Here is a 72,089-nt window from a genome sequence, read left to right on the forward strand (position 1 = left end):
ATCAAACTTGGATGGTGTTTTTTGAACGATTTTGAAACATAGTTACCTCTTTGAGTCATTTTCCTATTGTTTTTTTTCCTTTACTTATTTTTTACTGGTAATTGCCGGTTACCAGAGGTCAAATTTGAACAAAGAATGTACTTCGTTGGTGTTTTTTGTACAAATGCTTTACTTGGATGATGCTTTTTGAACACATCAAACTTGAATGATATGTTTTGAACGATTTTGAAACATAGTTACCCATATAAGTCATTTTCCCTAAAAGACAAATAGAATGACACTTATTAACTTTAAGCTGGCGACGTCACAATAGAAGACCATATTAGAATCACAAATTTTTAAGCGTACGTACATAAAACTTTATCTGGGCTGCGTCAATGGAAGATCCAAGACCTAATTAGAATCACAAATTTTTAAGTATATACAAGATCAACATACCCCACCTCTAGGTTTACAAACAATAATAAATAAATAAAAAATAACATAAGAGAAAATTACTATAAATAGAGATGACAACTATGAACCCCGTACAGACATCTCAAGATTTGAAACGTACTTGTTGTAATGGAGTCTAAACTCTTTCTTCCCTTTTCATGTATCCTCTTTCTTGCTTCATTTATGCTACCAGCTCTTTCGCATGTTCAGGACCCTCATTTACGCCCAAACGGGTTATCGGGTAATAACACGAAACCGTCACCTTTTGGGTTTCTTAAAGCCATGCAAGGGTGTCGTAAGGGCGACAAAGTGAAGGGCATTCGTGACCTTAAACTGTATCTTGCTCGCTTTGGATACCTAAACTACCAGAAAAATCCTAATGTCACAGATCTTGAAGAAGATCATTTTGACGAGGAGCTTGAGGTAGCCATCAAGTCGTACCAGGTCTTCTACCATCTGAATTCCACGGGGACGCTTGATGGGCCAACGGTGTCCCAGATGGTGATGCCTCGTTGCGGGTGCCCCGATAAAGTAACTCACAAGCACACCGATCATAACTCTTTACACACAGTCTCTCATTTCCAATTCTTTCCTGGGGCACCAAAATGGACCCGTGGTCAGCTAACTTATGGTTTTGGAGCAAGTTTCCCAACCCAATTCATGCCTGCTGTTGATCGAGCTTTTGGAAAATGGGCTACTGCTTCTTCTGGATACTTCACGTTTTCAAGAGCAGCAAGTTATCAAGGTGCTGACCTAAAGATTAGTTTTGAACGTGGAGACCATGGTGATGGGATTCCCTTTGACGGATCTGGTGAAGTGTTGGCCCATGCTTTTGCACCTCCGGATGGAAGATTCCATTTTGATGCGGATGAAAATTTTGTGATTGGAGCAGTGCAAAATGCTTTCGATGTGGAGACTTTGGCTTTACACGAAATAGGGCACCTTCTTGGGCTTCGTCATAGCCAGTTTCAAGACGCAATAATGTGGAGTACTCTCAAATCAGGGGTCACGAAAGGTTTGTCCCCGGACGACATTCAAGGGCTCCGTACTCTATATGGTATTTAGATCGAAGAACAAAAGGATGCATAATTATTGTGTTTATGTGTGTTTTATGATTACAAATATCTCATGGGTAGGCAATAAGGCAATAAGCCAAAGGTTTTTAGTTGATTTGGTGTGAAGATTGAGTCATGTGTAAACCAGTTCAACCGGCTCAATCCCATTTTCAAAATTTTAATGCATTTTATATATACCAGTATTCATATATGTATATAAAATCTGAAAATTGATATCCAGAGGTTCGAACATAAAAAAAAAATAACCACACGTTTCAGATCTAATGCTGTCGCCGTTGATAGTGGTTGTGGCCGCTAATGACGTTGCCGGTAATAATCTTAATTTTTGTAGTGACTTGGTATACAAAATTCACTATTATATACATATTCATCAACAACAACAGGATCATTTTCATTTTCTACAATATCAAATAATTTTTTTTTAATATCATATAATAGATCTAGTAATACTTTTAAACTAAAAGAACAACGCTAAATTAATATAAATTAATATATGTAGAAAAAATGTCACCTTCTGTTTGAGAAATCGGTGCGTGCTCTTGCTCGTTAACCATATTTTCTAAATTCTTGTAATCAACTTCTTGGTCTGTCTTTATGGTATACCCGGGCGGGTCAATCCGAATCATGCATAAATAAGCAAAAACATGTTCACTCAATTCTACAGAGTGACACAGTTTGACTTTAAATCATGGAACAAGTAACTTTTCACAATGAAAAGAAAGATAAAACCATCAATAATGATAATGATAATGCTAATGTTAATGTTTATGCCATCGAAAAAATTGCAAATATCTTATCAGCATATGTAATATATTAAAGTTAATAATTGTCCTAAATAGTAAATATTGACCCATTTAGTACATGTCCTAATTATTTTTATGAAGTATGAAGGAATACAAACAAAGCCTTCTGGTCACTACATTACTTATGTGCTTTTACTAAAATAAAACAACCAATACAATAAAAATGATAGCTTTAATTTTAACTTTCAAATTCAAGATGATTTTTTTTTCTTTGAAATGGCAAGAATAAACCTCATACATGTTATAAAAAAATAAATAAAATATAACATCAGAGGGTAAGAACTTAAATCATTTTCTTTCAAAGAACTTGTGAAGCATTTAACAAAAGTATCATGCATTTGATAGAACGGCTTAAAGTTTACAGACATGGCCATATGGCATTAAATTTTGTCAAAATAAAGGTATAGATGGAAAAATCATAAAAATTTAGGCAGACCTCAATTCATCTAACACAAAAGATTTTTACATGAAACAAAGTCGAAATCTGCATTATATGTAAGTTTACATTCACTAGCATAATCTCCCATGAACCAAGACCCATGAGATTGTTTAAACCAGTTGAGTTCTTGAAGGCCTCCATTGATAATCAGGTAGTTGGTAGTCTCTCCTGTCAGAATAGCAAACACTTTTGTTAGTTAGTAACCACAAAAGGCAGCATACACTTGTTTATTATTCATATGCAAAATTGAAGCTGTAAATGAGAGGTTGATTTTTGAAGATTCAGAATACATAATGATACATAGACCATTAAAAATATACCATTAGTTGCGTTCTTTCACAAATAAAGATGATCAATGTAGCAAGTAAATCCGACAAACGAAGGATTTGTAATAAATCATATAAAGTAAAACACTAAAACTGTTACTTCGTCACTCAAAGTTGGGTCAGAGAGAAACCCTACTTCGTCACTCAAAGTAGGAATGAGTAATTGTTCCAAGTTATTATACGCCAAAAGTTAAACCACACCCTTTCGTATCCCCAATGGAAGCATGTAGACCCGACAAACGTGTTGTGTCGTGTCGGGCTCGTGTCGTGTCAAAACAGTAAACGGGTTGAGAGAGCTTGACCCTAACCTGACCCGTTTAATTAACATGTGGTGTCGTGTCAACGCATTTATTTTTGTGTCAAGTTCATGTCGGGTTTCGAGTTAGGGGTATACCTTAAAATGTGATGTGACATATGAGGTTGAAACATTAAACATGTTGAAATAGTATAATTTGGATAAGTGGAAAGGAAATGTAATATTTGGGAGACAAAACGACTAAATTTATAGTAAGTTTAGAGAGCAAAATGGGATGAATATGAGCTCGAAGGAGAAGGGATAGATCATGAGGATGAGAGAATGGTTGAGGGGACTCTGTAATTTGGACGATAACAAGAAAACTAAAAATGAAAGTCTTGACTAAGATAACTAAGTGTATTCCACGTTACAAAACGAGTCAACCCAAATGTTTTCTTTTACGTATATTTTTTGGTTTTTGGTCTTTTTAGTTTATTTAAAATACGCATAAAACTTACATATAAACGAGTCATTTTCGAGTTATATTCGAGTAGAAATTCTCAACCCTAATCTTACCCGTTTATTTTTCGTGTGTGTTGTGTCAACCTGTTTAATTAAACTGGTTGAAATATATTACCCAAACCCGTTTATTTCGTGTCGATTTCATGTCGGTTTTCATGTCATGTCAGTTTTTGTCACATCTAGTTGCATGCCCCGCTTCCACCCCCGAAGTTTCTCTATTCGCTCGTTCCTCCGCCCACTCCCTTGCCCTGCCCTTGAAGTTTTTATGAATTGAATTTTTCAGAATACACATGAAAGTAAATTTTTATCTCCTTAGGTAAATTAATCAGACTTAAAGGTAGTACCGAGTAGTACTTATAACTGTAAGGCAATTAATAAAAACCATTCAAATTTTAACATAAAAAAACCCAGGAAGTCAAATTACCTTATTCTTGTAGATTATAATCATTAGAGATTGAGGTCATTATGGAGAAGCTTCAAAAAAGAATCTCAAAATTTAGTATAAAAAAACAACAAATTAATAGAAAAAAAGCAAAACATAACAATTATAAAATATAATTTACCATTTACCCAACAGATCAAAAACGGGAAGACATCAAGAACCCAATATTCGAACTCCAAGTCTCCAGGCAGACAAACCGCGAAAAATCAATTTAGGCTATTAGGAAAAGATGTATGAAGAAGAAGTAGTCTTTCAGGTTTCAAGATTAATTTTTGAACTTCCTAACTAATGAAATTGGGCAAAAAAAAAAGTACTGAAAGTTGTAACGTCACAAAAATACCAATAACAACTTTTATTTTTAAACCACCAAATCCATACAAACATTTGTTCCAAAACCATTCATAGTAAAATGTATCTTTCAAACATCAGAGTAAAACAATCATAATTGGTGCGGAAAAAGCCATCAGGGGATGTTGTGTAGTCAAGCCGGGCTATTCTCTTTAGAACAAAACTTGGCAAGTTCCTCAAAATACCACATACCATACATAAGATAGTGAATTTATGCCGAATCATATTCTTACGATCACTTCCTGCTATGGGCCAGATCATGGTCTTTCCTTGCAATGCTGATGGCCAAAACTCGGTCTTACAAACAAGTGTCAAGGGCCACATCATGGTCTTCCATGCAAGTGTCACGAAGACAACTAGAATCCTACATACAAATTCCAGTGCCAGATCCTGGTCGTACATACAGTTGCCAGGGACCAGCTCCTGGTCTTTCATAAAATATTTTGGAGCTAAATCCTGGTCTTTCATACATATACTAAGGGCCACACCCTAGTCCTCCATACAAGTATCACAAAGACAACTAGCATCCTATATAGTATAGTGAGAAGACTCACCTCGAATATGTAGTCAACAACTAACAAATCTCAACCAATGAACGGGTGCTATAGACCTCCTAATAAACCACATAAGGTCAACTCTTAGTTTACCTTCTAAAACTAGCCAATTGACCAAAAGTCAACCAAGTTAAACGTCGATGATCAAAATCATTATCAGGCGACTTCCACGCTGGGTCAGTCCATGGCCATACCGTGGCCACCGAAATCAGTCGCGTACAATTCCATTGCGACGTCGTGGCACACATGCCACCACGTCGTGGCTCACTCCAGATAAAACACACACAGATCCTTAATCCACCTGTAACGTCCCAAAATTTAAGACCAAAAATTTCATTTTTATAATAATAAAAACATCATCCAAATTGTTTCATAAAAACCATAATGAAATCAGAGTATATTAATAATCATCCAGTTACAACGGAGTCAAATAAAAAGCAGAACAAAGTAGTGTGTGCAATGCGATCATCCCGAGCTATTCCCCTTTGACCCGGAAGTACTTGAAACATAAAATGAAAACCGTAAGCACAAAGCTTAGTGAGTTCCCCAAAATACCTCATACCATACATATCAAACATACAATGGGTCAGCCCAACAACCATCGGGACCCGCCCGACATCGATCCCCGCTCAGAACAGATCTGTCAATAATATGAGATGGGCCCCGCCTCATCACATTCATCAGGCCCCGCCCGGTATATATATAGATGATGAGTTTTACATTCACTAATGTAGATAAATCCTTAACTCTTAAGGGTACATGCAACCTAAGGATCTATGTCATAACACTATTGAAGTAATATTCTATTGGACAAAAAAAAACTATAAATCCTAGGGAATTTCGAATATAACAAAACAAAAGTAGGGTTTACATACCTTTTAGTTATTGTAGTAAATAAATAATAAAAAACCTTCAAGTTCACCCTATACCATGCCTCTTATATTAGCCTACACCACATGATACTATCTATATGGCTTCTTTATAGATCCTTACTCCTAATCCCTTGTATCGTCACCTGCTTCATCAAGGATCATCTGGAATGCTCTTGCCTTTGGCTTTGGCGCATTCAGCCTTGCTGCTTCATTTTTCCTCGGGTAATCTTTTGACATATGCCTCTTGTCTCCGCATCCGCAACATTCCTTATCATTAAGCGTACAATCCCTAGAATAGTGACCGATCCTCCCACACGTATAACTAGTCACTTTTCCGTCGCATCTCCCATAATGCTTCTTCTTGCGCTTTTCACACCACTTGGCTCTATACTTTTGGTCATCTAGGTTAGACTTCAAGAATCTTCCTTTCTTATCGGATCTTGAGGATCCCTAAAGCTTCCTCTTTTCTCCTGCCTTATATTTTTCTAGGCCCTTTTCTCTTAATTGGGTCTCTATATTCTTAGCTGCCCAGATGGCGGCTTTCAAGGTGGTTGCTTGTTTGACCATTGGACCAAAGTCTGCTGGTAATCCATTGGCAAACTTTTTGACCTTGGAGAGTTCAGTTGGAACTAAATAGAGAACAATCTTTATTTTCTTCGTAAAGCTTGCAGCATACTCGCTGACGGTCATTCTTCCCTTCTTTAGATTCTGAACCTCGTTGTTGATCTCCTTATCTCCTTCTCTCCTTATCTCCTTATCTCCAGTAGATCCTGCTCAGAGCAGTATTGCATTTTCAATTGCACCAAAAATTCTTCCCAAGACATCTTGCTAGCTTCTCCCTTGTGCATGGTATCAGCTAGTAGCTTCCACCAGCTTAATACCCCAGTCTTCAACAGTGTAACTGCGAGAGCGGTCTTGTGTTTGTTGCTGAAGTCGCAACTTTCAAACATCATCTCCATATCGGAGATCCAATCCATGACTTCCACTGGCGTTGGGTTTCCAGAAAGACTTGGTGGTTTGGATGCCATGAAATCCTTGAACTTACATCCACGTCCATCATTTCCTCCATTGGGTTGGTTTCATCTAACCACCCGTGGCTCAGCATGACTGACATTCCGACTATAGTTTCCTTTCTTCTAACTGTTCAATGTTCAGTTCAGGCTGCAAAACAGGCACAGTAGGTTCATCCCTATTATTAAGCAGCATTTTTCTCATCTCCTCCCTTTGTTCGACAATCATAACCCGAATCATTGCTTGGACTCCTGCCATCGTGATTGGCTCGGGTGCAGCTGCTATCTCTGGTGCACGCTCAATCACTCGTGGTTCAGGATGTTGATTACCGTTTTCAAATCCACTTCGAGTTCTTACCATGTCGATCTATACACCAAATCCGACGTTCGGTGTACAGTCACAAGAATTAAAATATGGAAATCTTTATTTACGACAGACGTATAAATCTCCTTATCACTCCGAAAAGTTACATGCCAGTTCTAATACCGTAATTAAACATTTAGAAATCTGAACACATAAAATTTCCAGATCCGGTCGGCAATAGACCATAGATCCCATCAAATAATGGCATCATAAAGCATCACAAATCATTTACACATAAAAGCAATTTATGCATCTTCCCTAAATAAACTAGTGTCTGTGTCTATTCAGGTGTACTGCCTTAAATATATTAGACACACTTCTCACGATCATCGCTTAGCATTCTAAATTTAAGTCTAGAACTAAATCCTTACTCCTAGATCGCTTAAACTAATGCTCTGATACTAACTGTGACATCCCCAAATTCACGGTCATTTTAAAAATTTTATGTATGCTAATTTAAAAATCAGAGTATCCATTTTAAAGAATAATATTGCGGAATTTGTATCCAGAAAACATGATAAAGATATTATCAAAGCATTTTCGAAGAAATGTATTTTGTTTATATTAAAACATTGGGATGTCATCGTCAATATAGAAACATAAGCATAAACAGACCTTACATTCATTTACATTAATGATTTACATCTCCATTAATCTCTCAGTGTAATGTAGCTTCGTATCGACACCTGTGATAGAAATAAACTGAGTGGGTCAGGTTGGGAAACCTGCTGAGTACATAGGTTTTCAACCCACAATAATATAATTATTTTGTTTAATCATCAAACAACTAACCCAACTTCCCATCCCCATTATCTTCTTTATTCTTAAGGATCTACAGTAAGAATAATATATTCTTCATTCAATCATTCCTAAGGAATGTTCTAAGAAATAGGCACGAAGTCCATCGCTGTTAGGGTTTATCCAACAGACACTAAGTCCATAGCTGCCGATGTTATCTGTTAGGCACTAAGTCCATAGCTGCCAATATCCATCTATAGGGCACTAAATCCATAGCTGCTAACGTTCATTTGTAGGGCACTAAGTCCATAGCTGCCAGGGTTTTTAGAGTACATCTGGTGAACACATCGTTCACAACACCTACAGGTTGTAAGCCTGTTAGCGTTCCACTCGACTGCGTAGAATAGTCCGTGGTCATCATCTATACTTTGCTACATAGCTGGATCATCGTTAAGGTCAAGGCTTCTCATCATATTTCACCTCTCATCATCCATATCATCTTTCATCTCTCATCATTCATCTCATCTTTCATCTACCCATCTTTACCCAATATATTTATACGTATAAAAATACATATATACAGTTTAAATCAAGTAAAACGTGTAGAAATCGTTCATCCAACAAGGATATCAAGAATATAGATAATTGGCACATATATAACATAATTTATATTAAATACTTGATATCTATGTGTAAGATGAAAGTAACTATGCACTCGCTTGTTAAAGTGATGACTCGAAATTCGGGCAGCGCTTCGCTTCTAACAATTTTCTTTTCCTTCGACAAAACTTAGCATAATTATTACTAGATTTTAGTCTAATATTTATTGCGACTAATTATTAGTCTAGATTCATCCATAACTCAAAATCTACTTTCATGATCTATCAAGTAAGGAAAAACCAGGTAGGATCATATCGGAGGTAGGGTCTGTTTGGTATACGATGTATGCTATTTGGAAATACCACTTTAAACACCTCACTAAATCACAACCTAGACATCATCCCCGTAAGTAGATCAATCAGTATAATGACTTGGAATCACTGATAAATCTTGTTTATAGGTTCATAATAACGATAATGAACTTAAACATAAGTTATACTTAAATTAGGGTAAGCACAACTCACTTACAAGGGAGTTTAGCGAGGAACCGGGATCTGCACGGGCAGAACTTCAGAGCCGAAATCTCTTCTTCTAGGAGCCTTCTGGTGCTTCGGGACTCACAACTAACACCTAGGAAGTGCTAGGGAAAAGCCTTGACGGTTTGGGGGTGTTTGGGAGAGAGTTGGAGTGAATTGGTGTGGAGAAATGAGGAGAAACGCCACCTATTTATAGGCTGCCAGCTCTTGCGTGCGCTGGGTGTAGGCAAGGGTACGCTGGGCCTACATAGAGCTACGCGGGGCATACTCAAGCTGTAACATCCCAAATTTCAGAAGTATGATTTAAGGGTTTAGAGTGTAATTTTGAAGAAGGGACTCGACAAGTTGGTACGCTTACTCGCCGAGTCGGAGCGGTTCTTGGGTCGCGAATTAAGTGACCAACTCGCCGAGTCGGAAGCTGGACTCGACGAGTTGGTGCTGGAATGAGAAAACCCTAATCTCGGGGGTTACACCCTATTTAAAGGACTTTATGTCCTTCTCTCAGCCTCCTTATTTCCCTTGAGAACCAGAAAACCCTAAGCTCATGTGTGTGAGGCCTTTGGAGGGAGATTGAAGCTTTGGAAGTTGTTTCTAGTGGAAGAAACTTGAAGATCAAAAGGGCTGGCATCAAGAGAGTGGTGTAGATCCAGAATCTACTGTAGTTTGGGCACATTTTGGAGGTAACAAGCTGTTACCTTGACTCTATTGCATTTATATCTATTCAAGAATGAGATTTGGGGCCCTTTTTGCATGTTTAGGATCTATTTTGGGTTAGGGGTCTAGATCTGAGGTTGCTACTTCAGATCTAGACTTGTCTTGGTCCAGAAACTCACAAAGTATCAGCCTTTGGCTTGTTGGTGAAGCATCCTTGTCTTAAACCTTAGCCCTAGAGTGATTTGGGCTTATAGCTCCTTGGTTTCACGTAAAGTTTGCAACTTTACGTGGGAGTTATGCCCTAGAAGAGTGGATCTACAGTTTGGAGCCCCTGCATGACTCGAAAAGCCCATGTATGAATAAAGGAATGAAGAGACTCGACGAGTCTGTTCTTGGACTCGGCGAGTCTGTTGAAGATAGGCATGAACTCGACGAGTTGGAGGAACAAATCGGCGAGTCTGTTGAAGATTGTCGTGGACTCGACGAGTCTGTTCTTGGACTCGGGGAGTCAGAACGCAAAACCCCAACCTCTTCTGGTTAAGACTCAGATCAGTGAGTTGAGTGGTGAGTCAGTGAGTTGGACATGATAGGACTCATATATTGTTGAACTCGACGAGTCATGGGGTGACTCGGCGAGTCGAGTCGTGATATGAGAGTTTTCTGAGTTTAGGAACTCGGCGAGTAGGGTCAATCAGGAAGGTTGACTTTGGCCAGGACTTTGACTTTGACCAGTTTGACCTTCAAGGGTATTATGGTAATTTGGTATTTATGTCAATAGATCATTGATGGCATCAGGTGTTGGAGTTTGGAGCAGTGCTTCGGGTTAGTGTTTTCCTGTTTCGGTTCGGCAGTTGCAAGGTGAGTTATCCTCACTATACCCAAGGGTCTAAGGCACCAAGGCCGGCCCTTTGATTTGTTATTTGAGTTAGTTACTGCTGTGATATGTTAGTTGGCATCCTGGTAGATAGGATGGCTATATGATGGTATGCTCTGTTAGATCGGTATTCTGGTAGATTGGATGTGGCTATGCTTAGTGACCTGTAGTTGGTCTGACTGTCTGTATGCTGGTAGGAGATCATCTGATATATGTGTACGCGTTGAGCAGTAGTAGAGGGTATTCCATCCCGGTAGGATGATAGGGCCCTAGTATGTTGTCTTGTAGACTGTTATATGGTTATTTGATAAGTGTACATGTTTGTTAGTATGTGGGCATTCCAACCCGATGGTTGAGGGCCAGGAGTATTCCATCCCGGTAGGATGATTGGACTCATAGTAGGCGGGCATTCCAACCTGATGGTTGAGGGCCTGGGGTATTCCATCCCGAGGGATGATTGGACCCGTAGTAGTTATTATATGTATAGTAGGTGGGCATTCCAACCCGATGGTTGAGGGCCAGGAGTATTCCATCCCGGTAGGATGATTGGACTCATAGTAGGTGGGCATTCCAACCTGATGGTTGAGGGTCTGGGGTATTCCATCCCAAGGGATGATTGGACCCATAGTAGTTATTGTATGTATAGGTGTGTGGGCATTCCAAACCGATGGCTGTGGGCCGAGAGTATACCATCCCGAGGATGATTGGACTCGTAGTATATTGGCATTCCAACCCGCCGGTTGAGGGCCTGGGGTATTCCAACCTGATGGTTGATTGGACCCATAGTATGTTGTTCATTTCTGTATGTGTATGGTTATGTGTGTTCGGGTATTTCGGGGGAACTCACTAAGCTTTCGAGCTTACGGTTTCAGTTTATTGTTTCAGGTACATCAGGTGATCGTGGCAAGGCAAAGGCGTGATCGTACCGCTCCTCATATTTCATGATTTTGTGATTTGGTTCTGGGGATACTCTGATGTTTAAACTATTTTGAAAACAAGCTGTAATAACTTAATGGTTTTTGAATGGGTTAAAATGTTTTAAATTAGCTTGAATTTTATGGGTGTTAAACAAGCCACTTGTCAGCATCGCCTGCGAAGCTGTGGGGAAGAAGGCGGGGCTGAGATCTCGCCACGTGTCGCTTCCTGGTTAATCCTAAACATTAGTTATCTTCTGAATTCCGTAACTTTCGCATACCAACTCCGTTTTTGACGTTCTTTATATCCACGTGTAGGTAGCGACAGGATCTACAATTTTCGTTTAGTCTCTGTCGGCTAATTTTGACTTTATTTTTAAAGTTATATTTTAACAAGCTTAGACAGTTAAAGTCCGTTAAAAATTCGTAACTTTGTCATCCGACTTCCGTTTTCGACTGTCTTTATATCGTTGAGCTCTTATTAACGAGATCTTCAATTCTCTTTCAGGTTGTGTAGGCTAAAATCGATCGATCTAAGATTCAATTTCCGGGCTGTGTACTATTATGCAAAATCTTAGAAAAATCATAACTTCCTCATACGAAGTTAGATTTGGACGTTCTCTATATGCACGATGTCGGTTTAACATCTACTACGACTTTCGTTTAGATCAATAAGGGTAAAAAGTATTTTATTGCAAACTCACGTTTTACGATACACAACGTCGTGCCAGTTTTCTCGTAAAACTTTGACGGGTCATAACTTCTTCGTTATAAGTCGGATTTTAGCATTCTTTATATGTACATAATCCTTGTGACATATACTATAACTTGGTTAAGATTATTTTTTTTTCTAAATAATCTTTTATCAAAATTTCATTTTTAATGCTTATTGTCTCTAAATTGACTAGACCGAATCTGCGGGCGTTACAATATTAGTGTCGTGTAAATATACGTAAGTGACTATAAAGTGTTGTTATGCATATTTTTAACACTCATAAAATATGGTCCCAAAAATTTCATTTTTAATTATTATATAAAACCATAGTTATCAAAACATTCCATCAAAACACGAGTCAAAGTATTTCAAAACATTATTATCAGAGTTTCCAAATTCAAAAACATCAGAGTAAACATCCCAGGCTAAACATCATGGTGTGTGCAATGCAGTCATCCCGAGCTCTTCTCTTTGCAATTGGAAGTACCTAAAACCAAAACTGAAAACCGTAATCACGAAGCTTAGCGAGTTCCCCATACTACCACATACCATACACATAATCACATATCCTGGGCTCCCGCCCGACCTTCCTCAGGCCCCGCCCGGCATCAGGCTCTGCCTGACATCAGGCCCCGCCTGGCATCGAGCCCCGATTGGTATACCTATATGTTTCTCCCAGGCCCCGCCTGTCACTGGGCCTCACCCGCTATACACATACAAACAATATCACATAATTATGCTAGCACATAAAGAAAACACACACAGTACCAGGTGTTCCTTTCCTAAGGCCTCGCCTATCATGGGCCCCGCCCCAACTCGACTAATGATGAGATATGGAAGCCCGTCCACACTCCGCTAGTGGTGAGATACGAGCCCCCTCCCACACTCACTTCCTTCCTATCATGGGCCCCACCCCTACTCTACACATAGACTAATCACATAACATAAGCATATAAACATTCCTCGGGCCCCGCCTGACATCGGACAGTAATCCGGAAAGCATACAAACATTCCTCGGGCATCGCCCAACATCGGACCGTAATTCGGAAACATACAAATACAGAGAATCACGAAGACATCAAGCATACAAACATTCCTCGGGTACCACCTGGCATCAGACCGTAGTCCGGAAACATATATATAAGCATTCCTCGGGTACCGCCCGACATCGAACCGTAGTCCGTCATACATACAGTCATAAATAATGCCAAGGGCTAACCCCCGGGTCTTCCTACTATACATAAAAAAATGGGCCGGCATTGGTGCCTTCGACATGCAAACAGTGAAGAGACTCATGTCAATTGCTGAAGCTCACTGCAAGAAATCCTAGCTGTAGCCCTGCCGAATCCTCGAACTAACAATGTCAAAATATCGCCCAATTAGCAATTGGTTTCAAACCATAATCCATATTCCTTACTTGGGGTGAAATGACCGTTTCACCCTTGGCCCAACAAGAATCACAATCAAGGTCCAAACTCAAAACCAACAAGGCCCAAACTATAAAGTCTAGGAAAGCCCATCAATGGCCCAATTTTCCAAATTGAGCCCAACCTCATATGGGCCTTACCATAAAGCCCAACAATTCCTAGTCCAATGATTTTCCGATGGCCCAAAGGTCCAAGCCCATTGGGCTCAATCAAGGCCTAACTACATTGGGCCCACTAAGGCCCAATTCACCATCCAAGGCCCATTAGGGAAAGCCCAGCAAGGCGAGACCAACCAGAAGTCCATTAATCTAAAATATTTAGTCCATTATAAGCCCAAACCAAAGGATAAGTCGAAGACCAAGCTAGCCAACCATCAAAGAGTCCAAAACATGCACAGGAGATGCTCACGTCGTGAGCACCTTATGCTCACGTCGTGAGTCGTGATTTCTGCCCAGAAACCTCCTTAAACATGCTCTCACGTCGTGAGGTCTTATTCCTCACATCGTGAGTTCAGATCTGACCAAAAATGAGCATTAAGCTCCTAATCCATTAAGCCTTAACATGGGACAGTCTTAAGGGTCTTCCTTGACCCCAAGGGCTGTAACACCGTAAATTTTCAAACAAATTTTTCATTTTTAAAATCATATAATCCTCACATAAACATAATTCACAAAATCTCAAAGTGTCAAATTCTCAAAACACAATCCCTAATTATTTGAATAAACATCCAGGATCCTCAAAAACATAAAACCATCCCGTGTGTACAATCAAGTCGGCGCCCTCCCGCGATCCTGAGAAGTACCTGAAACACATATCACATAACACGGTAAGAACGAAGCTTAGTGAGTTCCCCAAAATACCGCACACATCTTAAATAAGACCCTTCGGTCAATGTGTCTCAGTGGAGACCCTCCGGTCCCACAACTCGGGTGGACCCTCTGGTCTTAACTCGAAAAAACTCATAATAATAATACACAACATAAATCGCAAAGACATAAAGCAGGATATCACAATGTTCAAAGTAAGCATACAAGACCCTCCGGTCACACAAAGACACCACTCATGGTAAGTATAGCGAGAAGACTCACCTCGTAAGTAAACAAGTAAGTAGCTCGAACACCACACGAACGGTCTAGATGCCGCCTACATAATATAATTATCTCTAATAAGCAATTTGGTAACAACTAACCCAATATATTTAAGCTAATCTCTCCACTAGTTCTTAAAAGGGTGAAAAGACCATTTTACCCCTCCATGGTCCCCAATACTCATGTTTGACCAAACCCTAAAGTCAACAGAAGTCAACACTCGAGTCAATAGTCCATGTTGACCCAACTCGTCGAGTGCGTCTATGCAACTCGTCGAGTCCCTTCGTTTCCTCAGAATCCTTATGAAAGTCCAAATCAACTCGTCGAGTTGAACCGTCAACTCGCCGAGTTACAGCGTGTTCAGACTCATCGAGACAAACCCTAACCGACTCGTTGAGTCAGCTCATCGACTCGTCGTGTCCTTTCAGACTCTTATCACATTCAGTCGTTTTAAGGCAGATCTACAACCCCAAACTCTAGATCTAACCTCCCAAGGCTCGAATATCACTTAAAGCTACAAGCTTTACGTCCATGCATGGCACTTAGGGCTTGAAATGCCAAAACATGATCCATTTAGAGTTTTACATACAAAAGCTCTTCTAAAGCTGGATAAAGTTGGGACCTTTGGACTCTAGGGACCTCACAAGGTCCAGATCTGAAGTCTAAATCCGTTGATAAGCTCAACACCCTCATAGTCCCAATAAAAGATGGAAAAAGCCCTAAAACTCCATAAGGATGAGATCTAACCAACATAATGAGAAAGGAGTAGACTTTTTACCTTCAACAGACGCTTTAGATGAAATAGCACCAGATCCAACAGTCCCTTCTCGTTCTTTGCTTTAATACTCTTCTCTTCTCTTCAAATGATGCACTAAAATGCCCAAGGGTTAGCTCTATCTCTCTCTTAGCTCACTATAAACGATTAGTGTCTCACACAGGAGATTAAGGTGGCTGGTGAGGCAGAAATGAGGGCTTAAGGTCCTTTAAATAGGACCCAACCCCGAAGATTTAGGGTTTCCTCACACAGACCCTACTCGTCGAGTCGGCGTCCAAATATTCTCTACTTGGCGAGTTGGTGCTCCCCAACTCGTCGACTTGCCCCGTTCTCATGAATAAAATACATTAAATAAAATACTTGGGAGTCGGGATGTTACAAGTCTCCCCCATTAGAATCAGATTTCGCCCTCGAAGTCAACCTCCGGAAACAATTCGGGGTATTTCTCTTGCATCTCGGACTCCGGCTCCCAAGTCCACTCGGATCCCTTCCGATGTTGCCACTGCACCTGAACCAAGGGCACCACTTTATTCCTCAGGACCCTCATCTTCTGATCCAAAATCGCTATCGGCCTCTCAATGTAATTTAGGCTCGCATCCACCTGAATGTCCTCTAAAGGAACCACTGCCGTCTCATCGGCTACACACTTCCTCAATTGGGACACGTGGAAGGTGCTATGAATCTGACTCAACTCTGCAGGTAGCTCCAACCGATATGCCACCTTCCCCACTCGAGCGGTCACCCTGAAAGGACCGATATATCTAGGACCCAACTTCCCCTGCTTCTTGAATCGGATCACCCCTTTCCACGGGGAAACCTTCAGGAGGACATAATCTCCGACCTGGAACTCTAGCTCAGATCGTCTCCGATCCGCATAACTCTTCTGACGACTCTGGGCCGTCAGTAACCTCTGTTTGACCTGCTGAATCTGCTCAGTCATCTTGAGCACTATCTCAGTGCTCCCCATCACTCTCTGCCCCACCTGTCCAAAACAGATGGGAGTCCGACCCCTCCTCCCGTATAAAAGCTCGAAGGGAGGCATGCCGATACTGGAATGATGGTTGTTGTTGTATGAAAACTCATCCAAGGGAAAATAAGTGTCCCAACTCCCACCGAAGTCCATAACACATGCACATAGCATATCCTCGAGTGTCTGAATTGTCCGTTCACTCTGCCCGTCTGTCTGTGAGTGGTAGGCTGTACTGAAATGCAGCTGGGTACCTAACTCCTCATGAAATTTCTTCCAGAACCTAGAAGTAAACAACACATCCCGATCTAACACTATCGATGTCAGCACTCCATGCCGAGACACCACCTCTCGAATGTAGATCTCGACCAATTTCTCAGCAGAAGAGCTCTCGCTTATAGCTAGGAAGTGAGCACTCTTCATCAGCCGGTCTACAATTACCTATATCGCGTCAACCCCATGCGCAATCCTCGGTAACTTGGTGATAAAATCCATGGTGATCTGTTCCCACTTCCATTGGGGAACCTCTAAAGGCTGTAACTAACCATGGGGACGTTGGTGCTCTGCCTTGACCCGACGACATGTAAAGCATCTGTCGACTACCCATGCCATATCTCTCTTCATACAGGTCCACCAATAATCCCTCTTTAGATCCAAATACATTTTAGTGTCCTCCGGATGGATCGAGAATCTCGATCTATGTGCCTCATCCATCAATATACGTCGAGCTCCACCTGTATATGGCACCCAAATCCGACCTCGGAAGGTCATAAGCCCCCGAATATCTGTCTCAAACTCGAAAACCTGTCCGATCACCTGCTCCCTCTTGCGGTTCTCTAATCTCACAACCTCCACCTGAGCCTCTCGGATGGTATCTAAGACATGAGTCATCACCGTCATCCTCATACACATACCTCGGATCGAAGCGCTCTCTGCCCTACAACTCAAGGCATCGACTACCACATTAGCCTTGCCTGGGTGATATAAGATTTCGCAGTCGTAGTCCTTCATTACATCCAACCACCTCCTCTGTCTCATATCCAGGTTGGGCTGATCCATAAGATAGTTCAGGCTCTTATGGTCTGTGTATATGGTACACCAGACACCATAAAGATAGTGGCGCCAAATCTTGAGGGCGAACATCACCACCCCCAACTCCAAATCATGGGTGGGATACCTTGTCTCGTGAGGCTTCAGCTGCCTCGACGCATATGCTATCACATGACCCGTCTGCATCAACACCGCACCCATCCCTGATATAGATGCATCACAGTAGACTACGAAGTCCTCCACTCCCTCCAGAAGGGCTAACACTGGAGCTTCACACAATCTCTGGCGAAGAGTCTCGAATGATGCCTGCTGCTCAGGACCCCAAACAAAAGTAACGCCCTTCCGGGTCAATCTGGTGAGAGGAACAACAATCTTGGAGAAATCCCTGATAAATCTCCTATAGTAGCCGGCCAATCCCAGAAAACTCCTAATCTCGGATGCTTAATCAGGGGTGCTTAACTTCAACCCTTATTGGTTAAAGGTATTAGTTTTCCTGGATAGATTTCTGGTTTAGGCTGCAAAATATATTATACCATATAAACTACCAAATTACCTTTTCATAACTCATGGCTTTTCACTAAGACTTGGGAAGCCACAAATATACTATAACATTTATTGGCTCGGTTAAACATTTGAGCTCTCATCGGATCATCCCACATAAAACTAGCAACTTAAGTTCAAATTATTACTAGATTAATTATTAGATTATTATTTCAAACCTATTAAAAAATTTAAATTTCCTAATTTTCTAGCAATTTACTTTTTCGACCCCCTACCCCGCACTTATTACATACAATGCCCTCATTGTGTGCGTAAAATAAATTAAAAGCAATAAAAGGGAGAAAAAGGAATAGACTCCCCTGGGATAGTAGTGGCGTGATCGAACTCCAAAGGTGTGGAAAAATTGTGCATCTTGAATACGGGCTCTTCTGGTAAGGAACTTGAATCATGAATACGTGAGATATGCAAAGATGCCGACAAAATATAGAATCGAGCCTTCAATCTTCAACAAATGTGGTGCAAATTTCCAAAGCGTAAAGAACAATGTAGGAAAGCATACGCCACATTGATTGGTCGAGAAACTGAGCCATAAATGTCTTCATCATAATTCCAAGAAGAAAAATGGCGACCCATGAAATAATATGCATCAATGGTCTTTAGTTTGTGGAAATGGAAGATTCACGACGTGAATGCCAAGGGCCACGACGTGAAGTCGCAAATATGCGCAATCTGGAATCCTTCATCAAAGCGCTCACGGCGTGAAGTAGTATTGGCTCACGTCGTGAGAACTGGGCAGTCAGGAAACAAAATTCCTCCCAAAATTTCTTTTAACTCTTGACCTCAACCAAATGTCTTAATGGATTAAGACTCTTCAAAAGTTATTATTTTTGACTCTTTCTTCTAACTCTAACTTCTCTCTTGACTCACCCCACACTTATTTCTAATCATGGTCTTGGACTCTCGATTTTTAACGCTCGTGGCTAAACATAAATGCTCTTGTATCTCGACATTCCTCTCTCATGACTCCTAGCAAATCTGGAATAACAACCAAAGAAGAGAAAAATAACATAATAGTGCAATAGTTTTACAATCCACCAAAACAAGCCAAACTAAAAACTAAATAAAATAAACTAAAGTAAACTAACTAAAAATAAACGATCAATCATCCTCATCATCCTCGTGCGCTCCGCTTGTTCCGACACCATCTCCCCTCGGGTTTTGATAAGAACTCCATGTTGGGCAAATTGGATAGTGACTTCCCAAATGAGGAGGTTGCTCTATGTTCAAATGCCACACCATATTCTCTACCGTACCACCAATCCAATTGACACTTAAAGATAATTGATCAAAATATCCCGACATGTCTCCCCCGAAGTTGGCTCCTCCCATGGGTGCATTTTGTTGCACCGATTGTCCTATATCTCCTCTACCTCTGACATTCCTTCTTCGGGGCCTTGGTTGAGGTTGTTCTTCGGGTTGCACTTGAAGTTGTTCTTCACCATCATCATCAGAGTTCACGATCCCCCAATGTGCCCCATAATTCGTCACCACCCTCATTGTCTCCAAATAACCCAAGGAAAAATCACTCCCCTCCATGAAAGTCAATGACCTCGTGATGTCGGGAATTATCACACCGTAGGACCGGACCAAACGGGTGATGAAATGTCCTCCACATATCGGGCTCCCAGGTCGGGAACTCACTGCATGCTCTGCCAAGTAGCGGGCCAAAAAGTACGGGATGTTGCAACACATTCCTGGCTGCAAAATAAACCATAAAAAGAACAAATTTATCTTTGTAAGTTTGTCTCCATGGCGCCTGTGGTGGATGGAAAAAGTGATGAGCCGGTGAATGAGACGGTGAATTGGTGATTTGATGCTACTTTCCGGTGACACCCTAGAATTGAACACCCCTGATGCGATATTGCTCCATAATTGAAGCTCCGATGTTTCTCCCTCATAACCACAGGCAGCCTCCCGTAAAAACATAGCGAACTCGGGAGACATGGCCTATTGAGGCTCATACAAACCCATTCTCCACAAAAAGTCAACCAAACTACACTCCCGTTATTCTCCGCCTAAACGGAAAACTAATGCTTGTGGAAAAGTGGGATCTTGGACATTTTTGTGAAATGCCACAATCGAGAAAAATTCCACGCATAGCTCTTTATAAACCTGTTCCTGGATAGTAAAAAGATTGCTCCACCCATTGCATGTGAAAGAGTACCCGTCCCCTACAAATAATTTTGTAAGAAATGGGATCAACCGGTCAACTATTCCAACCTCCCTCAACCTTTGCCAATTCACAGTTGAGGCGACCACGAACTCTCGGTTATGTAACCACCCCAAACGGTTGTTACAACATGTAAGAACATCCCTTGACACATTCGTTGGGAAGACATAAATGGTTGCAAGTTAGCCACCCCAGCTGGAATTTGACGCCTAGGAGCCATTTCCTGCAAAACAAGAAACAACACAAACAAAACAAAATATCCAACACATTAGAATTAAACAACATCAAGTTCACCATGCCCAGAATTCATGTCGTGAATTCCTAGAAATTCACGTCGTGAGTTTGTCACTCTCGTTTGAATCGATCACAACTGTTATAAAATTGATCCAATAATGTGGTTGGGGTTTACTCCTATGACAATCCTAAGCATAATCCAGTCACATGCAATGGTTATAACATGATTTTTAGGGCAACATTTCAACAATTTACTAAACACAAACCTAGCCTTATATTTAACAATTAAAGAAAAAATTAACCAGTAAAATCAAGAAATCAATACCTTAGAGTGTAGATGACGTAAGCTAAAATGGAATATTGAGTTTTATATGGCCGCAATCGGAATGGGGGGACCAGGAGAACAACCTCACTTCGTGGGAATGGAGAAGTGATTAGGTCAAAGTGGGTTCTGGTCCTTTATTTGTGGTCCCGTTTTTTTTTAAAAGTTCACGTCGTGAGTTTCAAGGAATTCACGTTGTGAGTTTTCGTGGACTAGTCATTTGGGCCATCCATTTAATCAGCAAGTGGGCCAGAATATCTATTGGGCTAATAGAGCCAGGTCCGTAAATGTCTTCTGGACTCACGTCGTGAGGCATACGTGCTCACGTCGTGAGTTTGGTCTGATCAATAATTTCCTATTAAATCTATTTTTTTATTTACTTAAAACCTTACTTAATTACCACTTAATTTAGGGACCCCACACTTAATATTTTACCATTCATAAGATTATGTAGATGATGGGATGATTAATTTTCCTAAAAACTAAAAACTAAATAACTAAAAAGAAAATCAAACTGGGCTCGGGTTGCCTCCCGAGAAGCGCTTCTTTTTGATGGAGTCGTGAGCCGGACTCCATGCCTCCTCACGTTGAGTTTTCCAGAGAGTCCATCACCAACTGACCTTTTTGGTCCTTCCATCGCTTTTTGTAAGCTTGCACTCGTCGTTTATACAACTTTTTTGAATTCTCCTTTTTAGCTTTCATCTTATTTACATCGAGCTTTCTTTTGGTCCCTTTATTCTCTAACTTTTCTTCATTCTTTTTAAGCTCCAATGGAATCTTCTTTTCTTCATCAGCTGAAGTCATGTCCTTAGAAGTAACCTCGTCTTCATCCTCGTCACTCGATAATTCATCGCTTTCCTTACTTACCCAAGAAGTTGGATTTGTGTAGGCAATGACTTCAACTAAAAATGGGACGAATGCTCTTGGTTTCGTTCGTTTGACTTGTTGAATTGTCCTTAATTCTTCTTCCATTAGCTTCTCCAGGTCTCCAAGTTCATCATCTTCATCAATATTAAAAACCTCACCTTGAACATCACTCCCTTGGAAACCATCTTCTATTCCAAAAGTTTCCTTTTCAACTCCAATCCTCAAAGTGATCTTGGACTCGCGAATATCAACCAAGGCACCAATAGTAGTAAGTAATGGGCGACCAAGAATAATCGGGACATTGACATCTTCTTTCATATCCATAACCACAAAATCAATTGGGAATACGGATTTCCCAATTTTTACTAATATGTCTTCTACAATGCCCCTTGGTTGTGTTACTGAACGGTTTGCCATGTGAATTGTCATTTTGGTAGCCTTCATCTGCTAAATATTCAGCTTCTGATAAAATGAATAAGGCATCAAATTTATGCTAGCCCCAGAATCGGCTAAAGCATAAGTCTTCAGATTGTTCCCAAACTCACATGGAAGAGTGAGGCGTCCAGGATCTCCCATCTTCTTTGGTAACTCTCCCAACACTACCTTTGAACTCTGCTCACTAAGAATAACCTTGGAATTTCTTTTCAATTGTTGACGAGTGTCCATCAAATCTTGTAGGAACTTCGCGTACTCGGGAATCTTCGATAATGACTCAATAAAAGAAGTATTGATAGGAATACCCTTTACTTGCTGTTTGTAATGTCTGTGTTTCTGAGCTAAGCATTAATGATGGTGTAATAGTGTAGGTCAACCTTTGTAACTCATTTTGAAGTAATAAAGAGGAATTATGTGAATATTATGTGTTTATTTACTTAATTATTATGATTAATGAATTAAGAATAAAAATGAGCGTCAGAAATAAATATTAAATAAAGCGGATAACTAAGGATAAAGTTGTAGTGGTTGAAACAAGGATTCCGGAGATATAAAGAGTACTGAACTCCGAGTTATAACGAAGAAGTTATGACATGTCGAAGTTTCGCTACAGAACCGATACGACATTGCGCGACGTAAATCATGAATTTACGAAAGAGCGATTTTTAGCCTTATTGATCTAAACAAAAGTCATAGAATATGTTAAACCGAGAGCGTGCATAAAAAGAATGTTCAAATCTGACTTCGTATGAGGAAGTTATGATTTTTCGAAGTTTTGACTTAGTAGTATGCAGCCCAAAGTTCGAATATGAGATTGAGTGGTTTTAGCCGAAACAATCTAAACGAGAATCGAAGATCTTGTTGATAGTAACGCAACGGTAAAAAGACAGACGAAAACGGACGTCGGATGAAGAAGTTATGAATTTTTAACGGATTTTTCCTGTCCCGGCCTGTTAAAAATATAATATTAAAAACAAAATCAAAACCAGCCGACGAAGTCTAAATAAAAGTTGTAGAGCATAATCTCACCTACGCGTGGATATAAAGAACGTTAAAAACGGAGCTCGTATGCGAAAGATATGAATTTCTGAAGTTCGGGGCACGAACTTCAACCTATGTCAGGATTCACGACGTGAACATGAGCTTCACGACGTGAACCATTGATTGACACCGTCCAGGGCTAGGAGTCAGGCGTCGAGTCTATGAACTGATCATGACCAAGTTCAAGACGTGAATAGTGAAATCTCAGCCTATAAATAGAAAGCAAGGACAACCGATTTAGGTTGCTAATTCACACACTCTCTCACTCTCTATACCCTCTCTAGCCATCTTAAAACACCCCCGAAGTCCCGGTATCATCCCGACACCCGAAGAAAGTCCCGAAGATCCCGAGAAAAAGAGTTTTCAAGCCGAAACTCTGCACGCGAGAAGCCCAGTTTCATCAAGGAATATCACCTTAAGAGCCGTAGTGCTGTCCGATCATCGTCTTATCAAGTGAGTGTGTAGTCATTTCTTCTAACACATAGATATGAAGTATACTCTATAAAATACGTACTATGTGTTTATATATTATTTGTTTATTTGAAATAAGTGTTGAATGAAAGTTTTATACAGGTTTTAAGCTGTATATAAATGTATATATCTTTATCTACAAATATGTTGGGTAGAACATGGGTAGATAGTTGATGTGTGATGAAATAAAATGATGAGAGGCCTCAATGTTGTTGTTGATCTAGTCATCTAGCAGAGTATGGATGACGACCACAGAATCTTTCTAGACAGTCCAGTGGAACACTGGCAGGTTCGCAACCTGTAGGTGTTTGTGAACGATGTGTTCACCGGTGTACTCTATCCCCCTCATGGTTGCCTTTAGGACATTTATTGCTGAGGAACCCCCTTTGCAGTAGTTTCCATCCCAATGAAAGTCCTTAGACTAGGTCCCTTGTGAAAGTTATTTTAGGGACGTAAAGTGAGGATAACAGGAATGGGTAATCGGGTTATTGTTGGTTGATGAACTTAATATAATTATTTATTGTGGGTTGAAAACCCTATATGCTCACCATGCTCCCAAGCCTGACCCATTCAATTTTCTTTGTATTACAGGAAGTGGCACTAGAGCATAAGCTGGATGATTTGTCAAGATATTTTGGATTATAGACCTGTAGTTGTAAATAACTGTTGTAAGGTCTATTTTGTACTGTTTATGCTTTTGGTCTGTATCGGAACATGACATCCCGAGATTTTGTTATATAATGAAAATACATTTCTTTAAGAAATCCTTTGATAAATTCTTATCATATTTTGTTTTGGGAACAAATTCCGCAACTCTTTTAATCAAAGGATTACTTTGATTTTATTTAAAAAGCATAAATTAAATCAGTCTTTTCTGGACGTGAAATTGGGGATGTCACAGTTGGTATCAGAGCATTAGTTTAAGCGAACTAGGAATTTGTAGGATTTCTAGACTTAAACTTAGAATGCTAAGCGATGATCGTGAGATGAGTGTCTTCCATATTTTAGACGCGATCACCAGTTTGTTTTAGGAAAGATGCCTAAAATGCTTTTATGTGCTAAAGGCTTTATGCTTTCCTTATTTGCTATTATTGGTTCGGATCTATGGTCTGTTGCCGACCAGATCTGGAAACCTTATGTGTTTAGGATTCTAAGCGTACGACTACGATATTAGAACTAGCATGTAAACGTTTCGGAGTGATATGGATGATTTAAATATCTATCGTAAATAAGGATCTAAATTCACCTTATTCGGTGTATAAATAAAAAATGGTAAGAACCAGAAGTGGAGTTGGAAGCGCAAACGGAAGCAGGAATCAACAGCCTCAACCACCAGTGATTGAGCAAGCACCTGTTGTAGCTGCTGCACCCGAGCCAATCACCATGGCTGGAGTACAAGCCATGATTCGGGCTATGTTAGCTGAACAAAGGGAAGAAATGAGGCAGATGTTGAATAGGGACGAACCTACCATTCCCATTGAGCAACTCGAGCTGATTCCCGAGCAATCGGAGGAAGGGAACTATAGCCGCCAAGTGAGTCGAGTTAGGACTCAAGGAGAACGAAGGAATGGCCCGGAAAGAGGAAACGGCAAGGATGGGCGAATGTATAAGAATTTATTGGGTGCCAAGCCACCAAGTCTTTCTGGAAGCCCGAAGCCGGTTGAGATTATGGATTGGATCTCCGAAATGGAGATGGTGAAACATCCTAAAATCACGGTCCAAAAATTTCGTTTTGATAATTAATATAAAACCATAAGTCATCCAAAATCATAAGAAAACCATATGTCATGTATCTCAAAACATCATATCAAATACTGTGACAAAACAAATGATATAAATATCAGAGTGAACTCCCAGGCCAAAAGACTGTGGTGTGTGCCATGCCATCATCCCGAGCCCTTCCCTCTGCTAGATGAAGTACCTGAAACCAAAACTGAAATTGTAAGCATGAAGCTTAGTGAGCTCCCCCAAACTACCACATACCATACACATCACATATCACATAATCACATAACTCTAGGACTACTCCCACTGCATCGAGACGAATCCTGGCATCGGCTTTCCCGACATTGGACTCCTACCCGGCATCGGGCTCACACCGGCATCCGACCGCATCAGGCATCGGGCTCATGCCGGCATCGGGCTTACCCCGACACATACACAACATAACATATATCAAAACACATAGTATAATCACATAATCTGCATCGGGACCGCCCCGACATCAGACCGAAGTCTGGAACCTATAATCATAACATATAAACTAGCATAAATCGGGCTTGCCCCGACATCGGGCTTACCCCAGTACATAAAACACATAACACATAACATGCATGAACCACAAAGACATGAAACATACATAACTACTTCTCGGGACCGCCCCGGTATCGGACCGAAGTCCGAAAACATACAAACTGCATCGGGCTAATCCCCGACATCGGATCGTAATCTGAAACTACTACTATCTAAACGGGCCGACATTGTGGCCGTAGACCCGTTCCTACGGGAGGAAGACTCACCTCGCGTAACTGACTGCTGAAAAACTGAGCGGGAAATATCTGACTGCTGCTCCGGCGACACCTCGACTATAATTTCCATAATGACACTTGGTCAGAAACTGATAACTATCCTTAGGGTAAAATGACCATTTTACCCCTGGCTAAAGTCCACATCCTGGTCAAATTCAACTTTCCAGTTGACCTGACTCGCCGAGTTGGCCCGCCAACTCGCCGAGTCCCTATCCTTTCATCTGCCCCCAACCCGACTCTAATCGTCGAGTTTAGCAAGAACTCGACGAGTTCTCCTTCAATCATATCATCGGGACAATCTTCAACCGACTGGCCGAGTTCCTCGTTGAACTCGTCGAGTTTATCTTCATCATACGAACGTGTCTAGTCTGTGACTCGCCGAGTTGTATGAACAACTCATCGAGTCCATCTTCATGGGTTGGGAGATGGCCTTGGACTCACCGAGTGCGTTCCTGCACTCGCCGAGTCCCATGGTTTCCAGGTCCATGGCTATGTCTATTTCGTCGAGTCCTTTCTCTGGACTCATCTAAATACCTTCTAAACGCAACTGGGTTCCTTTGAATCATAACAGGTTTGGGTAACCAACCCACGACTCGTCGAGTCCCAAGAAAGACTCGTCGAGTCTACGAATGTCCAAGTCTATAACTCGATTTCTGATGTGCAAATCTCATCCAAAAGGTAGATCTAGGCTCCTAAGGTCGATATAACACGTAAAGTCATGAACTTTACGTGCATGAATGGAACATTTGTGCTCAAAGGTCCAAAATGGGGGTTTATAACATGCATGGGGTTCTCATGGCCATAAAGATGGCGCCTTTATGCCATGAGGACCCTTCAAGGTTCCAGATCTGAAGATGTACTAACTTGGGACGTCCAAGTCTCATGAATCTAGCTTCTTTGCCCAAAAATGACCATAAGGAGATCTAAGAATCATAAGTCAAGTGTGAAGCTTTATTACCAGAAAGTGAGGGGCAAATGGTGCTGATCCTAGATCTAAAATCTTCTCTTGAAGTCCTCCTTCTTCCTCTTCTTCACACAAGCTTCAATCACACAAGATTACTCAACAAAATGGCACTCAAGCACTCACAAGGATCAAGGTGGCGAATTAGGGTTTCTGGACGTTGAGGGAGTGATAAGGGAGGCCACCAGGGTGTTATGTTTCTTTAAATAGGGGTACAAACCCTTAAAATTAGGGTTTCCATCAGACAGCTCCTACTCGCCGAGTCAGTCTTCCGGCTCGTCGAGTAGGTCACTTAGTTCCCGGCCCGGATTCGATCCTACTCGATGAGTTGGGCCTCCAACTCATCGAGTCCAAAGGTAAAATTATAAAATTTGACTCAAATTTAATGCATACCTGAGACTGGGCGTTACAATTCTCCCCCACTTGTCTTAGACTTCGTCCTCGAAGTCTGCTGTCTCTGAAAACAACTCGGGGTAGTGCTCCCTCATATCTTCCTCGGGCTCCCACGTCCACTCCGAACCCTTGCGGTGCTGCCACTGCACCTTAACTAACTCTACCCTTTTTATCCTCAGCTCCTTCGTCTTGCTATCCAAAATCACCACTGGTCTCTCGATATAGTTCAGGATATCGTCAACCTGAATGTCCTCAGGGGGTACTACTGCTGATTCATCCACTAAGCACTTTCGCAACTGAGAAACATGGAATGTGCTGTGGATCTGGCTGAGCTCTGCTGGAAGATCTAGCCGATAAGCAACCCGACCCACCCGGGCCAAAACCCTAAACGGACCAATGAACCTGGGGCCTAGCTTGCGCTGCTTATGAAATCTGATAACACCCTTTCAAGGTGACACTTTCAGGAGGACCATATCGCCCACCTGAAACTCCAAGTCCGAACGCCGCTTATCGGCGTAACTCTTCTGCCGACTCTGAGCAGTCTGGAGCCTGCTCCGGACTTGCTGAATCCGCTCCGTGATCCTGAGTACCACCTCCGTACTCCCCATGACTCGCTGAACGACCTTATCCTAACAAATTGGGGTCCTACACTTCCTTCCGTAGAGCATCTCGAAGGAGGCCGGTCTATACTGGAGTGGTAGCTGTTGTTATACAAAAACTCTGCTAATGGAAGATACGTATCCCAACTGCCACCGAAATCTAGCACACATGCCCGAAGCATGTCCTCGCGAGTCTGAGTCGTTCTCTCGCTCTGGCCGTCCGTCTGAGGGTGGAACGTGGTGCTGAAGTGGAGACGAGTACCCATCTCGTCGTGAAACCGCTTCCAAAACCTGGAAGTAAACCGGACGTCTCGGTCTGACACCACCGAGATCGGTACTCCATGACATTCTACTATCTCTCGCACATAAATCTCAGCCAACTTCTCGGCTGAGATGCTCTCCTGGATCGGTATAAAATGAGCGCTCTTGGTCAATCGATCCACGATGACCCATATCGAATCAACCCCACGTGCGGTCCTGGGAAGCATAGTAATAAAGTCCATAGTGATATCCTCCCATTTCCACACGAGAATATCTAACGACTGCATCTTGCCGTGGGGCCTCTGGTGCTCTTCCTTGACCTTCCCGCAGGTCAGGAATCTCTCCACATACCAAGCTACGTCCCGCTTCATGCAGGGCCACCAGTAATCGGGTCGAAGATCTCTGTACATCTTCGTCGCCCCTGGATGGATGGAGAACCGAGACTTGTGGGACTCATCCATCAACACCTGCCGTACTCCGCCCCGGTACGGTACCCAGACCCTCCCATGAAGGGTCAACAATCCTCGGCTATCGTAGTCAAACGAAGCTACTCGACCCACTATCCTTTCGCTCTTCTGGCGCTCTTCTTTCAGGCCCTCGACCTATGCCTCTCTAATCTGCTCCAGTAATGGAGTAATCACTGTCATCCACAAACAAATGTCTAGGATGGAGCTGCTGCCGCCTTGCGGCTTAGGGCGTCGTCCACTACGTTGGCCTTTCCCGGGTGGTAAAGGATCTCACAGTCGTAATCCTTAACCAGGTGTAACCACCGACGCTGCCTCATGTTCAGATTCGGCTGATCCATGAGCTACCTCAAACTCTTGTGGTCTATGTAGATAGTACACCGGACTCCATAGAGGTAATGCCGCCAAATATTGAGGGCGAACACCACTGCCCCCAGCTCTAAATCGTGCATCGGGTAGTTAACCTCGTTAGACTTCAACTGTCTTGAGGCATAAGCTATCACATGCCCCCGCTGCATCAACACTGATCCCATACCTGTGATCGAAGCGTCACAGTAGACTACAAAGTCATCTACTCCCTCTGGGAGGGTAAGAATCGGCACCTCGCACAATCGCTGCCTGAGCGTCTCAAAGGCTGTCTGCTGCTCAGGACCCCAACGAAACACTACCGACTTCTTGGTCAGTCGGGTAAGCGGAAATGCTATCTTGGAGAAGTCCTGGATAAATCTCCTATAGTACCCTGCCAGGCCCAGGAAGCTCCGAATCTCGGATGGAGACCTCGGGACCTCCCACTGCATCACGACCTCTATCTTGGCCGGATCTACCAAAATACCCTTCTGATTGACAATGTGCCCAAGGAACTGCACCTCGCGCAACCAGAACTCACACTTAGAGAACTTCTCAAAAAGTCTCTCCATCCTCAGTGTGTCTAGCACCTCTCTCAAGTGCTCCTCATGCAACTCCTGAGTCTTGGAGTAAACCAAGATATCATCAATGAACACTATTACAGACCAATCCAGCATCGGTCTGCACACGCGGTTCATGAGGTCCATGAAGGCGGCTGGAGCATTAGTGAGCCCAAACGGCATCACCATGAACTCATAATGACCATAGCGGGTCCTAAAAGCGGTCTTTTGCACATCACCATCTCTGAACCACATCTGGTGATATCCGGACCGTAGATCAATCTTGGAGAACCAAGATGCTCCCTGCAGCTGGTCAAACAAATCTATTATCCTCGGAAGTGGGTAACGGTTCTTCACCGTTACCTTATTCAGCTCCCGGTAATCTATACACATGCGATGCGACCAGTCCTTCTTCTTCACAAATAGGATCGGGGCTCCCCATGGCGAACTGCTCGGCCTGATAAAACCTTGTCTAGCAGTTCCTGCAGCTACGTAGACAACTCCTGCATCTCTGGGGAAGCCAACCGATATCGTGCCTTGGCTATCGGAGCCGCACCAGGGACCAGGTCGATCCGGAACTCAACCTGTCTCTCAGGAGGTATCCCAGGCAAATCCTCCGGGAATACATCAGGGTACTCTCTTACCACTGGTACATCATCAATCGTCGCCTTACCCTTATCCCGGGTATCCATAATGTAGGCGACGTACCCCGCCCAACCCTGCTGAAAGTAGCGCCTCGCTCTTGCTGCTGAACATAAGATCGGTCCACGTTGCGGTCTCTCGCCCTGAATCACTAACTCTCCCCCACCAGGGGCGCGAACTCTAACCAACTGCTGCTCACAATCTATCACTGCCCCATTAGGGCTCAACCAATTTATACTCACTATAACCTTATTCCCTCGCAGGGGAATAGGAACCAAATCCACTAAAAACTGCTGATCAAACAACTGAAGGGTACATCCGCTGTGAACCCTTGTGACCCCGACGGTCCTATCATCTGCTATCTCTATGTCCAGTGGACAACTCAGCTCCCCTGGAGCTCCTACAAACCGCTTGCTGAGCGCGAGCGACACAAACGATCGGGTGGCACCCGAATCGAACAGTACTAAAGCTGATATACCGTTCACTAGGAACGGTCCTATAACCAAAACAAGCAGTCATGAGTAATAAAACAATAACAATACAGAGATAAGAGAAAGATACATACCCGTCACCACGTCAGGAGCTGCTCGTGCCTCCTCTGCAGTGAGCTGAAAAGCCCTACTCCGTGCCGTCGGCGCCTCTGCCCGGCCCTGACGGCCATCATTAATCCTCAATGTGGCAGGAGAAGGTGCCGCCACCTTCTCTACTGCTGCTAAACTCAGGAACTAGGACCGCTTGTCTCCCCTCTGATTGCACTGGAAGCAAATCAGATCTGATGCTGTCGTGGTGGTGGTAGTGGCTGTGCAGTCTCGGCTCATATGACCCGCTCGGCCGCACTTGTAGCAGCCCGAACTCCCTGCCTTCCACGTTCCCTCGTGCATCCTGCCGCATTTGCCACAACGACCGTGGCTCTGCTGGCTCCGAGACCTGTGATCTGATACCTTGGGCTTTTTGCCCGAACCCCCCGACTGAACTCCCTCTGGTTTCCTCTTCCCCTCCATCTCTAAATCCAAATCTCTCTCTCGAGTGTTGTCAATCATGTCCTCCAGCGTCTTGCAGCTGGAGCGGCTCACAAACTGTCTAATATCACTCCACAGCATCTCATGGTACCGAGCCTTCTTCATCTCCTCGTCCGCCACATACTGCGGAACAAGGAGGGCTCTCTCCCTAAACTTGGCGGTGATCTCCGCTACTGTCTCCGTCGTCTGCTGAAGATCCTGGAACTCCCTGGCAAGCTGCTGCACCTCAATAACTGGTGCGAACTCAGCTCTGAATCTGGTCGTGAACTCACTCCAGGTCATCGCATCCAAAACTGCCTCTTCTACTATGGCTCTCCCAACCTCCTCCCACCAGTCACGTGCCCTGTCCTTCAGAAGACAGGAAGCAAGCCTATCCTTGTCCCCCTCGGGACATCTGCTAGTGCGGACTGCGTTGGTGACATCCGCCAACCATCTAGTACTGGCAATGAGGTCCCGAGCCCCATGATAATCGGGAGCCCCACATGCTCTGAACTCCCTGAAGGTGAGCGTGTGCGATCCCATCATGGCCGCCACCTCAGTGCGGAAAGCGCTCACCTTCTCGTCTAGAAGCTCTAGAATACCCTCCTTGACCGAACCAAAGATCACATGATTCTACTCGAGTATAACACGAGTAACCTCTGAGGAGAGGAACTCCCTAGTCTGCTCATCTAACTACTCGGCTCTAGACCCTGAGCCCGATCCCTCTCCGGCACCTGAACTGCCAACTGCTGGTCTAGGGCGCAAAACCACCATTATGAAAAACACATCATAACAATGTCAGAATACTACTCTTAGCTAGAGGGATCACATATACTACAAATTCCCTGGTTTTATTTTAGCCTTCCTTGATTCAAGTACGGATCCTATGCTTTCAGTAGTACGGGCCCATACTACCTTCCACATCTATCCGTACTTTCCTCAAGAACTGCCTTGAACCCACCAAGTCCCTTCTACTACTACTACTGCTGATGTCACGCTACTCTCATCCTAGGCTTGCCTAGGGAAATCACCAACCTACTCCCTACCATTAGCTGCATAAGAAGTCCCTGCTTTCTTCTCCTAACTAGCTCGCGAATACTATTACATATTACTCATACTAGATAATTCTTCGAATGAGAGGTCCTACCCTACAACGGTTGGACTCAGACAAGAGCTGCGAAATAGAGCTAGACCTAACCTTCTGAAATTATTTAGTCCTTGTAATATGTAACTTAACATATTCGTTTACTAGTTAGTGAAAGACAACTAGAACTCCTAAAAGCACAAAGCAAGCAACATTCGGGCATTGAGTACACATAATCAAGCATATACTACTCGGGCTATCATACTGACTAATCTATTCTAGCATGCAGTTCTCAATAAGCTGGTACACATATACCAGGCACATAAGGCATCCTTCCTAGATCCTTAGTCCTATTCTAGCATGCTATTCTAATAAAGCTGATAAACATAACATAACATAAACTTGTATGGGTAATTTGGGAGTACTTACTTGAGCTCGGCTGATTGTAGGCACCACACCCTTTTCTCTCTTTTCAAAGTTCTTTCCTTTCTAAAAACTCATTTGCTTTTTCTACAACCCTTTCTTTTGAAAACTTTATACCACTTCCTTAGTTTGAGTTCAGACATACCTAGAAGTGTGCCCGAATACCTCAAACCAAGGTCTGATACCAACTTGAAACATCCCAAAATCACGGTCCAAAAATTTCGTTTTGATAATTAATATAAAACCATAAGTCATCCAAAATCATAAGAAAACCATATGTCATGTATCTCAAAACATCATATCAAATACCGTGAAAAAACAAATGATAAAAATATCAGAGTGAACTCCCATGCCAAAAGACTGTGGTGTGTGCCATGCCATCATCCCGAGCCCTTCCCTATGCTAGCTGAAGTACCTGAAACCAAAACTGAAACTGTAAGCACGAAGCTTAGTGAGCTCCCCCAAACTACCACATACCATACACATCACATATCACATAATCACATAACTCTCGGACTACTCCCACTGCATCGGGACGAATTCCGACATCGGCTTACCCAGCATCGGACTCCTTCCCGGCATCGGGCTCACCCCGACATCCGACCGCATCGGGCATCGGGCTCACCCCAGCATCAGGCTTACCCCGACACATACACAACATAACATATATCATAACACATAGCATAATCACATAATCTGCATCGGGACCGCCCCGACATCGGACCGAAGTCCGGAACCTATAATCATAACATATAAACTAGCATAAATCGGGCTTGCCCCGACATCAGGCTTACCCCGGTACATAAAACACATAACACATAACATGCATGAACCACAAAGACATCAAACATACATAACTACTTCTCAGGACCGCCCCGACATCAGACCGATGTCCGAAAACATACAAACTGCATCGGGCTAATTCCCGGCATCGGATCGTAATCCGGAACTACTGCTATCTAAACGGGCCGGAATTGTGGCCGAAGACCCGTTCCTACCGGAGGAAGACTCACCTCACGTAACTGACTGCTAAAACACTGAGCGGGAAATATCTGACTGCTGCTCCGGCGACTCCCCGACTATAATTTCCACAATGACACTTGGTCAGAAACTGATAACTATCCTTAGGATAAAATGACCATTTTACCCCTGGCTAAAGTCCACATCTTGGTCAATGTCAACTTTCCAGTTGACCTGACTCGCCGAGTTGGCCCGCCAACTCGCCGAGTCCCTATCCTTTCATCTGCCCCCAACCCGACTCTACTCGTCGAGTTTAGCAAGAACTCGACGAGTTCTCCTTCAATCATATCATCGGGACAATCTTCAACCGACTCGCCGAGTTCCTACTTGAACTCGTCGAGTTTATCTTCATTATATGAACGTGTCTAGTCTGTGACTCACCGAGTTGTATGAACAACTCGTCGAGTCCATATTCATGGGTTGGGAGATGGCCTTGGACTCGCCGAGTGCGTTCCTGTACTCGCCGAGTCCCATGGTTTCCAGGTCCATGGCTATGTCTATTTCGTTGAGTCCTTTCTATGGACTCATCTACATCCCTTTTAAAGTCAACTAGGTTCCTTTGAATCATAACAGGTTTAGGGAACCAACCTACGACTCACCGAGTCCCAAGAACGACTCGTCGAGTCAACGAATGTCCAAGTCTATAACTCGATTTCTGATGTGCAAATCTCATCCAAAAGGTAGATCTGGGCTCCTAAGGTCGATATAACACGTAAAGTCATGAACTTTACATGCATGCATGGAACATTTGTGCTCAAAGGGCCAAACTAGGGGTTTATTACATGCATGGGGTTCTCATGGCCATAAAGATGGCACCTTTATGCCATGAGGACCCTTCAAGGTTCCAGATCTGAAGATGTACTAACTTGGGACTTCTAAGTCTCATGAATCCAGCTTCTTGGCCCAAAAATGACCATAAGGAGATCTAAGAATCAGAAGTCAAGTGTGAAGCTTTATTACCAGAAAGTGTGGGGAAAATGGTGTTGATCATGGATCTACAATCTTCTCTTGAAGTACTCCTCCTTCCTCTTCTTCACACAAGCTTCAATCACACAAGATTACTCAACAAAATGGCACTCAAGCACTCACAAGGCTCAAGGTGGCGAATTAGGGTTTCTGGACGTTGAGGGAGTGATAAGGGAGGCCACCAGGGTGTTATGTTTCTTTAAATAGGGGGACAAACCCTTAAAATTAGGGTTTCCATCAGACAGCTCCTACTCGCCGAGTCGGTCTTCCGACTCGTCGAGTAGGTCACTTAGTTCCCGACCCGGATTCGATCCTACTCGATGAGTTGGGCCTCGAACTCGTCGAGTCCAAAGGTAAAATTATAAAGTTTGACTCAAATTAACTGCATACCTGAGATTAGGCGTTAGAGATGGTGTTCGAGAGCTGCAACTGTAGCGAGAAACAAACGACCGTCTTCGCAGTAAGACAACTGAAAACTGGAGTCTTGAGCTGGTGGAAACTAATGGCGGATACAATGTCGCGAGGAGAAGCCCTGAAGATGTCATGGGAAGAGTTCTTGGAGCAACTAAAGATGCAGTACTCTTCAGAGATAGATCTGATTGATCTGAACAATGAATTCCAAAACATAAAGAAGGGGAGAATGAGCATTGACGACTATGCTACTGCATTCATGGAAAAGATGAAGTTGTTTCCATACCTAGTGCGAACTGAACTCTCCAAAATTGAAAAGTTCGCGAACGGACTGCCAGCTGACTTTGGCCCAACGATCAAGATATCAACCACTCTGAAGGCAGCTGTTCGAGCAGCTAAGAATGTAGAGACACAGCTGAAGGAAAGGGGTCTGGAGAGGGCTGATGTTGGTGAGAAAAGGAAGTTTGATGGATCTTCGAGGTCCAACAACGAGAAAAGTAAATTCTCGAAGTCTAGTTCGAGAGGAGGAGGAGGGGAGGCCAAATGGTGCGACAAATGTAAGAAGGAGCATCATGGGAAATGTGACAGATAAGTCACATGTTTTAAATATGGAAAGCCAGGGCACTATGCCAATGAGTGCACCCTCATCAAGAAATTCTGTTATGGATGTGGTGAGGAGGGGCACATCTCAAGGGACTGACCGAAAAAGAAGGAGGCAGCAAAACCCAACATTCCACCAAAGCCGACGGCAAGAGCCTTCCAGATGACACTCAAAGCTTCCAAGGAAGAAGCTGATGTCGCTTCAGGTACCTTTCTCGTAAACGAATTGCCTGCCCAAATTTTGTTTGACTCTAGAGCCAACTACTCCTTTATTTCGCATGAATTTGGTAGAAAACTAGCTTTGCCTGTTGATAAACTAGATAATGATTTATTTGTCGAAGTTGCTAGTGGCAAGTTTGTACCTGTTAGCTATCGCATGAAAAACATCTTCATTGATTAGAATAGGAATAAGTTCCACGAGGAATTATTTCCTATAAAACTAAATGGTTTCGACATCATGCTGGGAATGGATTGGCTTAGCGCTAATGATGCCGAAATATTATGCAGAAAGAAGATAGTAAAGGTAAACCCGCCAGGGAAAGAGTCATTTATGGTGTATGGGGACAAACGCAGAGTGAACTCTGGAATCATTTCCCTAATGAAAGCCAGAAAGTGTTTGGCCAAGGTATGTACTTCATATCTAGCATTCGTGATCGATGCTAAGAAGTAAAAGAAGGAGGCGCATAATATTCCAGTGGTGTGTGATTATCCGGAAGTATTTCCCGAAGATCTTCCTGGATTACCGCCTGATAGACAAGTGGAGTTCAGAATAGACTTGTTACCAGGAACCACACCAATAGCGAAAGCACCGTATCGATTAGCACCGACGGAGATGAAGGAGCTGATGATGCAACTTCAGGAGTTATTGGACAAAGGTTTCATTAGACCTAGTTCATCGCCCTGGGGAGCTCCGATGTTATTCGTAAAGAAGAAGGACGGGAGTATGAGAATGTGCATAGATTATAGAGAGCTGAATAAGGCAACGATAAAGAATAAATATCCACTGCCAAGGATTGATGACCTGTTCGATCAGCTGCAAGGCTCAAGTTATTTTTCAAAGATCGACCTACGGTCAGAATATCATCAGCTAAAGGTGAGAGAGCAGGACGTTGAGAAAACTGCTTTCAGAACATGATATGGACACTACGAGTTCTTGGTTATGTCGTTTGGACTAACCAACGCTCCAGCATCATTCATGGATTTAATGAATAGGGTTTGTAATCCATTCCTCGATAAATCTGTGATAGTGTTCATAGACGACATTCTGATTTACTCGAAAAGCCAAGAGGATCATGGCAGACACTTGCGGGAAGTGTTAGAAGTATTGAAGAAGGAGAAGCTGTATGCCAAGTTCTCCAAATGTGATTTTTGGATTCGAGAAGTTCAATTCTTGGGTCACGTGGTCAACCAAGAAGGGATAATGGTTGATCCAGCCAAGATTGAAGCTATGATAAAGTGGGAACAACCGAAAAGTCCCACAGAGATCCGAAGCTTTTTGGGATTAGCCGGATATTACCGAAGGTTTATCCAAGGCTTTTCTTCGATCGCTACTCCGTTGACAGCTTTGACCCACAAAGGAGCTACTTATACTTGGAGTGATAAGCACAAAGAAGCATTCGAGTTGCTAAAGAAGAAATTATGTGAAGCACCGATTCTTTCTCTACCCGACAGAATCGAAGACTTCGCTGGCTATAGCGATGCGTCTTGTGTTGGGTTGGGTTGTTTTTTTGATCCAAAGAGAAAAGGTGATAGCATATGCATCTCGACAGCTGAAGGAGCAAGAAAAGAACTACCCCACTCATGATCTGGAGTTGGCAGCGGTAGTATTTGCTCTAAAGATTTGGAGGCATTACCTTTATGGCACGTAGTGCAAGCTTTTCACTAATCATAAGAGTCTCCAATATCTCTTTATTCAGAAAGAATTAAATATGAGGCAATGACGTTGGCTAGAGTTACTTAAGGACTACGAATGTGAGATACTTTACCACCCCGGTAAAGCTAATGTTGTCGCTGATGCTCTCAGTCGGAAAGTCAATCTTGAAAGAAAAAGGCCAAGAGCGTTGAGAATTGAAGTTGTCTCGATAATTGTGGAAAGTATAAAGAAAGCTTAACAAGAAGCTTCAGAGAAGAATGACCGAAAGGAGGAACGTTTGGGCAAAACGTTAGTGTTCGGTACAAATAGTCATGGACTGAAGGTATTCCAAGATCGGATTTGGGTACCTAAGATAGGAGGAATAAGAGATCTTCTGATGGAAAAAGCTCACAAAACCATGTACTCGATTCATCCCGGTAGCACTAAAATGTATAGGGACCTGAAACCCTATTACTGGTGGCCGACGATGAAGCTTGATATTGCAAAGTATGTGGCCGAGTGTGTGACATGTGCTAGAGTTAAGGCACAACATCAGAAACCATATGGGAGTTTAGAACCTTTACCTGTACCTATGGGTAAATGGGAGGACATTGCTATGGATTTTGTCACTAAACTGCCGAGAACAAAGAACGGTCACGACATGATTTGGGTGGTCGTTGATCGCTTCACTAAGAGTGCGCACTTCATAGCAGCCAATGAGAAATGGTCTATGGATAAGCTTGCGAATCCTTACGTGAAGGAAATCGTGAGGCTTCACGGTGTTCCATTAACGATTGTATCAGACCGTGACAGCCGTTTCACCTTAAGGTTTTCGAGAAGTCTACAAGAGGAATTGGGTACCTAGTTGTGTTTGAGTACAGCTTACCATGCGCAAACTGATGGTCAGAGCGAACGAACGATACAAACACTTGAAGATATGCTGAGGGCATGTACCCTGGAATTCCAAGGTAACTGGGATGAACATTTACCTTTGGTAGAATTTTCCTACAATAATATTTTCCACTCGAGCATAAAGATGGCACCTTATCAAGCTTTGTATGGACAGAAGTGTCGTACGCCGTCTTGTTGGCTTGAGGCTGGGGAAAAGTAGTTTATGGGACCTGAGATAGTCCATCAGACTGCTGAAAAGTTGAAAGTAATTAGGGAAAGAATGCTAGCAGCTCAGGATCGTCAATAGAGCTATACTGACAAGAAAAGAAAACCGATGACATTCGAAGTTGGAGACTCGGTTTTGCTTAAAGTCTCACCGTGGAAGGCGCTTATAAGATTTGGTAAAAGAGGAAAGTTAAGTCCAAGGTTTATTGGACCGTTTAAGGTTCTTCAGAGGATTGGGAACCAAGCTTACAACATAACACTTTTCATGTGTGTTATTTGAGAAAGTTCGCGGGAGAATTCCCGACATACCAATTTCTGAATTAAGGTTGGATGAAAACAAAAGGTTAATTGAAGAACCAGAGGCAATCGTTGACCGTAAGACTAAGAAGCTACGACGCAAGATGGTCGAATTAGTGCTTGTCCGTTGGAAACATACGAATGGGCCAAATCTCACTTGGGAGACGGAGAGTGACATGATGAGTCGCTACCCGCATTTGTTGCTGATGTGTGATTCTAGGGACGGAATCATCCTAAGGGGGAGAGAATTGTAACGCCCGTGTTTATGGGCTAAGCATTAATGATGGTTTAATAGTCTAGGTCAACCTTTGTAACTCATTTTGAAGTAATAAAGAGGAATCATGTGAATATTATGTGAATTATGTGTTTATTTACTTAATTATTATGATTAATGAATTAAGAATAAAAATGAGCGTCAGAAATAAATATTAAATAAAGCCGATAACTAAGGATAAAGTTGTAGTGGTCGAAACAAGGATTCCAGAGATATAAAGAGTACTGAAATCCGAGTTATAATGAAGAAGTTATGACCTGTTGATGTTTCGTGACAGAACCGATACGACATTGCGCGACGTAAATTGTGAATTTATGAAAGAGCGATTTTTAGCCTTAGTGATCTAAACAAAAGTCGTAGAATACGTTAAACTGAGAGCGTGCATAAAAAGAACGTCCAAATCTGACTTCGTATGAGGAAGTTATGATTTTTCGAAGTTTTAACTTAGCAATATGCAACCCAAAGTTCGAATATGAGATTGAGTGGTTTTTAGCCGAAACAATCTAAATGAGAATCGAAGATCTCGTCGATAGTAACTCAACGGTAAAAAGACAGACGAAAACGGACGTCGGATGAAGAAGTTATGAATTTTTAATGGACTTTTCCTGTCCCGGTCTGTTAAAATTATAATATTAAAAATAAATTCAAAACCAGCCGACAGAGTCTAAATGAAAGTTGTAGAGCATAATCTCACCTACGCGTGGATATAAAGAACGTAAAAAACAGAGCTCGTATGCGAAAGATATGATTTTCTGAAGTTCGGGGCACAAACTTCAACCTGTGTCAGGATTCACGACGTGATCAGGAGCTTCACGACGTGAACCATTGATTGACACCGTCCAGAGCTAGGAGTCAGACGTCGAGTCTAAGAACTGATCATGACCAAGTTCACGACGTGAATAATGAAATCTCAGCCTATAAATAGAAAGCGCGGCCAACCGATTTAGGTTGCTAATTCACCATATCTCTCACTCTCTATACCTTCTCTAGCCATCTTAAAACACCCCCGAAGTCCCGGTATCATCCCGACACCCGAAGCAAGTCCCGAAGATCCCGAGAAAAAGAGTTTTCAAGCCGAAACTCTGCCCGCGAGAAGCCCAGTTTCATCAAGGAATATCACCTTAAGAGCCGTAGTGCTGTTTGGTCATCGTCTTATCAAGTGAGTGTGTAGTCATTTTCTTCTAACACATAGATATGAAGTATACTTTATAAAATACATACTATGTGTTTATATATTATTTGTTTATTTGAAATAAGTGTTGAATGAAAGTTTTATACAGGTTTTAAGCTGTATATAAATGTATATATCTTTATCTACAAATATGTTGGGTAGAACATGGGTAGATAGTTGATGTGTGATGAAATAAAATGATGAGAGGCCTCAATGTTTTTGTTGATCTAGTCATCTAGCGGAGTATGGATGACGACCACGGACTCTTTCTAGACAGTCCAGTGGAATGCTGGCAGGTTGGCAACCTGTAGGTGTTTGTGCACGATGTGTTCACCGGTGTACTCTATCCCCCTCATGGTTGCCTTTAGGACATTTATTGCTGAGGAACCCACTTTGCAGTAGTGTCCATCCCGATGAAAGTCCTTAGACTAGGTCCCTTGTGATAGTTGTTTTAGGGACGTAAAGTGAGGATAACGGGAATGGGTAATCGGGTTATTGTTGGTTGATGAACTTAATATAATTATTTATTGTGGGTTGAAAACCCTATATGCTCACCAGGATCCCAAGCCTGACCCACTAAGTTTTCTTTGTATTACAGGAAGTGGCACTAGAGCATAAGCTGGATGATTTGTCAAGATATTTTGGATTATAGACCTATAGTTGTAAATAACTGTTGTAAGGTCTATTTTGTACTGTTTATGCTTTTGGTCTGTATCGGAACATGACATCCCGAGATTTTGTTATATAATGAAAATACATTTCTTTAAGAAATGCTTTGATAAATTCTTATCATATTTTGTTTTGGGAACAAATTCTGCAACTCTTTTAATCAAAGGATTACTCTGATTTTATTTAAAAAGCATAAATTAAATCGGTCTTTTGTGGCCATGAAATTGGGGATGTCACACTGTTCCTTCATCGTGATTTGTTGCTCTTTTATCATTACTCTTTGATCTCTCATGGCTGCATCTGTCTCATCGTGTCTCTTTTCTGGAGCCTCCATAAAATGAGTAAGCATGTTCTCTAAGTCAACTATTTTCTCAGCTGGTGGTTGTTCCTTTTGGTAGATGCCTCGGTCTGTCTGCCTATATTTTTCTTCTTTTTGCTTCTAGTACTCATCGTATGGCAACCACTCCTTCTTTGGTTTTCTCCAGTCTTCATCGTATTTATCCCCACTCGAATAGAAAACTTGAGCCTTTTTGTTCCCATTATCATCTAAGTGGCAATCCTTGGTGAAGTGTGGACCATTACATCTTTCACAACCAACTCTTATAGCATGAATTGATTGATGCATTTGGGTCAACCTTCGCTCCATATTATTGAGAATTACCATCACAGCAGCCATTTATTCTGATGCTCCACTACCAATTCCCTTTGTTCCATCATTTCTTGGATTGTGGTACTCACGAGAATGCTTTACGAACTCTTCAATCAACTCTTTTACTTCACCCGGATTTTTCTTTGTAAGTGGTCCTTAAGAATCAAGGAGTTGCCTTGTCACGACATTCACCCCATCATAGAATATAGACACTTCTTGTTGTATATTGAGGTCATGTTGAGGACAATTTCTTAATAACCCTTTATAGCGTTCCCATGCCTCGTAAAGTGACTCACCCGGATTTTGCTCAAAATTGGCTATCGCCTTCTTGAGTTTTGATATCTTGGATGGTGGGCAGAATTGTTCTAGAAACTTCTCGCGCATTTGGGCCCAAGTAGTGATTGCACCAAGTGGTAGTGCCTTCAGCCAGTCTTTTGCAGCTCCTTCAAAAGTGATTGGTAGCATCCTCAACAAAGCTGTCTCTCTAGGAACATTAGGGACATTGAAATAATCCGCAATGTCATTGACCTCATCTAGATGCTTAAAAGCATCCTCATGATCTTTTCCATAAAATGGTATATCCTTAAGTGTAGTAAGGATGTGTCCTTTCAGCTTGAATGTGGCAGTGACAGGAATTGTAGGTTGTACTAGACCCTGACCAACATCATCTCGTATCCGCTTCTTGTATGCTCCCATGGACATATTAGCAATATTCTCCATCGCGTTCTCTTGCTTGTCCTTGTTGTCACTTTTTTCTAATGCAAATTCGGGATCAGACTCGTATTCAGATTCTTTTGGGTTTGGATTTTGATCAATGCTTAATGAACTTGACTCTCCCACTTTCTTGCCTGATTTCTTTCCAAAGACCGATTTGAGATCCTTGAAAGGTGACTTCTTTGGTGGTTGGTCTACTTTTGCGTTTTTAGTTGTCTTCTTGTGAAGGGCCGACTCTGGATCTTCCAACGGTGGCACTAAAGGTGTGGTTGAACCTCTGGTCTTGAACTTCTGCAAAATAAACAAAAACAAAAACGTAAAACTGAACTAAAACAGAAAAACAAAGAAAACTGGAAATGACTGGATTCACGTCGTGAGCCCTAAATGCTCACGTCGTGAGTTCAGTACTGGAAGAAAATAAACTAAACTGAAAAAATAACTTTTTGCAGGTTTTACCCCACAAAAAGGATCGATTAATTTAAAGCAAATAAATCAATAATTAAATAAGCCGTTCCCCGGCAACGGCGCCAAAAACTTGATGCGTGCAAATAGCTACCCCTAGTTTTAAATTTATAACCTAACTAACTTAACTAACTAAATTGCACCTAGGCAATGTACCTTGCTAAATTATAGAATAGCTTAGGTAAGTCGGGTGTCGATAACAGGGAACAGTTTTAACTAATTAATTTATCTACTATTAAATTAACCTAATTTCCTAGTAAAGTAGTGGTTTTATCTAATTTTGAAAGTTTAGATGAACTTAATTCTTAACACAAATTCAATCAATAAACAAAACACTTCTGTTAGTTCGAATCCACTTTCCCTCAATGGTTTATAAATTAGTTATGACAATTCCTGTTGGTTACCAATTAAAATAGTATTAGCAATTCAGTTCCAAATTAACTAATATTAACTAATTCATGTAGATCTATGTATGGTCACACAATAGCTAAAATCAATTTTTTAATGGATTGGGGCTATGTAAGATTAGGTTGACAAACACAAATTATGGTCATAACATGATTTCTCTAGCATAACCTAATTTATTAATTCAATTTCTTAAATAAGATTGGTTCAATCTTAGCTCTAATAATCTAATGTTCACTAAATTACTAGGTGTTCAAATTCATGCAGAATAATGGTCATTAACTACACAGAATAAGAAGTTTAAGCAATTAAATTAACAAAACAAGCATGCTAGGTAAACCAATCAAACACAAGACATAACCAACAAGAAAAGTCTAGTTTAATTAAATAAAACCATGAGTTCCAGCTTCATCTAGCTAACAGAAGCAGCTAGGATTTAGCTGGACATGCTAACAAACAAACATAAACAAACCAAAGTCTTAATAATGTTTAAATGTACCAAACTATTAAGCTAAGTATGAACTCTTCTTCTTCCTTGGTATGCAAACCAACTTCCAAGCTTCTTTTCCTTCTGATTTTCGTCTCCAGGAACTCTCCAAGTCAGTCAAAGACTCCCAAAGTCGTAATGATCAAGAGAATATATAGTTTTTGAAAAATACACGCTCACGTCGTGAAAAGGTATGTCTCACGACGTGAATACAGTAGATATCCGTGTTTGACAAGGAGTCCTAATCCGCGATGCTAATCTTCTGGAATATTCTAACTCACGTCGTGAATCTTCAATCCTCACGTCGTGAATTAAGCTGATTTCGTGGGTTTCTTTTTCTTTTATTCTCCAAGCCTCCAAAGTTCCAAGCTTTGTCGTTTTTAGTCCCTTTTCTTCAAGAATGCATCTTTTGGGCTGCAAAGTACAATTTAAGCTTATAAGTATCATTATTCAATACAAATAACCAAAATATTAATTAAAATATACTTAAATATTGCCTAAAACATGTATAAATATGGCAATATCAATGCCCCCTGCAACTGATCGAATAAATCGTCGATCCTCGGAAGTGGATAACGGTTTTTGACCGTCAGCTTGTTCAACTGTAACACCCGGTTCCTGGTACGTATTTTAATTAAGGTAAACTCATGTTTTGCTCTGGGACTCGGCGAGTTGGAGGCCCAACTCATCAAGTAGACTCGAATTTGGATCGGTAGGATAAGTGACCTACTCGACGAGTCGGGAGACCGACTCGACGAGTAGGACTGTCTGGATGAAACCCTACTATTTGGGGTTTGCACCCTATTTAAACAACTTATAACGCCCCAAACCAGCCTCCATTGTTCCTCCCAATCCAGAGAAAGCCCTAACTCGAACCCTAAGCCTATTTTGAGTATTCTTGAGCTTTTTGGTGACTTTTGTGTGCATTTGAAGTTGGAAGAGAAGAAGGAAGCTTGGAGGTTCAAGTGGAAGCTAGTAGATCCAGAGGTTTTGCTTCATTCTCAGTTCATTCAAGGTAAAAAGCTTGAACCTTGACCATCTATCTCTTAGATCTTGATTTGGGGCTATTTTCTACCCTTTTTATGAGTTTTGTGAAGTTATAATCGGATTTTGTGTGTGTGTGTGTTGGAGTTACACTTCAGATCTGGAACCATTGAGGGTTCCCATGGCATAAAGGTGCCAACTTTATAGCCATGGGAGACCCATGCTTCATATATACCTCCTTTTATGGCTTTTTGAGCCAAAAACCCCACGCATGGACGTCAAGATTAGAACTTTACGTGTAAAATGGACCTTAGGAGGTCAGATCTATGGTTTTGATGCATTAAGATCCATTATTATTGACTGAATAGTTTTGGATAAAGAGGGACTCGACGAGTCGCTTGGGAGACTCGGCAAGTCGGGTCGCATTTTCCCCCAAATGTCTTCTGGAAATGGTCTTTAGTTGAGTGGAAGGAACACTCAGCCTGTTAGGGGTTTGTTATGGACTTGAAGATCGAAGGACTCATCGAGTTCAAGGAGGAACTCGACGAGTTCAAGGCAATGTCCCAACCACATGAAGACGGACTCGACGAGCTCAAGGATGAACTCGGCGAGTCATAGACTAAACACCTTCATATGGATGAAGATGGACTCGACGAGTCCAAGGAAGAACTCGGCGAGTCAGTTGAAGAAGGTCCTGATGTTTTTTTGAAGGAGAACTCGTCGAGCTCTTGCTAGACTCGACGAGTAGGGACGAGGTTGTAGCATTTCGTGGAAGTGGGGACTCGATGAGTTGGTGGACCAACTTGGCGAGTCGAGTTAACCAAATGTTGACTTTGACCAGATGTTGACTTTGATCAGGGTTTTGACCTTGACATTGACTTGGACTTGAGTTGACCCTCGTAAGGGTTATGAGTATGAATTGATAACTTAGAAAAGTTGTCGTGTAGGGATTGAGGAGTTGAGGAGAGTTGGTTTCCATACCGCACACGGATTAGACACTACACGACATTGAGGTGAGTTACCCTCCAGTAGAGGTGGGTCTACGGCCACAATGCCGGCCCACCAGCAGGAGTTGTCTTTAGATGATTCTCTTTGTGATAATTGTCTAGGTTTGCTACTACCTGACATGATTTATGTGCCAGTATGATATGTTATATGAGATAGTGGTAGTAAGGGTTATGCGTATGAATTGATAACTTAGAAAAGTTGTCGTGTAGGGATTGAGGAGTTGAGGAGAATTGGTTTCCATACCGCAGATGGATCAGACACTACACGACATTGAGGTGAGTTACCCTCCAGTAGAGGTGGGTCTACGGCCATAATGCCGGCCCACCAGCAGGAGTTGTCTTTAGATGATTGTCTTTGTTATAATTGTCTAGGTTTGCTACTACCTGACGTGATTTATGTGCCAGTATGATATGCTATATAAGATAGTGGTAGTAGGAGGGGAATAGTCCCCCGATTCAGTCGTTAGGACCGAAGGGTAGGTCGGACACCCCATATATGTCTGAGAGCAGGATTACAATATGTTATTATGTGATAGTGGTAAGGGGTGAAACAGTCCCCGTGGCCGGGTGAGATAGACCGGAGGGTAAGTCGACACCCCAGAATGGCCTGACATGGGTATGTCAGCACCCCAGAATGGCTTGACATGGGTAGGTCAACACCCCAGAATGGCCTGACATGGGTAGGTCGGGCACCCCAGAATTGCCCGACAGTATGTATGTTGCATGGTATATGGTATGATGGGGGAACTCACTAAGCTTTGTGCTTACAGTTTTTAGTTTTGGTTTCAGGTACCTCTTCATCTAAGGGGAAGGAGCCGGCAGGGTAGCAGCGCATCACACACACACACATGATCTCCGCATTGAGAACCCTGGGACTGTACTCTGACATTTTACTATTTGATATTATGGTTTTCAAGACTTGTGATCTATGACTTGATGTTTTGAAATGATATTAATCATGTTTTCCGTGAACTATTTCTAGAGTAATATAAGTAAACAAAAAAAAAATTGGGTCTCGATTTTGGGATGTTACAAGTTGGTATCAAAGCCTTGGTTTGAGGGATTCGGACACACCTTCGGGGGTGTCTGGACTCAAATCTAGGGCTTGAAAGATTTTTACAAGAAAATAGTTTTCTAAAATTTAAAAATAAGGAGTTTTGAGAAAGAACAAGGTGCGATGTGTGCGACCGGCCGAGCTCAAGTAAGTTTTCCCCAAGATACCCATACTTGTTATGTTATGTTATATGATATGATTATGAGAACTCCATGCTAGAATAGGGCTAAGGAACTAGGAAGGATGCCTTGTATGTCTGTTATGTGATTATGAGAAATGCATTCTAGATTAGAGCTAAGGATCTAGGAAGGATGCCTTATATGCCTGTTGTATGAGCTTATTGAGCTGTATGTTAGGGCTGTTTAGTCTGCGGTATGATAGGCCGATTTGGTTATGCTTGAATTGGTTACTCGATGCACGAATGCTGCTTGCTTTATGATTATAGGGGTTCTAGCTAGCTTTAACTAACTAGTAAGCGAATATGTAATAGTATTCACAAGCTAGTTAGGGAAGGATGGTAGGGACTCCTTTTGCAGCTGATGGCGGAGAGTAGGTCAGAGAGTGCCCTAGGTCATGCCTAGGATGAGATTAGTTGGAAAGCAGTATTGGTGGAAGGGACTTGGTGAAGTTGAAGCAATCCTTGAGGAAAGTACGGATAGATGTGGAAGGTAGTATGGGCCCGTACTACTGGAAGCAGAGGATCCGTACTCGAATCAAGGAGGGATAAGATAGAACCAGGGAACTTGGAGAGTGTGTGAGACCTCTCGAGAGTATGTATGACCCTGAAGTTTATGTGTTTCATTTCAGAATGGTGATTACGCGTCATGGAGCAGGAGGTTCAGGGTCTTGATCAGGATCAGGATCAGGCTTGGGTGCGGGATCCGAGCAGGTTGATGACGGGCTACGCGAGTTCATTACGTCTGAGATCACGAGAGGTATCCTTGAGGAGACCCCGGTCATTTTCGGGTCGATAAAGGAGGGGTTTATCGAGCTGATGGAGGATCGCCTCCGGACATTCATGAGTGACTTGGCATCTAGCCAGCTAGGGTCGGGCACACTATCCTTCAAGGACTTCAGGGGGAGTGGTGCGCCAGACTTTCATGGGGCGAAGGACCCCATTGCTGCCAGGAGATGGATCACATACATTGAGTATGCGCAATTGACGAGCTTCTGCCCGGAGGGGTCGAAGGTCCGCTTTGCTGCAGGATGTTTGAGGGACAGAGCGAGGGATTAGTGGGAGTCAGTTGGTGACTCGCTGGGAGCCCCAGCCATCGAGGCTATGACTTGGTTGGACTTCGTGACCAGGTTCAGGGCTGAGTTTGCGCCAGCTGTGGAGCTTCAGTAGCTGGTCAGGGAGTTTCTTGATATGAGACAGACTACTGAGACAATGGCGGAGATCAGTGCCATGTTCAGGGAGAGGGCCTTGTTGGTACCTCAGTATGTAGGGGATGAGGAGATGCGGAAGACCCGCTATCATGATATGTTGAGGGCTGATATTCGGGAGCATGTCAGCTATTCAGCCTGCCCGACCCTGGAGTCCATGATTGCCAGGGCGAGGGAGAGGGAGATTGATTTGGAGCACCTCAGGAAGATGAAGGATGAGGCAGAGCAAGTTACCGGGGTTTCGGGGAAGAAACCCAAGGGATCCGACACTAGGTCAAAGGGCCATCCGGGCCAGAGCCGCTGCAGGAAATGCGGCAGGCCGCATGAGGGAGCTTGTAGAGCGGGATCATCGGGTTGCTACAAGTGCGGCAAGACGTGACACTTTGGCAGGGATTGTACTACCCCCGCCCCCACGGTTTAGACATCATACCTGATTTGCTTCCATTGCAATCAGAGGGGCCATAAAAAGGCCAACTTCCCTAGATTGACAGCAGCAGCAGCAGCGCCAGTGGTGGCGCCGACTCTAGCGACTACACGGGTTGCGGATGGACAGAAGGTCAAGTCAGAGGCTCCAATGCTGCGGAGCCGAGTGTTTCAGTTAACAGCTGAGGAGGCACGCGCCGCACCCGATGTGGTGACGGGTATGATTTCTTCTCTTTAATTTTTTATTATATGTCGCTTGTGATATAATGTGCCATATTATATGCTCTATTTAGGATCGTTCCATGTGAACGGTATCCCAGTTTAGGTGTTGTTTGATTCGGGTGCTACCCGATCGTTTGTCTCTCTTGCGCTTAACAAGAGGTTCCCTGAGTCTTCGGGCATGTTGGATTGCGCTCTAGAGGTCGAGAACGCGGACGACCGATCAGTGCGAGCGTTAGAGGTATTCAGGGATTGTGTTTTGAGGTTGTTTGAGGAGCGCTACTTGGTAGACTTGGTTCCCATACCATTTCGGGGGAGCAAGGTTATTATAGGAATGGATTGGTTGAGCCCCAATGGGACAGTGATCGATTGTGCGCAACAGTTTGTTTGGATCAGGACCTCAAGTGGGGGAGAGCTGGTGATTCAGGGCGAGAGGCCACACCGCGGACCAGCTTTATGTTCAGCAACGAGGGCTAGGAGCTACCTCCAGTAGGGTTGCGCATGGTATGTCGCCTATGTTATGGATACCCGGGAGGCGGTAAGGCGACGATGAGTGATGTGCCAGTGGTACGAGAGTACGCGGATGTATTCCCAGAGGAGCTGCCTGGGATACCTCCGGAGAGGCAGGTAGAGTTCAGGATCGACCTAGTCCCTGGTGCGGCTCCGATAGCCAAAGCACCGTATCGGTTGGCTCCTCCTAAGATGCAGGAGTTGTCGACATAGTTGCAGGAGCTGCTAGACAAGGGATCCATCAGACCGAACAGTTCACCTTGGGGAGCCCCGATTCTATTTGTGAAGAAGAAGGACGGGTCGCGTCGGATGTGTATAGATTACTGGGAGCTGAATAAGGTAACGGTGAAGAGCCGTTACCCACTCCCGAGGATTGATGATCTCTTTGACCAGCTTCAGGGAGCATCTTGGTTCTCCAAGATTGATTTGCATTCAGATTATCATCAGATGAGGGTCAGAGAGGAGGATGTGCAGAAGACTGCCTTTCGAACACGATATGGTCACTATGAGTTTGTGGTGATGCCTTTCGGGCTCACCAACGTGTTGGGTTTTGAGCATTCTAACACTCCTAAGTGTACATGCAACCCTAAATACATTGGATCTATGTTTTCTCTATTATACATGCAAATATGAATATCCAAGGTATTATACTAACTAGCATATAAAACTTTGATTCACATGAAATATAACAAGTTAGAATACATACCTCTTTGATGTAGAATGACTCCATGATGCTCGAGAGCCTAGTGCCCCAAGTGTGACACCTCAAATAGTTCACACAACACCAAATGCACATGGAATAGATTAGAGATAAATCCACACTTCATGAAAATCGGCTTGCCCTTTTCTTCACACACTTGTGGCCGATTTTTCCCAAGAATATGATCTTTATATAGTGTCACAATTAGGGTAAACCCTAATTGTCATGGCTTTCCATTTCCTTGGATCCATGGGTTCAAATACACCATGGAGCATCCATGGAGCATCCTATGGGTTTTAGCCCAACTTGATAATCCATGGAGTCTTAGCCCACTATACAAGTATGTATGATTTACACAATCAACCCATATATTTAACTAGTCTTCTTTTGATCACTTAATTAATTCTAGATTAATTCTTGATCAATACTAATTAAATAATCTTATTAATATATTAGAACTTATAATATATTAATAAACCTTAAGTGTTATTTCTCTCATTTTAGTCTATCCAAATGCATGATGCCATGCAACCCAAATGGACCATGCCAAGTCGGGTCAAGTACATACCAATTATAGTTATGGACTTAGACACTAATCCAATAGTCTCCCACTTGGATAAGTCTAAAACTATTATTGCGTATGACTTCAAGAACCAACTGGCAATTGTAGCTCTTAAAAGCCGCCGTCGAACTCTGACCTTGTAGATGAACTCTGACCTTTGTCAATGACTAGTCCATTAGATAAGGGATCATATATTCCTCCATTCTAGATATCATATGGACTGAGACATGGATTATAATCATTCTCTCTGTCCATTCGTTGTTTCCCGATTTCCGATTTATGACGACTGACTAATTGAACAAATCAAATCAGTCCAGGCCCGACCGAGCACTTACATTTGTCATCACTAAATCATCGAGGGGCCCACATATATCGCTTTTATCCCGAAGATAAAAGGAATGGATAAACTTCGACTCATATGGCTTGTTCTACTAATTGTTGAATCATACACAAAGGCACGTTTTATAACATCGAGTTACCAATGCGTTTTCGCGCAATCAATGTACAACCAACTCATGGTAACAACTCATATCTCTAGGTTTGAAGAATATAAGATATTATCGTCTCATGATCACTCGTGATAAAATCCATGAAGTGATTCAAATGAGCGCGGGTGAATCCAATACTCAGAACTTATGAGCACTCATGAGTGTTGTAGCACCGCTTTTTCCAACATCTTAGACATCTACAAGCCAACCCATGACAGTCTTGATTCATATCTACTTCCAACATATGACCGACTGTGGATGGTTTGAATAACTTAGTCATTCGGGAAAAATGACCTAGTTTATTCTGGAAGTCAAAACATGCAAAATGAAACACAAGAATAGTTGAATCCAGTATGGTATCAAAACCTATGAATATAAATAGAACACTTTTTATTTATCACCATACTGATTACTCATTATTCATTGTTTCGGTTTTATCAACTTTATACTTGAATTAAAAACACTGGTTGTCCCATGCTCCAAGCATGTACACTATGTTCTTCTAAACAATAGCTTTGCCATATCCCAAGTATGCACTCTATGTTTGTCTATGATCCTTACTTTGTGAACTAGATCGATTGAACATAATTTCAATGATTCTCTTTTCACACTCCCAAATCCTTATCGAAAATGTAAGAATTCCAAATTCCTATCATTTACGAAATCTGATAGACTTTAAACTTATATGCATGATCCTCTTGTAATGTTTATGCACAAAGTCACAAAGACTTGTCAACATACATTACAGAGTATTCCAATGGAGATCAACTCCATGGAAACATCCTTCTTGCATTAAGTTTTTCAAATCTTACACAGATTGAATAACTTCCAACTATGAAACATTTCCATATTCCCATTTTGACTGTAACTTCTGAACAAGAGTTGCCTCTTTTCAGAATAACTCAATAAGGTCCTTCCAAAATTTAACACTATACTTCCAACTGTCCCCGAGCAACCAATCTTTGGTAATCCTTAGATTGTTCTCGACAATTGCTTAATCATTTTAGTCATATCCAATTCTAGATTTTTCCCTCTTAATGCCCAGGGCATTTGGAAAATTTAGAAAGGATGAATATTATAGCACATGTAATCGATCCTATATCCAAAGCACATGGGACACGATTCATGATGTCTCACATAAAGACATGATACTAGACCAGTCTCTTTGCTATAATATTTCTATGTCTACTTGCCAAGTTCTCATAATTCAGATTATGAAAAAGGGATGCCGTAATCATAATCGAATTTTAGAACGCAAATAATGGACCCATATATAGAATGACCTTATGTTGAGCCATTCCAACATGAAATTCATATATATATATATATATATCCTTGACCAAAGATGATTAAAACCTCAATCTAAGCTTTTAGAATTGAAATGAAGTACAATTTCCTCTCCCTTAATTATAGCAAAACAACTTTTCCAACTCCTGCAACTTCAAGAATTGAAACTTTGTTTTCTATAATTAACATTGCTAACTTGCAATACTTATCATAATTATCATGCTCCCACTGACATGATGATTATTAGCATAACACTTATGCTCCCACTAGCTTTGACATGTATCCAGAAATTAGCTGGACTTCTAGAAACCAATACTTTATTGACTTTCTTACCAAAGTTCAGATTTTTGATACAAGATAGCTCTGATAAGACTTTTATCAAAATCATACACCTCATCTTAGATAGCTCACAGGTGTGTCTAAACAATTTTAGAACTATGAAAAGGGATGTCGTAATCATAGTCTCGATTGTTTAGACTTTTTGCCATTTCTCATAAGTCCATGTTAGTGTGCCGGTTAACCACACATGCTCCACTAACGACTTTGAGAATGCAAATATCACACTTGCTATCTTACTTAAAATCTACTTGGTGAAAGTGTTTCCTCACCATCACTTCCATGAATCGGAGAGAAACCTTATGACCCTTAGATTTTATGGTGTATGTATTCTTATCCATGTGAATTCGTCAAAACCATAATCACAAGACAAGGTTTGTGACAAATCCAAACTCATAGGGATTGAACTTGTGCAATGTTAACTTCTTGCCACCTGGCAGTACAGGGCCTGCCATTGCTTCCAAGTAGTTATGCAAACAATTAAGAACATGTAGAACTCAAATGTATAGTCAACTTTACTGGTATGGGCACATAAATAGAAATATGTCAACACGATAGGTTATAAACCTCAAGTCGTGAGCTAGTGAGAAACTACAGGTTTTATTCTTGATTAGATCTTGAAATACTTTCAGAATCTTTTAGACTCCCACTGTCCTCTTGACATATAAAACTATCTTGCTAAATATTCAAGAGATAGTGCGGATTCTTTATCAAGACAGACACTTCACACAAATGGCCTTAGTTGGTCTTTGTTTTATCCAAAACATCACAACTTACCAATTTCAAATATACAAGAGTAGGACACTTTTACTCTTACAATTGACAAGTGTTATAAACCTTTCTTTAAGATATGTCACTCAACTTATAGTCTTGGAGTATGACTCTAAGACTTGTTTTGAAACGAAGTATGACTCATCTTCTTGATTTAACCATTTCAACAATTCATGACTCCTCTTCTTAGCCATAAGAATGCACTAAGATTTCCTTAGAGGACTAATTGTGATATGATTTCTAAATCATTAAGATGATCACAAAACATAATACTAAAGTACTCTCCCATATTTCAGATTTGAGAAACTTTTATCTTTCTGCCTAATTTGATTCTTCTCAATTCGTTCTGCCATACATCAAAACTTTTCCAATGCTACATAATTATACTTAAACTTGTAAGTATAACCATATTTACTAAACTTTAGTAAATAATGACGAATAGTCTTAACGAGCTTTGTGGTGGACATAACCAGTGCACAAGAATGTGTACTCGACCCCTTAGTCCTTCACTTGACTCACCTATACAAGGTATTAGTCTTACTTTTCCAAAGACGAAAATCCTCATTTATCAAACTATACAACTTGTATGATTCCAAGTTTCTATCCAACTGAAACCTTGGGTGATGAGAATCTTTCCTTATTTGGTACATTTAGACACTACCTGTCACACCCCAAAACCGGAACGGCGGAAACGTTCAGGGGTGGAGGACGTCATGTACAGTATCACAACAATGTATAGTAGTAAACAAGCAACAACATCATCCATTGCATTAATTATATAATTTAATACAAGTGAGTTCTATAAAGTTCAATAGACACCAAAAATATGAATCAAAATAAAATATGAGTCTTGAACGAGCTCCATCTTCTCAAAACCTGGCACCGGTACCTGTCTACTGGCGACCCGAGAATACAAGTTATTTTGAAAGAGTTTATCAGCTTTAAAGCTGGTGAGATCATAAGTATTTTAGTGTCATTGTTTGTATGAAAGTGTTTGTAAGTACTTGATCTATAAGTTTGTAAACGTTTGTAAATGTTTGTAATCTCCTAGAAAACCCTATGTTTTCTACTAAAAGTAGCCTTCTACCAAGGCATCAAATGAAATGTATATTTGACTCTAGTAAGAGTGTGTATTTTCCCAAATATGACTATCATTAACCAAAAATATAGTTTTTACATTACTGTTCATTGTGTGAAGATCACAAGGTGAATGCAATGGGGAAATAAAATAGTACTGTAGTGATGTATTAGGTAACTACTGTTGTAATAACTACCTTAATCCAGTTGTTAATTAAACTAACATGTGATATGCCTGTACCATACTACCGACTAATAACACGACGATGAAAGACGTCGGAAGAAATGACATTTGGCATCCGTAGACTTGAAAGTCCCACTGTAGCGAGCAGCAAGGTGTAGGATAGTCAATCCAGTATAGATCTATACACAAATTAAACGCTCCCCATTTAAGGAGATTATGGATACAAAACGAGCCATGACAGGTGATGCCATGCCCCGTTACGTGGCTCACATAACTGTTGTAATGTTCTTGTATATGTATTGTATGTACTAGCTGTATTGTATGTTCTCTCTGTCTAGTATGTATGTATGTTCTCTCTGTATGTTATCGTTTGTTTCTCGTTATAGTATTCTCTATCTGTATGTTATGTTTGTTTCTCATCATAGTATTCTCTATCTGTATGTTATGTTTGTTTCTCATCATAGTATTCTTTATCTATATGTATTGACTCATGTATGAACTGACTCATTGTATGTTTCATTGTTCTAATAATAGTATTAGTAACTTCCTAAACTATACTTATTATAGTTTACTAGCAATGTTGTTTGTATGAATGAACATGATGATGTACCCTTTGCTACCCAAAGGCACTGAACTGAATGAAGGAACTTTTATATCTATACACATATACATAATATATAAGTAAGATTCAAACGACCTTCGGACAAGTAACTGATACCCTAAGTCCACAACCAAACAAGGAATAGGAAGCAAGGTGAGCTATCAGTCCTAAGTCCTTCCAATCCTACTTATATAACTATATCTATATAGATACACATTTGACAAAGTATAAGTTTAAAAGAGTTTAATGAAAGTATTTAACATGTATAAGAGTTTGTAAAACAGTTTGAAGTAGTTTGATTGATAACATAGTTTGAAAAGTAAGAAAATCCATATGCTTGATAGTTATTAATCACATGTGATTGATATAATAACTATAATAGTTCAACTTGTATTCCCCCCCCCCCCCATAAAAGCATTTAAAATCATTTAAAAGGTTGATTAAGGGGTATGAACTCACCTGCAATGAGTAACTCGAATGAAAGATCGATATAAGATCGTTGGGTGTCAATTGGAGTCTTGAGCACAAACGAATCCTATTTAACATATAATTACACATATATGAATACATTTAATGTATATATCCACTAATGGTGATAGGTACATGCCTTAAGAACATAGAAACACGTAACATTAAGTGTTACAAACACCTAGGGTTGCACCTAAGGGGTGTATGGCCCTATATTGGAGTGTAAGGCCACAAAACCAAGGGTTTTCTGTGTGTGCGGCCAGAGTGTGCGGCCAAGTGTGTGTGCGGTCGCACACTCACTATGAAGTGTGACAAAAACGTGTTTCCAAGCCTTAGGAATGTTCTAGGGAAGGTGTTTTGACCATTGGCTAGTCGGAATGGAAGTTTGTTGCTATATTGGACCCTTAAAAGGGTGTGTACGGCTACATATGGTGTGTGCGGTCGTACACATGGTGTGTGCGACCGTACACACTTGAAGATCATATGAAATGGCGTTTTTCATGAATAAATTCAAGGTTCCTTAGCTTATAACAAGCTATTGCAACTGTATACCCGATTTAGAGGCTTAAAAGTGTAGTTAAAAGCCCCAAAAGTAGTGTGTGTTCTTGGTGTTCTTGGTGATCTAACACCAAATAAGTGTTTTCATGGATCAAATCAAAGGGAAAGGCTAGTTAAGGTCATGTATTAGCTAATAAAAGGATGAATCACTTACTTGATTGAAGATTGAAGAGAAATGTTGGATGATACTTGAGAGAAAACGAGTTCTAGCCTTGAAGAAGTGGAAATAGTGTTCAAAATGACTAAGTGCTGAATATATAGGTGTGAGTGTGCGGCTGGGATGGGTGTGTGGCCGCACACACCTTGTGTTGGTGTGTTTGGCTCATTTTCAAGGTGTTACACTCACATTACTCATCCCACGACTCATACCTTGATTATACTAGGTTTTAAACACTCTAATTGACTCTAAACAGTGCTAGAAGATAACAAAAACGAGTCTGACCTTCATTGATTTGAATAAGTGTACAAGATAAAAATTTCGGATTGTCACATCATCCCCCCATTAGAGAGAATTTCGTCCCGAAATTAGAGTTTAAGAAATTAAGTATTTACAAATAACTAAGCGAAGAGGCGAGGATATTTCAGTTTCATTTGATCTTTACGCTCCCAAGTGAATTCAGGTCCTCGGTTGGCGTTCCAGCGAACCTTCACTATTGGGATACGGCTTTGCTTCGTTTGCTTGACCTCTCGGTCCATGATCTCTACAGGTTCTTCCACGAAGTTGAGGCTCTCGTTGATCTCGATCTTGTAGAGTGGGATTACAAGAGTCTCGTCGGACATACACGTTTTCAAGTTCGAGACGTGGAAAGTAGAATGTACGTTACTGAGTTCGCGAGGTAGGTTGAGTTTGTAAGCTACTGGGCCGATTCTGGCGAGAATCTCGAAAGGCCCTACGTATCTTGGATTTATCTTCCCACGCTTTCCGAAGCGTATCAAGCCTTTCCAGGGTGACACCTTCAATAGAACACGGTCGCCCACCTGGAATTCCAACAGTTTCCTTCGTTTATCTGCGTATCTTTTCTGTCGGTCTCTAGAGGCTTTCAATCGTTCATGAATCTGAACGATCTTCTCTGTCGTTTCCCGAATGATCTCCGGACCTGTGAGAGTGCTGTCAGGAACTCGTCCTTTAGCTAACTGCGTGTCGCCCACCTCAGCCCATCACAGAGGGGATCTGCACTTTCGGCCATAGAGGGCTTCAAATGGAGCAGCCTTTATGCTCGTGTGATAACTGTTGTTGTAGGAAAACTCGACAAGGGGTAAATGAGTATCCCATGCTTTCCCAAAGTCGATCACACAAGCTCGCAACATATCTTCCAAGGTTTGGATAGTCCTCTCACTTTGTCCGTCGGTCTGTGGATGATAGGTTGTAATCATGTCCAGCCTAGTTCCTAGGGAACTTTGTAGCGACTGCCAGAACCTCGAAGTGAATCTACTATCTCTATCGGAGATAATAGATATAGGAACACTATGCAGTCGTACGATCTCTCTTATGTAGGTTCTTGTTAGCTTCTCAATCTTGTCTGTTTCTTTGATAGGCAGGAAGTGTGCGGACTTGGTCAATCTGTCGACGATGACCCATATGGTATCAAGTCCACCCGTTGTCTTGGGCAACCTGGTTATGAAGTCCATAGTGATCCGCTCCCACTTCCATTCCGGTATCTCCGGCTGTTGTAGTAGACCTGAGGGTTTCTGGTATTCGACCTTGACCTTGGCGCAAGTAAGGCATTTACTTACGAAGGTAGCAATCTCTGCTTTCATGTTAGGCCACCAGTATAGCTTCTTAAGATCCAGATACATCTTATATGAACCTGGGTGGACGGAATAACGAGTGTTGTGTACCTCGGTCATGACCAAGTCTCTGAAACCACCGTGTTTCGGTGTCCAGATTCGATCCATGAGATAATAAGCTCCGCCACCCTTAACTTCCAAGTTCTTATCCATCCCTCTCAGGGATTCACCCGCCACATTTTCAGGTTTCAAAGCGTCGAGCTGAGCCTCCTTAATTTGTGTGGTCAAGTGTGAATGGATAGTCATAGTCAAAGATTTGACTCTACGACCAGAGTATTCTTTCCGACTTAGGGCGTCAGCTCCTACATTGGCTTTACCCGGGTGATAACGAATTTCGCATTCGTAGTCACTGAGTAGCTCGACCCACCGTCGTTGTCTCATGTTGAGCTCCTTCTGGTCGAATATATGTTGTAGGCTTTTGTGGTCTGTAAAGATCATGCTCTTCATACCGTATAGGTAGAGTCTCTAGATCTTCAGAGCAAACACAACTGCTCATAGCTCAAGATCGTGTGTGGTGTAGTTGACCTCGTGTGTCTTCAGCTGTCTCGAGGCATAGGCGATGACCTTCCCTCGCTGCATCAAAACACATCCGAGCCCTTGGTTGGATGGATCGCAATAGACTATGAAGTCTTCTATTCCTTCTGGGAGGGATAGTATCGGTGCGGTGCATAAGGCTTGCTTGAGTGTTTGGAACGCTTTCTCCTGCTTCTCTTCCCAGTCAAATGCCACGCCCTTCTGGGTCAAAGTGGTAAGGGGTTTCGTAATTCCGGAGAAGTTCTGTATGAACCTACGATAGTAGCCAGCGAGGCCTAGAAATTAACGAATTTCGGTAGGCGTCTTCGGTGCTGACCAGCTCTCAATGGCTTTGATTTTGGAAGGGTCCACGTGTATTCCCTCTTCGCTAACCACGTGCCCTAAGAATTCGACTCTTCGGATCCAAAATTTGCATTTTGAGAACTTCGCATAGAGCTTCTCCGAACGCAACGTTTCTAAGACTAGATGCAGATGTTGACTATGCTCCTCCTTACTACGAGAGTAGATAAGTATGTCATCGATGAAGACGATGACGAACTGATCCAAGTAAGGACGACACACCCTATTCATTAAATCCATGAATACTGCGGGCGCGTTTGTTAATCCGAACGGCATCACTACGAATTCGTAGTGCCCATATCGAGTTCGGAAGGTTGTCTTCGGAACATCCTCCCCTAGCACTCGTATTTGGTGATACCCGGATCTTAGATCAATTTTTGAAAAGAAGTTCGCCCCTTGCAGTTGATCAAATAAATCGTCTATGCGAGGCAGAGGGTAACGATTTTTGATGGTTAGCTTGTTGAGCTCCCTGTAGTCGATGCACATGCGAAACGATCCGTCTTTCTTCTTGACGAACAAGACCAGAGCTCCCCATGGCGAGAAGCTTGGTCTTATAAAGCCCTTGCTGAGCAGTTCGTTAAGTTGACCGGATAGTTCTTGCATCTCTGCAGGTGCTAGACGATAGGGCGATTTGGCTATTGGGGTAGCCCCTGGAACTAAGTCGATTCTGAACTCGACTTGACGTTGTGGAGATAATCCTGGGAGTTCTTCTGGAAAGATATCATTAAAATCGCGTACTACTGGGATGTTCTTAATGCCTTTCGTTTCTTGGCTCACATCGACCACATGAGCAAGGAATGCGCAACATTCCTTTTGCAAGAATTTCTAGGCTTGAATACTTGAGATGAGGCGAAGGTTAGTGTCGGGTTTGTCGCCATAAATTACCAGAGTTTCGCCAGACGGCAGATTAAGTCGAACAGCCTTTTCATAACACATGATGTCGGCACGATGAGAACTCAACCAATCCATGCCGATAATGACGCCGAAACTTTAATTGAAACCGGCATGAGGTCGATAGAAAATGAATGGCTATCTAGCGTTAGGGTACATCCTACGAATATACTGCTAGTGCTCTCAGTCTTCCCATTAGCCATTTCTACAGTGAACGGTTCCATAAGTGCTCGTGATTTTTGCTTAAGTAAATGAGCAAATTTTTGGTTCACGAAACTCCTCTCCGCTCCATTATCAAATAGTATGCATGTATAAGAGTTATCGAGGAGAAACGTACCAGTGACCACTGTGGGGTCGGCAACCGCTTCCTCATGGCCTATAGCCAGAACTCTTCCCACTCCACCAGCATTCCCTGCCTTCGGGCAGTTCCTCTTGTAGTGGCCCACCTTGCCACAACCGTAGCAAGCTTGGCCCACACTAACGCCGGAGACTTGGTTGATTGGCCTCGCCGGAGCTTTGCAGAAACGGGCGGTGTGCCCTTTCCTGTTGCAGTTCGAACACTGCATTTCCCGGCAGACTCCTGTGTGGTGGAAGTTGCACTTGTTGCACTTTGGCAAACTTCCAGCATACTGCTTTACCGGAGCAGCAGCGGCAGGTGCTATCGCAGCATGTACTGCCACAACCTGCTGCTTTTTGGCAGCCTTCTTCTTCTTCTTGTCATCCCAGAACTTTTGTTTGGAATCACCGGTTTTGGAGGGTTCTGAGATGGCCAGGGTTGTTGTTGTTGACGACGGGGTAGGGACCCCATGGTCAATAAGCCGCTGTGCCAACCGCTTGGCACTATCGAATGTAGTGGGGTTTGAACCCAGAACATTCCCCTGGAATGGAGGCACCAGCCCCCAAATGTACCTCCCTATCTTCTTCCCCTCTGTGTGAACCATGTTGGGACAGAGGGCCACCAGATCGAAAAATCTGGCGGTATAGGTCACTATATCGGAGCCTTTCATGGTTAGGCTCCACAGTTCTTGCTCCAGGTTCTGGATTTCGCCCCTCGGGCAGTATTCTTCAATCATTAGCTCTCGCAGAGCTTCCCAGCCCATGGCATTTGCCACTATAAGAGATAGTGACTTGACATGGCTATTCCACCATGTCAGGGCCTTTGCCTCGAAGGTGCACGCAACAAATTTGACTTTGCTTCCTTCCAGGCATGAGCAGATTTCGAAGATCGACTCCGTCTTTTCGAACCATTGCGAGACGGCAATGACTCCGCCAGTCCCTTTAAAGGACAGTGGCTTGCAGTTTGTGAAGTCCTTGTAGGAGCACTCTCTCAAGCGCACAGGAGCTTCGCCGTGAGTAGAATGAACAGGCGTTCCACCTCCGGTGGCACTTGAAGAATGATATTGAGCCATGGATGTTGCCACAGCCGCAACTACTGCAGCATTTAGAGCTGTCGTATCGATTTGAGGAGTAGGTGGTGTTGAAGTTACCGGAGGATTGCGTCTCGTTGATCAGTGTGGAGGCATCTTTTAACTGTAAGTTTACAAACATGATAATATTGATAAGAATTTAATAGGGAGAATTTGATGAGAATGACTCATGGACTAACTCTCCATAGCCCAACAGCACAATTGAATAGTATGATTGAATGTAGATCTAGTACTTAAAAGATGAAAGCATTTGGATAATAAGTTCCATGAGATTAGATATCTGTCAATAATACTGGTATAACAGATGCAACAAGTTCGGGAAAAATGACCTAAAAGTAGGTCTTACATCAAACCAAGATGGGAAAATTTTGACAGAACTACGACCTGATCAAGACCTAACAGATCCAAAGTTATCACAACGATAGGAAATTAAACTAGAGTTTTTACATAAACTAAGTTATATCCAAAAGAAAAGTCGAGGAGACTCTATCTGTGACGAGAACTACTAGAGTGAGTTCTTGATTCCGACAGAAGGCGTTCTATGTCCCTTATGCGCCTTTCGGATCTTACTTGCCGAGCTCGAAGTTCCAGGACTTCGGCTTGGGTTTCAGCAAGTTCTCTCTGTAGAGCTTCATTCTGGTTCTGAGTCGTTTCACGAGCAGACTCCAGCTAACGAATGCGGACGGTGTTGACTCCAGTGTCAGCATCAACTTGCAGGATTTGATGGTTAGCCGCTCTACCCTGCTCATCAGTATGAGCAACCCTGCGGACTAGAATAGGCAAGATTATGTCCGCTGAGCCTCCCTCGCTCAAGTCATAGAAGCTTCGGTCTCCGTTGTAAGGTAACGGCTGACTTTGCTCGTGACTCCATCTGTTCAAGTTTGTTGCCCACAGAGGTGTGGGGCCTTGAAATGTTGGACGAGGGTTAGGATTTGGGTTTGGGTTTTGAGCCACTGGGGGTAAGTTGTTGACCTCTGGCTCTGAGTCAGAACCATCAGAAAAACCTTCAGCTTGGTGATCATCCAAAGGGATTGGGTGATCATCTTCTGGCTCTTCTCCCAGCCATCCTGCATTACCGTTGTTGGGATAGTACGTGTCTCCGAGAAGATGGAATCCTGCCATGATATCTACGCGAGAAAAGGGGTAAAGAAATAATTAATAGATGAACTAACTAGATAATTATAAGATGATCTTTATTAGTTACTTCAATACTTTCTTAATGCATACCAGTTATATGTAATCAAAACAAGATAGACCTTCGAATAAGTGATCCTAACTCCAAATCCACAACCAAACAACGAACATGAAGAAAAGCAAAGATCAGAGATTCTAAGTCTATGATATCCTAGTCACATATAACCTTAGCGTATCCACTTAGAAATTATTGACCTACTAATAAAAACCTTTAATTCTCAGATAAGTAATTATAGTAACACAAAATACTCCTATAGTATTTTAAGTTTATGTTCTGTTCTAATGTTTTCATTGTAGTATTGTTGGTAAGTTTTTAGACTTGTTGCAACCTCACAACCACCGTTAGGCACATGCTAGTCACCCCTCGGATAATATAGTTGATCAGGCTATATCTTCCTAGGGTTGAGTATATGTCTCTAAGTCTGATTGTGTTGTTCAACAATCGTAATACTTTTGTTCTGTCCTAGTGACACTGATTTTAGTATGAATGCAGGTATGTATACTTGGTTAAATATTTTATTATTTAAAACTATAAACTCTTGGTCAGAGTATTTTAATCCCGTTGCGTTTATAGTTCGTATATCTTTTATGGGTTGATATACTCGATTAACTATAAACAATGCTCTGATACCAATCTGTCACACCCCAAAACCGGAACGGCGGAAACGTTCAGGGGTGGAGGACGTCATGTACAGTATCACAACAATGCATAGTAGTAAACAAGCAACAACATCATCCATTGCATTAATTATATAATTTAATACAAGTGAGTTATGTGAAGTTCAATAGACACCAAAAATATGAATCAAAATAAAAGATGAGTCTTGAACGAGCTCCATCTTCTCAAAACCTGGCACCGATACCTGTCTACTGGCGACCTGAGAATACAAGTTATTTTGAAAGAGGTTTATCAGCTTTAAAGCTGGTGAGATCATAAGTATTTTAGTGTCATTGTTTGTACGAAAGTGTTTGTAAGTACTTGATGTATAAGTTTGTAAACATTTGTAAATGTTTGTAATCTCCTAGAAAACCCTATGTTTTCTACTAAAAGTAACCTTCTACCAAGGCATCAAATGAAATGTATATTTGACTCTAGTAAGAGTGTGTATTTTCCCAAATATGACTATCATTAACCAAAAATATAGTTTTTACATTACTGTTCATTGTGTGAAGATCACAAGGTGAATGCAATGGGGAAATAAAATAGTACTGTAGTGTTGTATTAGGTAACTACTGTTGTACTAACTACCTTAATCGAATTGTTAATTAAAGTAACATGTGATATGCCTGTACCATACTACCGACTAATAACACGACGATGAAAGACGTCGAAAGAAATGACATTTGGCACCCGTAGACTTGCAAGTCCCACTGTAGCGAGCAGCAAGGTGTAGGATAGTCAATCCAGTATAGATCTATACACAAATTAAACGCTCCCCATTTAAGGAGATTATGGATACAAAACGAGCCATGACAGGTGATGCCATGCCCCGTTACGTGGCTCACATAACTGTTGTAATGTTCTTGTATATGTATTGTATGTACTAGCTGTATTGTATGTTCTCTCTGTCTAGTATGTATGTATGTTCTCTCTGTATGTTATCGTTTGTTTCTCGTTATAGTATTCTCTATCTGTATGTTATGTTTGTTTCTCATCATAGTATTCTCTATCTGTATGTTATGTTTGTTTCTCATCATAGTATTCTTTATCTATATGTATTGACTCATGTATGAACTGACTCATTGTATGTTTCATTGTTCTAATAATAGTATTAGTAACTTCCTAAACTATACTTATTATAGTTTACTAGCAATGTTGTTTGTATGAATGAACATGATGATGTACCCTTTGCTACCCAAAGGCACTAAACTGAATGAAGGAACTTTTATATCTATACACATATACATAATATATAACTAAGATTCAAACGACCTTCGGACAAGTAACTGATACCCTAAGTCCACAACCAAACAAGGAATAGGAAGCAAGGTGAGCTATCAGTCCTAAGTCCTTCCAATCCTACTTATATAACTATATCTATATAGATACACATTTGACAAAGTATAAGTTTAAAAGAGTTTAATGAAAGTATTTAACATGTATAAGAGTTTGTAAAACAGTTTGAAGTAGTTTGATTGATAACATAGTTTGAAAAGTAAGAAAATCCATATGCTTGATAGTTATTAATCACATGTGATTGATATAATAACTATAATAGTTCAACTTGTATTCCCCCCCCCCCCATAAAAGCATTTAAAATCATTTAAAAGGTTGATTAAGGGGTATGAACTCACCTGCAATGAGTAACTCGAATGAAAGATCGATATAAGATCGTTGGGTGTCAATTGGAGTCTTGAGCACAAACGAATCCTATTTAACATATAATTACACATATATGAATACATTTAATGTATATATCCACTAATGGTGATAGGTACATGCCTTAAGAACATAGAAACACGTAACATTAAGTGTTACAAACACCTAGGGTTGCACCTAAGGGGTGTATGGCCCTATATTGGAGTGTAAGGCCACAAAACCAAGGGTTTTCTGTGTGTGCGGCCAAGTGTGTGTGCGGTCGCACACTCACTATGAAGTGTGACAAAAACGTGTTTCCAAGCCTTAGGAATGTTCTAGGGAAGGTGTTTTGACCATTGGCTAGTCGGAATGGAAGTTTGTTGCTATATTGGACCCTTAAAAGGGTGTGTACGGCTACATATGGTGTGTGCGGTCGTACACATGGTGTGTGCGACCGTACACACTTGAAGATCATATGAAATGGCGTTTTTCATGAATAAATTCAAGGTTCCTTAGCTTATAACAAGCTATTGCAACTGTATACCCGATTTAGAGGCTTAAAAGTGTAGTTAAAAGCCCCAAAAGTAGTGTGTGTTCTTGGTGATCTAACACCAAATAAGGTGTTTTCATGGATCAAATCAAAGGGAAAGGCTAGTTAAGGTCATGTATTAGATAATAAAAGGAAGAATCACTTACTCGATTGAAGATTGAAGAGAAAAGTTGGATGATACTTGAGAGAAAACGAGTTCTAGCCTTGAAGAAGTGGAAAAAGTGTTCAAAATGACTAAGTGTTGAATATATAGGTGGGAGTGTGCGGCTGGGATGGGTGTGTGGCCGTACACTCGGGTGTGTGGCCGCTCACACCTTGTGTTGGTGTGTTTGGCTCATTTGCAAGGTGTTACACTCACAATACTCATCCCACGACTCATACCTTGATTATACTAGGTTTTAAACACTCTAATTGACTCTAAACAGTGCTAGAAGATAGCAAAAACGAGTCTGACCTTCATTGATTTGAATAAGTGTACAAGATAAAAATTTAGGATTGTCACACTACCACAAATGAAAGAATCAAATTCCATTTTTTTTCAAATATTGCTATCAATGGAATCATATAAACAACCATTTTCCACAAATGCCACTTGTAAGGGTATTTAAAATAAATATAAAATTAAAATCCTTTTATTTTATTTCAAAACTTTGCGGAAAGACTTATCCTTACAGTGCAAATGCATATGAAAAACTTGTTGTTATCGATTCCTAAGCAATATATCATAACTCCTAAGCAACAGCTTCAAAAAAAATTCTGATCACCGAACCATGCGATCGAAATCCATCTTCGCGATCAGAATCAGAATATACTACCTTTAAGTTTCTTCGCTTTTCTTTGATTCTTAAAACATCAACATGTGACCCAGTCACATCATGTAATGAGAATCTCAGAATAGAAACTTAACAGAGTTAGATAGTGGACTTTTATCTGAAGTTGAGTCAAACTTATTGACTTGATCAACTTTATGATCTTTCAGATAAATAGGCAGCTTCGCAATCAATGCCCCTTCCTTTGGCAAGAGAAACATATGGACTCTTTGGGAATGGTGTACTGGACTATCACATACTTGCCTTTCTCTTTACCATTTGGTCAACCGAGTTGAGTATGGCCAATCCCTTTCCATTGGGAAGAGAAATCTTTTCTGGATATCTAATGTTACCATTTTCAAAGTCCATGGAAGTTTGGGAAGTTGATCTTCTGATCAAATTTGCTCTACCAGTGCTTCAAAACATAGCTGATTTAGCAGCACAAAGCAAATAGGTAAGATCATTAAGGGTCATGTCATAGTCTTTTACATAGTAGTCCCAAGGAACTAACTATGTGACTTAGAAAGTGATTGAACATCCAACTTTCTTAAGACTTTGACACCCAACTCTCTCGGCTTGTCAATATGTGACTTTATCTCCAAGATGTGAGCACACATAGACTTTGCTTGCCAATAGGGCTTGAGTGACCTTAAACTTGTGGGTTAGGGAGAATAATTGGAGGAGGTGGAGGAAGTAAACTTCCAAGAGATTTGGGAAGATCATAGATGTCTGAGCTAGACATCTTTTGGGAGATATTCAAGAAAGTTGATTCAAAGTCCTTAATATGACACCCAATATGAAATATTAAGGCTAGGACCCAACAAACTATTTCATAACTTGGAAGAGGGATGCCGTAATCCAAGCTATAACATATTTGAAGGTAGGTGAATGACGATTCACCAATCTCCACCATGAAAAAAACGAAATAATTTATTAAGTTTTAATTGAATTTGAAACTCCTAGATCTTTTGAGATTCATTGAACTTTTTCAATGGCATGTTTCAATCTCGAGTGTGCCCTTCAGGTTTTGTGACTGGGATGCCGAGGATCACAAAACAAGGTGTGAAGTAACCATGCAAATTACTTGGTACTCTTAAATGTTTATCACCCAACCGACATGCCGGTAAACCACACACGCTCCACCGGCCTATGATAAACTTTAAGAAACCCTTTGTCTACCTTGTTAAATCAAGCTAGTGTGCCGGTAAACCACACACGCTCCACTAACCGACTTAAGCAAAGTGCAAAGTGTAATTTCATGGGTTAGCACCTTATTCACATTTTCCTAAGTAACTAAGATTGGGAATTTTAAGTGTTTAGTTACTTAGTATTTATCATTAATACTTTTAATGAAGGGAGAATTTATAGTCTTTGTCCTACCCATTCGGCTAACGACCCTCCACCAGTCAAGGAAGCGGTGGTGAGAGTGGACACCCTATAAACTGCCATTTTATAGGCAGTAACCTTATACCCCCTTATAGACCGGCTTCGTGAATGAGGCCTACTAACGGTAAGACTGACTTGCTCTTATATATATATATATATATATATATATATATATATATATATATATATATATATATATATATATATATATATATATATATATAGGTTTAGGTTCTATGGAAAACAAAAAAACCCTAAAAATCATAAAAATGCATAAAAAATTACATAGAGATCACAAATTTTTTTTTTTGAATTTTTTTTTATAAAAAATCGCAGGTTTTTGTTAAAATTCGCTGAAAAAAAAAATAAAAAATCAATTTTTTTTTTTTAGTAAAAAAAATTTTTTTTTCACCGATTTTGTATAAAAAGCTGCGATTTTTTCAAAAAAAATTTCAAAAAAAAGTTTTGTGATCTCTAAGTTTTTTTTTTATGCATTTTTATGATTTTTAGGGTTTTTTTGTTTTCCAAATAACCCTTCCCTATATATATATATATATATATATATATATATATATATATATATATATATATATATATATATATATATATATATATATATATATATATATTATTGACTTATAATATTATAAAGTATAAGGGTTGAATTTTAACTTTTAAAAATCCTAAGGGCTTAATTTGGAATTAAAGTATTCATGAAAGAAAACTTTTCAAATTCCAAAACTTGAGGGCAAGTTTTGAATTATTCAAAAACTTTTCAATTCCATAACTTATGTGTTTAAAGTAGTTTTAATTCAAAAAACTCTTCAAGTTCCATAACTTGAGGACAAGTTATGGAAGACTTTAAACCATTAAAAGAATGTGACTCTTCCTTATTCATAACTTATGGAAAACTTTATGAGTTTTATGAAACTTAAATGTGACTTTTCATATAACTTGAGGACACGTTACAAAAACACATTTTAAAATCAACTCTTAGATTAATTTGGATTGAAAACAACAATTTCACATAACATTCCTATTAATCTAAGCAACTCCTAAGAACAAGATAATTCAATCAAACTTTTTCATGTAATTAGCCTAATCACTAAACTAATGCAAAACATGAATTTATTAACAATTATCTTTGATTTGGATGAGAATAAACATTACCATAACATCAAAATCAAGTTTTATGAACAAAAACACTTTGTGGTAATGATTCTAATCCAAAACAGGCCAAAAAACTAATTTTTTTTTCACTGAACAGTCACCACCTCGTGGTAAATTTTACCACCTCGTGGTGAACTGGCAGATTCCAAAAAAAACGATTTTTCTTGCAAATTGCATCAAGTATAATTGAAAACAAGCGTTGGCTCTGATACCACTGTTTGGTTTTGAGCATTCTAACACTCCTAAGTATACATGCAACCCTAAATACCTTGGATCTATGTTTTCTCTATTATACATGTAAATATAAATATCCAAGGTATTATACTAACTAGCATACCAAACTTTGATTCACATGAAACATAACAAGTTAGAATACATACCTCTTTGATGTAGAATGACTCCATGATGCTCGAGAGCCAAGTGCCCCAAGTGTGACACCTCAAATGGTTCACACAACACCAAATGCACATGGAATAAATTAGAGAGAAATCCACACTTCATGAAAATCGGCTTGCTCTTTTCTTCACACACTTGTGGCCGATTTTTCCTAAGAATATGATCTTTATATAGTGTCACAATTAGGGTAAACCCTAATTGTCATGGCTTTCCATTTCCTTGAAGTTCTTCAATGAAGTTCTTCAGGGTAAAAAATTTCCATAGGCTCCTTTATAGCTGGTACTACTCCAAGGTCTCCAATGAAGTTCTTCAGCCATATTGCCTCCTTTGCTGCCTCGCTTGCTGCTATATAATCTGATTCGCAAGTTGAATCAGCCACTGTCTCCTGCTTGGAACTTTTCCAAGTATTTGCTTATCCGTTTAAGGTAAAGACCCAGCCTGACTGAGAGCGCAAATTATCCCTATCAGTCTGAAAGCTAGCATCACTATACCCCAATACTCTCAAGTCATCACTCCCACCGAGGGTAAGGACCCAGTCCTTAGTCCTTCGCAGGTACTTGAGAATGTTCTTTACCGCAGTCCAGTGAGCTTTGTCAGGGTTCCCCTGATATCTGTTGACCATGCTTAATGCAAAGGCCACATCAGGACGAGTACAAGTCATATCATACCTGATCGAGCCTACAGAGGAAGCATAAGGTACTCGACTCATTTCTGCTATCTCAGCCTCTGTACTCGGGCTCTCAGTTTTACTCAGTCTGGCGTTACTCTGAATCGGTAACTCTCCTTTCTTGGAATTCTGCATGCTGAACCTATTCAGCACCTTATCCAAGTAGGTACTCTGACTAAGTCCAATTAGTCTTTTACTCCGGTCTCTCAGAATCTTTATCCCTAGAATATAGGCAGCTTCTCCAAGGTCCTTCATAGTGAAACACTTCCCAAGCCAGGACTTAACTTCCTGTAGAGTTGGGATGTCATTTCCTATGAGTAGTATGTCATCCACATACAGTACCAAAAAGCTAACTATACTCCCACTAGCCTTGACATATACACAAGATTCATCTTCACTCCTCGAAAAGCCAAACTCTTTGACTTTCTCATCGAAGCAAAGATTCCATCTGCGAGGTGCTTGCTTTAATCCATAAATGGATTTCTCAAGCTTACACACTCTATTAGGGTACTTTGTATTGACAAAACCCTCTAGCTGACTCATGTAAACATCCTCAGCCAACTTTCCATTAAGGAAAGCGGTTTTGACATCCATTTGCCATATTTCATAATCATGAAATGCAGCAATGGCTAACATAACCCTAATAGACTTAATCTTGGCTACTGGTGAAAAGGTCTCATCATAATCAACTCCCGGAGTTTGAGAAAATCCCTTTGCAACCAGTCGTGCCTTATAAGTGTGTACATTACCATCCATATCGGTCTTCTTCTTGAAGATCCATTTGCACCCAATTGTCTTGCGACCTGGTACATTGTCAACCAAGTTCCAAACTTGATTGTCATACATGGATTGTATCTCGCTATCCATAGCCTCTTTCCATTTAGCAGCCTCAGGGCCTGCCATGGCTTCCGTGTAGCTATTAGGTTCATGCAGACTCACCAATGTGCTATCACTAATAAGTGTATCACCTTCCGCAGTAATATGGAAACCATAGTAATGCTTAGGTGCATTCCTAACTCTCGTGGAACGCCTCAGAGGTACAGACTCTTCTGTCGGATCAACAGGAGTTTCCTCCTCAGGTTGATTGCTAGGGTTTGAGGTTCCTTCACCACTTGACTCTTGAATTTCTTCAAGGTCAATTTGCCTCCCACTGTTTCCGTGGCTTATGAATTCTCTCTCTCTCGAAAGACTCCTCTCCTTGCTACAAAGACCACATTATCACTAGGTCTATAGAAGAGGTAACCAAAGGATCTTTGTAGGTAGCCGATGAAAATACACCTCTCACTTCGAGGTTCGAGCTTATCGTGAGTCTCGCGCCTCACGAAAGCCTCGCAACCCCAAATCTTGATGTGGTCCAGATTGGGAACTTTTCCAGTCCACATCTCATGAGGTGTTTTGGCAACCTTCTTTGTAGGGACTAGATTAAGGATATGGGCGGCATTCTCTAAGGCATACCCCCAGAATGAGATTGGTAGCGAAGCTCGAATCATCATGGAACGAACCATATCCAACAAGGTTCAATTGCGCCTCTCAGCCACACCATTCAACTGTGGTGTCATGGGAGGTGTCAATTGTGAGACAACCCCACATTCCTTAAGATAGTCGAGGAAATCTGTACTAAGATACTCACCACCACGATCGGATCGAAGCATCTTAATGTTCCTGCCCAATTGATTTTTGACTTCCTGTTTAAACTCTTTAAACCTTTCGAAAGTCTCTGACTTATGCTTGATTAAGTAGACATATCCATATCTACTATAATCATCTGTAAAAGTCACATAATAACGATTAGCATCCCTTGTGGCAGTTTT

The 72,089-nt window shown here is 41.4% G+C and overlaps 1 non-coding gene and 1 pseudogene across 1 annotated transcript; both read left to right on the forward strand.

Moving 5' to 3' along the window:
• The first annotated feature begins 516 nt into the window (after positions 1 to 516).
• LOC145117604 (metalloendoproteinase 2-MMP pseudogene) lies at positions 517 to 1,705 on the forward strand (annotated as a pseudogene).
• A 40,672-nt stretch (positions 1,706 to 42,377) lies between these two features.
• On the forward strand, positions 42,378 to 42,484 carry LOC145118315 (small nucleolar RNA R71). The gene has a single exon (XR_013713271.1). It is a non-coding gene; the product is annotated as a small nucleolar RNA R71 (small nucleolar RNA).
• Positions 42,485 to 72,089: the final 29,605 nt, after the last annotated feature.

Source organism: Lactuca virosa, chromosome 5 (assembly GCF_052849685.1).
Source record: "Lactuca virosa cultivar CGN04683 chromosome 5, Lactuca_virosa_CGN04683_v6, whole genome shotgun sequence".
Lineage (NCBI taxonomy): Eukaryota > Viridiplantae > Streptophyta > Magnoliopsida > Asterales > Asteraceae > Lactuca > Lactuca virosa.